Source organism: Polypterus senegalus, chromosome 1, assembly GCF_016835505.1.
Source record: "Polypterus senegalus isolate Bchr_013 chromosome 1, ASM1683550v1, whole genome shotgun sequence".
Classification (NCBI taxonomy): Eukaryota; Metazoa; Chordata; class Cladistia; order Polypteriformes; family Polypteridae; genus Polypterus; species Polypterus senegalus.
In genome coordinates this window covers 52,618,397-52,690,485 of record NC_053154.1, presented here as the reverse complement: position 1 = coordinate 52,690,485, position 72,089 = coordinate 52,618,397, and the positions used below count along the sequence as shown (strand labels likewise).

At 37.0% G+C, this 72,089-nt stretch overlaps 1 long non-coding RNA gene across 1 annotated transcript; it reads left to right on the top strand.

Moving 5' to 3' along the window:
* Positions 1-12,731: 12,731 nt before the first annotated feature.
* Positions 12,732-17,109, top strand: LOC120517865. The gene is made up of 3 exons (XR_005631126.1): positions 12,732-12,782; positions 16,793-16,945; positions 17,043-17,109. It is a non-coding gene; the product is annotated as an uncharacterized LOC120517865 (long non-coding RNA).
* Positions 17,110-72,089: the final 54,980 nt, after the last annotated feature.

Below are 72,089 nucleotides of genomic sequence, written 5' to 3'. Positions count from 1 at the left end.
TTTTGTATGAAAACATAAAAACTTGGATCCATCTTGCCTTGTATCAACAGTTTAGGTTGGTGGTGCTGATGGTATAATGGTGTTGGGGATATTTTCTTGGCACACTTTGGGCTGTTAGTACCACAGCCTGCTTGAGTATTGTTGCTGACCATGTCCATCCCTTTATGACTGCAGTGTACGCATCTTCTGATGGCTACTTCCAGAAGGATAACATGCCATGTCACAAAACCTCAAATCATCTCAAACTGGTTTTTGAACATGACAATGAGTTCCCTGTAATCAAATGGCCTGCACAGTCACCAGATTCCAATACAATTGAACACCTTTGTGATGTGGTGGACAGGACATTCGCATCATGGTTGTGTAGCCGACAAATCTGCAGCAACTGCTTGATTCTATCATGTCAATATAGATAAAAATCCCAGAGGAATGTTTCCAGCACCTTGAATCTGTGCCATAAGGAATTATGGCAGTTCTTAAGGCCAAAGGGGATCCAAACTAGCACTAACAAGGTGTACCAAATAATAATGGCCAGTGAGTGTATATTACTTTTAAGTGTTTTTCTTGGTTACTGTTTTCTGAAGTTAATGCCATAGTGCTCACTCCAAGCATATTAGAATGTCTGGCAGCTTTGCTTCAGCTTTATTCAACAGTGTTATGATTTGCTTAGATTGCAAAACTATAAAGGGACATCATCCCAAAACTTGGCTTCAAGGCGTCAGTGAAGACTAGCAATAAAGTAAGCCATACCCCAAATGCAGGGTCTACCAGGCCAATAAAGAGGTCAAAGCTTTCATAATATTTAATAGGAAAGGGGAAATGTGTAAAACCCCTGGCCCACATTAACAGTGGGGCAACACATTACAGATTATCTGATGTTATCGGAAGCACATTGATCTACTCATATATCAGCTATAAGAGGCACACAGGATATCAAGCACAGTTTCATTCTGTGGTTTATAGATTTGATAGCTGAGATACCTAATGTTTACAAATGAGAAAATGGAAAAAGTAATTACAAATTATATATTACCAAACTTAATTATTCATAATGGTGTTGCATTTACTGCATAATAGTATGCAAAAAAAATGTCTTTCTATACAAAATTATTGGTCTATCCTTCTGGTACAAAGAATCCATCCAGCCTGCAGTTAGCCTCACCGGGTGTGGCTTGGGATGATGACAGAAACAAAGCAGAACATGCATAAAAAAAAGTTTAAATACAATGAATAAGAATAGAACACAGAATTCTGGTTGAAACATAAGCGTGCAAAACATGACACCATCATCACAGCCTATGAAGCACTGTTTGCCTGTTCACAGATTACACTGTAGTGTTTCGTGTCAGTTGCTTTGATCCCAAGTGACCCCAAAGCCAGAAGTTTTATGTCAAAAGCTATGCTTATATTGACGGGACTTAAACCGAACTTAAGTATCTGTGTGCCAGATTTCAAGTCTGTTATACAAAGCTGTGCATAAATAATAAACAGGTAGAGTTTGTGGTTTATAGATCTAGAGATGAGTGTCAGTTCTGCAGACTCTGTAATCAAAGTAATTGATATCCATATTAGTACTCATAATTACAACAAGAAATACCAATAATACAGTGGTAATGTACATGCAACAATAATTATCAACAGAACATGTTATGTGGCAGATAGCTGAAGGATGTCTAGCTCTAAGGAAGAGGTACTAATTTGTATATACACCTTTTGAGTGCAAAAAATTTCAGTTTGTCATCCCAGTGACAGTTATATGAAATATTAAAAGAATCGTAAGTTTATCATATATTATAGAAGACACTACAAGAAAATTAAAAGAACAGAAGAAGCTAATATTATATGAATTTTGGGCAGACTCCTGTGACACTGTGTTAGGATATAGCGGGTTGGATAATGGATGGATGGATGGGGCAAACTGCAAGTCAAAATTAAATTTCCAAAAATGTTAAAACTATTCATTCCACCCTTTCATGAAACAGGTGACTGTTTTTTAATGATGATAACTCTTGAGAGAACAATTACCATTTTTAAACCCTTACTATAGTACCCTTGAGTATATGTGGTGTTAGGAGGATGTGAGATGATTTATATGTACTGCTTCCTTCCAACACCGCCAGGTTGCACCTTAGACTGTCCAGGAGCTCAGTGATGCCCTGGTCCAGATCTAGGAGGAGATCCCCAGGACACCATTTGTCGTCTCATTAGGAGCATGCCCTGATGTTGTCAGGCATGCATACAAGCACGTGGGGGCCATACAAACTACAGAGTACGATTTGGAATTGCTGCAATGAAATTTCGGCAAAATGGACTAGCCTGCTGCATCATTTTTCCACTTTGATTTTTGGGGTGTCTTTGAATTCAGCCCTCTGTAGGTTGCTAAATTTCATTTCCATTAAACAATGTGGCATCCTTTCGCTCCTAACACATTATCCAGTCCATATCAGTAACTTGAATGCCTGTTAAAGCCCATTAAAACATTCCTTGTCTGATTTTGGGCTCTGCGGGAAATAAATTGTTGCTGTTGTTTTTATGTTATGGCTGATTTTCCTAGGACTAGCCAATTACTTTACTCTCTCTGTTGTTTCTCTATATCTTTGTTGTGTGGATGTCTAAGTGTTACAATAGTTATTGTTACAGAGTTATAAATATAGTCAATCACTTATTAAGAATCATAAAAGAACGAAGTATAGTAAAAACATTTAATTAATTCATATTTTTTATTCAAGTTTATTTTATGCAGTCTTTAATTATATTTGTATTCTGAAACAATCATATTATATTATTACAAGGAATTAAGTCAAAATGTCAAGAGTACCTCTTGCTCACTTTATTTTGATAAATTCAGATAAAGAATAATCAAGTATTCCTAAAACATACTGTACTTTCCCAACAATACAAATAATGCTTTGTGTTTAAAAGTCTAGGAGAAATTCACACTCTTCTTGATATATCCCTCTAGACTGTGACCATTGTGACACGGCCCTTGAGGCTGCAAAGCCTGCAAGCTCTCTTTGACACCCAGTGACAGGCAGTTACCCTGTCACACATCCTAACAAATGCTTATTTTTACCTGAGATTATATGGCGTTAATGGATAGCAACATTATTTGTTCCTTAGGCTGGGAAAAAAATATTACCCTTGTCACAGGAAGTTTAGAACTAAAAAGAGATCATTGCCCTATAAGCTTTAAGTCCACCTGTTATGCCACAAATGCAGGCAAAGATTTTCCAGCAGTGTCCACAGGCAAGAGGTGCTGAAAACTGTTATTTTGAAAAATCTGACAAAGAGGCTGAGAGGGGAGATAAGTGTAATTGGCTGAACTATCCATCACTGTTCCAGTGCTTCGTTACCAACAGCTGCTCCCCCTCCAGAAAGGAGTTGGCAGACAGATGTGACAAGTGTCTGCCTTCAGGAAAACTATTAAAAAGATTGATCAATACCTACTTAATTACTAGATAACCTCATTGATTTATATAGGTAAGTGATTCTTCTACATGGAGAACATGTTTTTTAAAAGTAAATCATGCACTGTGGATCATAAGTTAAAATAACATTGAATGGCTTGCTTCATAAAATATTACTGGAAAAATGTTCCAGACAGGACAAGAAGTTCATTTTATATTGTAAGGGTGAAACACCTTCACCAGGAAAGCACCATAAATACCGTATCTAAAACCTTGTTAAAAGTAATTACATTTCTTAACTAATTATCTCATAATTCTGACCTATGGTTCTAGGGACTTGGTTTTCATTTCCAGGTGGGAACTTTGCAGACTGACCCTATATTTGCATGGGTTTTTAACAGGAATCCTGTCTTTCACTCTTGTTGCATGTTGGGATAACTGGTGACTTTCAATTAGCCTGTTTGCTAACTTGTGTGTGTTGGAGTTGACTTTCTCATTTAGGGTTGCCTCCTGCCTTGTGCCCAGAGCAGCCAGAGCGTGCTGCCTCCTTTTTTCCTGTGATGGAAAACATGGTTCTGGAAACTATATTATCAGTTTTATATTCTCTGAAATTTGTAGATGTTTATAAGGCAAGGGAGGCTGAAAGTTTCCAGCTTCATACCTGAGAAGGAGAATGATAAAATGGTCTCTAAACGTAGGTGGAATCTGTAATAATCGTTAATTAATAAGGTCTACAGTATTAATGAACACATACAATATATTTAGTAATGTTTGTGTGGTGTGCAGACACTGATGTAGAAGAGATCTGTGGTGTTTGACTAAAAAAGCTTGTATAAAAGGTAATGTCTCCTAGCACTCTTATTAAAAAAGTTATAATCTTTTTCAATCCTGTGTAATAATTAAATTACAAACCTAATAACCTAACCTAATAATACCACAGAGTTATGTGCTCATACTTATTAGTTCTAACTGTGATCATAAGTAAAGTATCTATCTATCTATCTATCTATCTATCTATCTATCTATCTATCTATCTATCTATCTATAAGCTCTTCATAACACTTTCCCTAGGAATATAGCAAGAGAAAAACCTTACTCAGAAAGTCATTCTAAGGTCCATTTGAGTTTGGCAGAATGTAAGGGAGCAAGAGGGCAAAGTTTTTAGGAGAAGATGCACGAAATTGTTTGTTGTTGGTTACTGGCTGTTGAAGTTGATTACAGCTTATGTAGAAAGATGAGGAATGTGTTAAGTACTAGCTATCCTATTTGTTTGTTCTAATAATCTCTTGTAATAAAGTGCTATGTTTCTGTGTGTGGGTGTGTGTCAGGCCAAGCCTTGCATACCTCAGGTAGTGAAATGTTCGGCAGCCTCCTTGGAGTAGATGAAACAGTGATGCTTGTGGAAAGAGTAATTGTGTCCCAAAAATGCAGATGTTGATGCAATGAATGAGGATGTCCTAGCTAAGATTCGAAGCATTTATTCGCTTGATGATGGCATGAACGTTGTTTTATCTTGGTAGAGTAATATATATTGCTCTACTGTCCCCTATTGTATTATTAATATGCAGCCTTAGAATACCTAATCTCACAGACTTACCACTGTATATAACTTATCCCCACCTTCCCTTCTATATCTATAACCTCAGGCAATTAGATGTAGTAAAAAGACAAGCAGGAGTTAAGTTACACATAAAATAATGTATTACTGATAATATTCATAAATAATAACAAAATGCAAAGTACATTTGAATATTGGCAACCATACAACCTGATAAAATGGTGATGTGTAATTCAGGTGGCACACAGACTTGCAGTTACTTAAAATGTCTCTAGTTAAGGCATCGTTGGTGCTCAGCTTTCAGCCACATGTCTGTTCAATATGGCTGCTGAGCTGTGCTCTTCAATGTGTTGTCTTCATCATCACAGGTTAGCAAGAGAGATGCTTCTTCCATCATATGTCAGTCAGAGAGAGAGAATGTGGTTGAGAAAGTACATTTATAGATGTTCTCTCCAATTCCTAGAACCAATAGGACATCATGGTACTTGAAGGCCTCTGAGACAAGCCAATTCCAAACAGCCATACCTCAGACCAATGGGAGAAATAGTACATTTAACACCTCAACCCCCAAGACCATATGTTAAGCTAACCTGGCTTTGTGTGGGAGATCAAACTGGTTTTAGACACATCCCCCCAAATCCTGTCATAAAATTACAAAGAGACAGTCATAAAAAGGGGGATGGGGGAAGGCAAACATGAATACCTCTCACCACTTGGTTTGCCTAAATTATAAATAAAGACATACAAAACATTTATCAAGTTATATGCAAAATCCTACATCACAACAAACGTTTACCCAGGGTGGCACAGTGGTAGTGCTGCTGCCTTACATTAAGTAGACCAGGGTTTGCTTTCCAGGTCCTCCTTGTGTGGAGTTCCCTCCAGGTTCTCCAGCTTGCACCCACATTCAAGAGACATGTAGATTTGGTGGATTGGCGATTCTAAATTGGCCCCAGTGTACGGTTAGGGTGTGTGTGCATTCGCAGTGTGATGGATTGACACCCTGTCCAGGACTTGTTCCTACCTTCCGCCTTATGCTAGCTGGGATAGGCTCCAACACCCCCCCTTCAAGACTAAGCGGGTTAGAACCTGACTGACTGACTATTATCCTATTGAGTTTCTGAATTTGCTCAATCCATTATCCTTGCTTTCTCATTAGCTGCACCTCAAATTAAGTTGTGTGGTAATGTTGAGAAATCACAAAATGAAGTGAGGGCTATGTAATTGCCTGTTACGCACCAAGGTAATTACAGGATTCCAAATAATTAAAGGCAGATTTGACCCATGTGAATGCAGAAATGGCGTTGGCATTTTTTGTGTCGATAAATTAGTCTCAGGGACAGGCGCTGGATAAGGTTAGGGTGTTTCTGCCTGAAACAGGGTGTTCACATGGGAAATTATATTTGGTACTCTCAAGGCTAAACATGAAGGTAGTTATAGGTGGTAGTAAAACAAATGAGGGTTAAAGGTCAATGAGAAATAGAATATACAAGGACATGTTAAAAGTGTAGTGGCAAGCAGTTTGGAATTAGTGTATTGTTATAGCAGTAAAAGAGACTAAAAAAAATGGAACAACAGATGGAAATAACTTTTTTTATTTTAAGCACTTTATTTTTATAAAACTTTTAATTTTAGCACAACTAAAGTTTCTTTTTAAATCCTTTCATAGTTATATTTACAAAATGATCTACCACAATCTACACAATATTGTATTATATTTCACAGCAACAATATACTTTTAGTAAGGATTTTTTTTTTGTATTTACATACTATTTTTTTCTTTTAAATGTCTGTTTGTTTCTTCAGAACCAGTCTGTGATGTGTTCTATAATAAATTAAGAGAAAAAAAGAAAATGTGTTGTAAACTTTTCTGGAAATTCTCGTATATTTAAAACAAGTTTTAGCATGTAGTACATTGTATTATACATTTTTAAGGAGCTGGAGAACTACTAAGGTTGGATCTTTCAGCATCAAATTAAATAGCTAATAATGCTAAGACTCACATTACCAGTTTACCTCTATCCATTTTAACACATTTACTAAGGTGTTTTCATGTCATTACCCTCCTTGGACAAGGTTTCTTGCAACAACAATGAAATTGCTCAGATTGATTAAAACGGATTAATATTCTGAAGTAAAGTTAACATTTAACCATAAATAAACATTTTGTAAATGATGAAGTAAAGTCTCCACAAGCAATAGATTGTGGTCTTTGAGCTATTGGGAGTGTGACGGTGCAAGTCAGCTCCACAGCCTTACTTTTGTTTTGGGAGCCTCTTGAACCCGACACCATCAGTAACTAACTGGACAAGCCAGGCAGATAATGAAACACACACACAACACATTTCAAGGGGTAGGTGCAAAAGTACTCAGTGCTTTTATGTAAAACAAATCAAAAACAAAGTGCAGTGCAAATCTTCCATAATAACAAAATAATCCAATAAAACAAAGTGTTTATAGTGGAGGTTACACCAATAAATAGAAGATCCTCTGGTGCCCCTGTATAACTGACGTCTCCTCGACTTGCTCCCTTTGAACCTTAGTGTCTGAGAAGAAGTTCACCAGCAGGTGCAGACAAACTTTTTGTCCTGGCCACCGCCAATCCCACAGTGTTGCACAGGGAGCCACCAAGCCCTGCTACACTCCGCGCCCACCACTGCCGAATGGCTCCACCAACACACTGTCCTCCCACTGCTGCCAACTCAGTGGCTCTTCCCGGCACACTCCTGCGATCGATGGTTACTCCTGGTATCTGATCACTCAACAGGAGTGACCCCTCAGCCCCTTTCTGATCACTGGCCACGCATGCTCCTCTCTGGGGCTCCATTCCTGTCCACCTGCTTCCTTTCAACATGCATTGGCTTGCTTGCCTCCATCCCTTTAACTTCTGTTTCTCCCTTTATTTTTCTTTCTTTTCTTCCTCCCTCTCTGTGTCTTCTCTCTCTCCTTTTAAGCCATAGGTTTGATTGCATGATTGCTGCCCCAGGTTGATAACGAGACAATCAGACAGCTTGCAGTTGCTGGGAAGGCAGCGTACAGTCAGCTGACCGCCTTTCACTGTCTTCTCAGTCAATCACTCTCACCTGCTTCTCTCCCCAACATGAATGCATCCATTAGTTATTCATTTAAAATATGTTGGCGAGCAGCAGACCACAGTGAGGTCCACCATCTTGCCATTGGAACAGTGTTCATGCAAAGGAATTGATAATATGGAAAAGCAGACTCCTCTATTAGTCAACTGTAAATATTTTGCCTGTTTTATCTATCTTGCAAATAGAATAACGGTTTGGTGAATCTGCATATGAAGGAAATAAACTAAGATTTGTTTGAAAGCATTACCTTCAGACCATGGTATTTTATTTGCTAACAGGAAATACAACCTGTGACTAGCTTTTAACAAACAAATCAGCCTTCCAAGCATTCTTAATAACATATCAGTCTTTGTTTAGAAAGTATTTTGCGGATAAATACTGTACATCAAAACCTCACACATGTTCATCATATTCCTTCAAGGTGCTTATCATAATTGACCAAAAAACATTTCTATGGTTTTTAACTTGACTAATTCATTTAAGACGCAACTTAAAAAAATATTAAATTAAGATTTGCACATATTATATTGTATATCTATAAAGTGCACGCAACATTTGTGACTTTTTGACTCTCACAATAATAAGCACCACAAAACACAGCTGGGTATTCTCCATTGAGCTGAAAAAAATATGCAGAACTTTCAGCCAAGCACAGCAAGAAATTTAAATTTGATTTTATTTTGGTTTTGTGTTATTTATACAGTGAAATGCCTACTGTTGACCTACTGAGAAAAATACCCATACCTTCATACATTAGCAGCTGGACTGAGCGTATGGAAGCATTAAATGTTCAGATGGAAAACTGTTTTTTTTTTCTTAGCCAAGCTTTTACAATATGACATTTTCTTTTGGAAGCAAATCATAGATTATTCTGAACCAGTTGCTTAACCTTAGAAACTGCTGTTTATATTTTCACAAGAGATTTGGTTAATAGTGTAAGAATCGTTTTTTACCTCAGATCATCTTACAAAGCACTCTTTTAAAAGACAAATTCACAGCATGTAAATAGATTTTTATATCTAATACTTTAACAGGAAAATACAAAAAAAAAACACAACATAAACACATATAATCACTTAAAATATTTTACATGAAGAAAAACAGCAAGAAAAACCTTGTATTTTACACTGACTATTTGAATTAGTAAATAGAAGAAAAAATGAATAATACAAAAAAAATGAAACAGAGCATAAATATATTTGGCAGTAGAGTAGTGCAGTGTTTCCCAACCTGTTGGCCATAGGTGGCATTGTAGGTTGGCGGCAGCTAACCCTGGCATCCCTCACCACTCAATTCACAGCACCAACAGGTGGATCACACCTGATCCTGGACGACCTCCCTAACCCCTCCTCTTATGATCATGCTAGATTCATCTAGAAGGAAAAGCATTCATGATCACGTTTGATTTATATAACGCTCTGACGATTGTGTGGGGCCTCCCCACCATACTTTGATGACCACGCTAAATCCACAAACCCTACTCCCTCCCCACAGCTCGTGGACACACATACATGTCAAAAACTGTGCCATGACACCACAAAGCTTGGGAAACACTGGAGTACAAGAAACCAAATGGGAGCCTTTCCAGAAATAATAAATGTGATCTAGCTTAGTCTAATGTAATACCAAATGATCTTTGATAGCAAAAATTCACAATCACATTAACATTTTATTTTTTGTCCAGAAGTAACCCAATCAAATTTGATGTGGCACCAGGTGTCCAGATAAAAAAAGAAAATTGTTAATGCGTAAGAGACAGTCAGATGGACTGCCACTATTTTAGGGCATAAAACTAGCAAAATTTGATAGGTAATGACAGTGCGGGTCCGGCACCATCAATAATCATAAACGGGATGAGCTATACAAATGAGGACACCACATGAAGCAAGGGGAAGGTGCAAAATTGTTCATTGCTTTTATTAAAAACAATCCAGAACAAGTGTTCAAAAGTGCAGTGCATAAAAATATTCAGTAAATTGCATGTTCTCCCCGTGTCTGCGTGGGTTTCCTCTGGGTACTCCGGTTTCCTCCCACAGTCCAAAGACATGCCGTTTAGGTGCACTAGTGATTCTAAATTGTCCCTAGTGTGTGCTTGGTGTGTGGGTGTGTGTGTGCCCTGCGGTGGGTTGGCACCCTACCCGGGGTTTGTTACCTGCCTTGCACCCTGTGTTGGCTGGGATTGGCTCCAGCAGACCCCCGTGACCCTGTAGTTAGGATATAGTGGGTTGGATAATGGATGGATGGATGGATGAATAATTCAATAAAATCAGGTGGCTTGTTCTTTTAACACTGGCAGCTACTCTGCTTATCCTGTACAGGCCTTGTAGCAGAGAACTCACCTTACTGACAGGTGCAGCTGAACTTCCACAGGAAGTTTTGCCTGCCATCCCATGGCTATGGTCAGGCTCTCTGCCCAGAACACTGAAAAAAAGGAAAAATATAGGTTGTTACATTTACAAACATGCATTTAGTTTATGTTACCTGTATTGTTTATGTTCCACTTTTGAATGTAACTCGATCATGTTTTATTTATTTAATTTTGTGGAATGCACAATATACTAATGTCAATCATTTAGAAAGAAATCAAAATAGTTATGTTTAGTCCTCACTGGAAATTAATACGCACCAAACGGAATCATCATCAGCGGAACTTGGATAACTTGGCAGATTTTCAAAGAAGCAACCTGTTGTGGGTTTGAGTTATTGTCGCCGGTTAAAAGCAAAAGGTTAGTGAAATAAAAGGAAGGAAAAACAAAAAAAAACTAAACAATCTTCATTTAAAAGACGTAATCAGATAGACTAACGTTACTTCATTTTTGTTTCTTCATTGTATTCGCGTTTAATGTTTTATCACACTATGTTCACTAACTACCGTCACAGGTCAGTAAATATACTATTATGTTGTGTAGTTTTACTCTCTTAGTACAGGTATGTTTACGTACTGACTTTTGTTAGGCATCAGCTACTTTCAGTGTTGCTGTTGCTCAGCCAGATAAATACTATTAATACAGACAAATAAATAATACACACAAATTCAATACAATGCAGTTGCTGAATTTCCTTGTTTGGAAAAAAAATCTTAAGATTGAAAGTTATTCTGACTTTTACTAGGTTGTAGTCCAAATCTGTGTTCTAAACAGCATGCTATGATATCAAAACAACACGCCTATCTTTATTTTTAACTCGCTATCTAATGCGGTACTATGCAGTTCCTATGCAAATCAATTTTAGTTTAAATGGTAAAGCTGGATGCCTATGTTAAGAGTTTATCTGTATCTCCTGCTGGTGGTTTTAGTGGGATGATTTTACTGATAAAGTTTCAGCTGTAGCTAATGTATTTCATTCATTGTACGTCTTTCTATTACATTGAAATTTGATCATCCTTCATCCAAAGACGCTTTTTAAATATTTGTCTTGCCAACAGTGGTGCTGTAAAACTTCTGTTCTGTAGTGGTGAGTAATCTTGCTGTTCAATGTAATTGAATTGATTTATAAATTCTTTCACCTGCGGTGAGTTGGCACCGTGCCCAGGATTGGTTCCTGCCTTGTGCCCTGTGTTGGCTGGGATTGGCTCCAGTAGACCCCCCGTGACCCTGGGATTGGATTCAGCGGGTTAGAAGATGGATGGATGGATGGATTCTTTCACTGTGTGTTTAAAGCAATTTTAAGATCAATTTAATGTAATTAATTTACAGAATTCCTTTAAAGGGTGCAGATATCACCCAGATTTTTAAGAAGTTGACAGGGTTTTTGAAATATTTTTAAAAATCTCAGCATGGTACTTTTTCCCTTAGATCAGGGGTCCTCAATCACGGTCCTGGAGAGCTGCAGTGGCTGCAGGTTTTTGCTCCAACCCAGTTGATTAATAAAAAGCACTTATTGCTAAAGTAACACTTGCTTCACTTTAGTGATTTTGAGCCCTTATTGCTTAATTTTGTCTTAAACAGCTATTTTAATTGCTCCTTATTATCAATAACATGCAAATGACAAGAGAGAGCAGCATTTCTCTATTTAGCTTATTTACATTTACACCTGGGTGTATTTATCTGCACTATTGGGTTTAATTAAATACTTGGAAGAAAAATGAAGAGAAAAAAGTGAAGGACTGAGAATTACTCGTCCATTTTAGCCTTCAAATCATTTGCATGATAGAAAGGGAAAGAAAATCTAGGATATGAGAATGACCTGACATAGCAGAGTTAATTTAATTTCATAGCTTGTTAGTGCTTTATTGGCAAGAATTGCTTTCTAATTAAGCAACCAGGTCAGAACAAAAACTTGCAGCCACTGCGGCTCTCCAGGACTGGGATTGAGGACCCCTGCCTTAAATCATTGTTTATCTGATCAAATTTTTGGATCTCCAATATCACTTTCTTATATGCCATGGTGTTGAGAGGCTCTTGTGTTGGTGAGTAATATTTTATGAAGTTTATTAACATTTTTATTGTGAACAGTGGTATGGTTTTCCTGTCACTTACAATAGTTTGTAAACTAAATAAGGCTTTGTGTATTGTATGGAAAATGCAAAAATAGGTGTTATGTAAACATTATTCTTTAAGGAACATTTTATAGTTGAGGTATATAATAAAATAGATTATACCTAAAATGTATAGGGCCTACTGACATCACTCACTAAATGTATGTTTTTTTTCTTTTGTTCTGCAGTGAATGTAGCAGCATTTATGTGCATGTGGAGGTGTAAAGAGTGTTCACTGGCCGCTTCAAGTACGTCTGAACTACTTGCTCATTACAAATTGAAACATACATATTTTGGTTGTATTGCTCGCTATCCATGTACATACATATTTAAAATGTCCATGTACATTAAGACTTGGAATGCTTTAAGTGTACATCATAGTAGAGTCCATTCCACGCAGGTCTGTCAGACGCAAACAGAATTGTATATATTTAGCTGTCATTTGTGTTAATGCAATGATTTAGCTAGTGAAAGGGATTTCTTTGTTACATTAACTCTCATCTTAAAAGGAATGAGAATGTTCCATGCATGTTTACAGGCTATAGATTTCAAACCAATATTTATGGCACCTTTAAATCCCATAAACATAACATGGGAAACATACACCTCACAGCAAAGCTAATTTCAGACCAGGCATAGTGAGTACAACTAGACATGTAACTGCATTCCTTGATGATTCTTATGCTGATAGTCAGGTTGAGGATTGTTGGGAAGAGGAAGCCTCCAGTGTCTTGAGACGGAATGATCAGGTCCATGTACTAGGCACAGCAATAGATGAGTTTTTAGAAGAGCTCCACCACATAAGTTCTGCATCTATCCCAATTTCTAGGAGTGCAGTTAGTAGTGTCTTTGAGCATCACAACCTCCATGTCGATGACTCGGTAATTACAGAAATTGCCACTGCAATTCAGTCATTTAAACCTATTTCAAAAGCAATTGAAAAAGGTGGCCAGCTGAGCACTTTGTATCAACGTAAAAGATACTACAAGAAAAATTTTAATGTTGTTGAGCCTGTTTCTTATGTACTAGATGTTAAAAAGAAACACAGTATGTCCCACTTTTGAAGTTGTTGCAGCAGGTTTTAAGTAGTAATGCAAATCTCAGTAAGATTATTGAAAATCATAGAGGACAACAATTTATTACAATTGACCCATTTCATGAATTTAGGTCCCCAGATAGTGGTTTGCATTTTAAGGAAAACAGCTTCCTGAATGCTGAAGAGATAAGAGTATCACTCTGTTTTTATGTGGATGATTTTGAAACTTGTAATCCTCTAGGCACCTCCAGGAAGAAACACAAGCTTTGTGCTGTTTATTGGATACTTGGAAACCTTCCACCAGGCTCACACTCATCTTTGTCATCCATTTATCTTGCTGTCATTTGTAAAAGTGATCACCTAGACATATGGTTATGATAAATGCCTCAAGCATCTACTTCAAGATCTTAAGTCTCTAGAGGACCATGGTGTTTATGTTCCTTTATTAGGTAAATCTTTTCACCGTACAGTTCAAAGTGTAGTGGCTGATAACCTGGGAGCTCACAGTATTGCTGGGTTCATTGAAAGTTTCTCAGGAGATTACAGCTGTTCCCTGCTGTCAGACTTTTACCCAAGCATCATTATTTGGAACATTACCCTCAAATGATGAGATGTTTTGGTCCTCTAGTGACTGTCTGGACCATGCCTTTTGAGGCCAAACATAGTTTTCTTTAAGCAGATTGTTAAACACACTAGTTGCTTTAAGAACATATCTCTGACCTTGGCTTCAAAACATCAAGTGATGATAGCTTTCCACCTCAGTTCACCATCATATAATAAATCTGACCTGGTTGTATGTGACATTTCTACTGTCTCAGTTGATATTTTGAAAGAGAAAATTGCTCAAGCTATTTGGATTAAATTCCCTAAGATATCTGAAGTCCAGCTTGCAAAAAATGCATCAAGTAATGGCAAAGCCTATAGCAGGGGTATGATAGTTGCACATGGAAAGTGGGTTACCAGAGTTTGCTGAAATTGTTCAGATATGTGTTATTAGTGAAAGGTTATTTCTTGTTGTGAAATTGCTGTGTGGGTGGTACAGTCATCACTACAGAGCCATTGAATTAGGCCCATCACCGTCGAGAGAAGCGAAACTCTTGACAGTCTGTGAATTAAATGACACTTACCCACTAGTCGATTACTTTGTTGGTTCAAGATGCATGGTGGTATTAAAAAGACATATCAACATAAAAGGTGACTCGCTGATAATTGTTTAGTTTTGCATGTACATCCCATGAGTTAATTGTCAAAGGCTTACACTACTTTGTATAGTACAATTTAAAAAATATTGCTGTCTGTTGCTATGTCTAGCAGTCAATCAGCATGCCTGCTTTCTGTTTTCCTTGTCATGTTGCATATGGAAGAGTCTTTTTGTCTATGTGCTTTTGATACCTGCATTTTTCTAAAGTCGGCAATTATGTATGTTCAAATCAACAATACTAACTTTTTTAATTAAATCCCTTTGTCACTTAACAGACTAAAAACCTTGAAAGTTGCCTGGCCCAGCTATATTAAAGGTAGTCCTTGGTGAAAACAAAACAAACAAAATGGATCTATTAATGAACTTGCCAATGAGGTACAACGACAGTGTGGCCTTACTTCTACCTTCAGACTTCAGTTTATGGATGCACTTTTTGGTAATGACTTCATGAACCTCATTTCGATGAATGCAGTGCAGGATTGAGGAACAATCAAAGTAATTACTGAGACCGAGTGCTCAGCTTCTCAGTGTGCTGCTGTGCCTTCCACCACAGCTACTGCTTTTAGACACACTATTGATTCTTCATCTGTGTCTAGTGGGAGTGCTGACATGGGCATACTTTCCTCACCAGACTCTGACTCAAACGGCTCCAGGTCACTTTGGCCAAGTGTCTTTTGTGTTCCTCAATTCAGCTATGATGCAGAGTTGAAACTTCAGCAGAGCAATGCAGCTTAAAGAGAGACTGGTAAATTGCTTATTCCAGACCCACAACTTAAGCCCAACATTCTTGAAGGTTTGATCCAAGAAATTGTCAAATGCAAAGTGTATGTCAGTGATAAAGAGTTCAACACAGTTGGAGAAGCACTCATCTCAAAGCATCCTTGTCTCACTGAAAAGGGTTCGATCACTGGATATGCTGGATGCAAAGCAAGTTTGAAGAATAAGTTTGCCATATACCGCACTCACCCAAGAAAATTGGGTTGCCCTGAAGTGATGGAAATTCTATAAAACACAAGACAGAGGGAAAAGCAAGTGCTGCTTTTGGGATTAAGAAACCTAAACGCTCAGAAATGAATTTTTGCCCGCCATATTCTAGTGGAGAAAATGAAGAGAGCCTTGAGAATGTGCGAATAGCTCTTCTTTCAGATGTTAAAAAGAACAACAGGGAGGTAATGAGGATGAAAATGGAACAGACATTTGCATACAGGATATATGAAGTGGTTCACAAAACATCTATGGTAAAACAGTTCAAAGCAACATGGGCAGCACTATTTGAAATAAGTCATGTATGTGTGCTTTGAGAATGGTTTCTGACCTCAGTCTGTTCAGACAGAATGTTGCACAGTTATTTTGATCTGTTCACTGTAAACCTGGTTTTCATAACCATATGAGACATGTCTTAGCTCACTCAAGCCATTCAATTTATCTAGTTTCACTAACCCTAACATTGGTATTCTTTTCAAATTAATGTCAGGGTTGTGTTATACTGGACATATTAACAAGTGCAAGAGTTAAAATGCAGGCGGCACAGTGGTGCAGTGGGTAGCGCTTCTGCCTTGCAGTTAGGAGACCCAAGATCCCTTCCCGGGTCCTCCCTGTGAGTCTGCATGTTCTCCCTGTGTCTGCGTGGGTTTCCTCTGGACACTCTGGTTTCCTCCCACAGTCCAAAGACATGCAGGTTAGGTTCATTGGCGATTCTAAATTGTCCCTAGTGTGTGCTTGGGTTTTTTTCCTGCCTTGCACCGTGTGTTGGCTTGGATTGTCTCTAGCAGACCCCCGTGACCCTGTAGTTAGGATATAGCGGGTTGGATAATGGATGGATGGAAGAGTTAAAATGCCGACTCCCTTGGACAAATTTGGATGATGCAGCACCAAAACAAACATAACTGTTTGACCGATCAGCAATGCGCAGTGTTCATTCTAAAGAAATTCCAGTTCACTATCTTTGCTGTTTTTTAATTGTATTCCTTACTGACTTAATGGTAAAAAAATAATAATAATAGGTCTGCATGTTTTTTCAGATAAATGCAGAATTTAAGTGCATCACAGTCCACCTGCAGTCCAGGTTTCTCTCACAGCTCGACATTCATGCTGCCAGACTTTTAAAACTGTTCAAGAAGAGAGGAGGGCAGTTGGGCAAAAAGTTGCAAAGCATTGTAGAACCAACAAAAGAGGTAGGAATGCAATTTAGGAAAATGGTGCATCTGAAAGTTTTTATAATGTGAAAAGCGTATATATACAGTATATGTGCCTGTTTTGTTCTTTAAACAGGGTGATGTTGATTTGGTAAGAGAGTGCATAATCAAGGGGCTTTGTGTGTACCTCAATGAGGACCCAGAAAATCTGGAGAAAGAGCATGTGGTAAGTAAGACCTGTGTTCAGATTTTACATTTGTTTCTAATTTTTTTTGCCTCAAATCAAGCAAGCAGGAAAGTTTATGAGATATAACAGCATTTTTGTAGAGTTTACACTTTTTCCATTAGCTATGGTATTCCCTGATACTTTTTTCACACCTACGACCAATTTAAAATTTTATGATTATTTGTTTGTTTTATTTATTTTTTTTTTTACGCTTTTGATTTCTCCTCTGATTGTTTAACCACTTTGTGTGTGAAATGAAACACCTGCACTGTTCGGGTACACAGGTCAGTCTGTAAAATCTGAACTAGGGTCTGATTCTGAAATGAGTTTTACAACAGAGATTACAGCAAGCTGTTTCAAAACACTAAACCCCCCCCACAACTTGTCTTATTTTTGCAGCTCAGTTTTTGTGTTTGAGGATTATAGAGGTTGGGTGGGATTTGAAACAACACTTTATGTGGACATACTAGCACAAAATGTCTTATTTTAAAAGATCACCAAAATATGTTTTCATAATAGGTACCTTTTAAGGTATTTCAGCGTTGAATCAAATTCCAAAGCAGAGACCCAACATGTACCCCATTATACTGTAAATACAGTGAACAACCCTGTATATTTTTTAAATCTAATTGGGGATTGTTCTTGAGGGCCATGTAGTGTTATAGGATTTGGATAATATTGCATTTGCGACTGCCATGTTGTTTGGATTAATATATGCTTTAAATCTCAGGTATCCTCTTGAACTTAAATATACATTTGAAGTACTCCAGAAGATTGTCATGGAGCTGGAAGGTACCACACTATCTAAAAAAGCCCTTTATTTTTTTATTTTTTTTTTGCTGGGACCTGTGTAATTATGTGGGTCAGTGTTCACGCAAATAAAAAAAAGAATAATTAGATTGCTCAAGGTTTTTTACCTTGTCATATCAGTTTTGATATGATGTAATTATGGGAGGCTGTTGTGGAATGTTTTGAAAATAGAAAAAAAATTATTTTGTGAAAGAAGGTGCTAAGCAGCAATTTTTACACTTTGGTTTACTAATATTTAACATTTATTTTATAATATATGTAGTTTAATGTAACACTCTATTCAAAGTGCATTTTGTATTCATTTGTATTTATATTTGTTCATATTTAATTATATAAAGTTATATGCTATATTTAATTATAAATTGGTCATGGCATTCTGGCACAGCCAAAGAAGCAGTGTTCTTGTACAACTTTTGAGCATTTGGGCTTTTGAATATTAATCTTTTGTATTTTTCTTTATTTGTATTGTTTTAACTAAATAAAACTAGTTTTTGTATAAGCAAACCTGTTTATTTCTTATTGATCACTTTGAACCTGAACTATAAAATGACACTAAAACAAGTATAATTGGCAACTTAAATAGGTTATAACTAAGTAAGTCAGTGAGGTGCATTTTTTTTAAATGTTTATAAACCAATTGTTAAAATATTATGCTTTATTGACATAAGTCATGTTCATTTAACATAATTGAATTATTTTAACATAGGATTAAAAAGTTTCATTCATTTTATATAAAAATATTATGTTCTTTCAGCATAGATTAATTAAGTGCATTAAGCATAATTAAATTATTTTTTATAAAAACAATTTTATTATGTGCAACCGATGTACATTTTTTTTTTTAATCTAACATGCCATTTTTTTCAGTGAGCGAGACTTAGGTCGCCAACAGCCATGGCGCTTATACTATGGCTCTCCTCTCAAGCCTCCTTGACCCCCGGTGCCTTCCTGGTCTTCTGCGGTGGGCTGCACAAACTCTAGGTCACTCCTGCTCCTTGTAACAGCTTAGCTGGAGCGACCACTTCTAACTAACCCCCTGAGTATGGGCCACACACTTGTTCCCAGGGGCTCTCCTCTGCCTTCTCATCTGCAAGCCTGCTCTGCCTGCACCGGTTCTTTTTACCTCTTTCTTTCTTCTCTCAGTAACCTCCATTCTGTCTTTTCTTTTCGATCTTTCCCTTCTTTGCATGGGGACGTGGCACAGCTTTGTTGATTAGCAGTTCCTGGCACCAATGGTCGATCCTACACCTGTGCACTTAGTGTAGGGCCATCCGCTCCCACATCACGCCTGGGAACCACTCCGACTACGCTACCACGCCCCCTCCTACCAAGATGTGAGTGTGCCGATTATTTAAAAAGGTGCCAATCAGCGGTGGACCTCACTTTACCACATAGGCATTTTATTCACAAGCTACATGACCCATAACATCATGGTGTTCATGATATAACAGGTGGCAGCTCACATTACACAGCATCCAAACTTTAACTTATTAAAGAAGCAGCCAATGAAAGATGTTTTCTGTAGCAAATAAATAATAATCTAAAGAGCTGTAGTTTCTCTTTTGTTTTATTTTAACTTTAATTTTGGTGCTGCCTTTGAATATATATTACATACTTCCATTAGTGTTTTGTCCACAGTATATGCTTTTCACAGTTCTTTTAGAAAGATCATACAGAAAACTCTTAATCAATTTCTGCCATTTGTTTAAAAAATAATATTTAGGTAATTGCATTAACTGGTTTCTCATGCTTCCTAAATATCTAAACCCGAGTAGCCACCTAAACCAAATAGCTCCTATTGAGTGCTCAGATTTTATGAGGTCATGTTGAAAACATCCAATAAAAATAAAATGACCACAATACTGTTTTTTTTCTTGTGTACTTGGTGATCTTGTTAATGGATGCTACAGTATGTGTTTTACTATCATGTAATCAACATTGGCATTGCGTGCTTGTATCACTTCACTGTATCTATAAAAGATGATGACGTACACAGTGGTTTGTTTTAATTATTGGTTAAAAAAATCCATAAAACTCTTGGAAAAAAGCTAAACTGCTTTTAACTAAGTTTTTAAAGCCTTCTGAAAGAACATAAATCAATCAATCAACATTTATTTATATAGCACATATTCATACAAAAAAAATGTAGCTCAAAGTGCTTTCCAAAATGAGACAGAGAGATCAATGTGGCTATGATCAAGGTGGAGTATTCTGCAATTGGTTTTGAAAGTTCTTTAATTTTAACAGTGTAAATGTGCTTCCTGAAATGGTTTTCAAACTGTATTGTGCAATATTTATTGTGAATCCTGCGACAGTGAAGCACTAAAAAAACACGCGCACACACACACACACACACAAAAGGCCAAACCTTCCCTGGGGCAGTGGCGTAGCTAGCAGGGGTCAGGGGGGACATCTGTCCCCAGGTGCAGCATCCAGGGGGCACCAAATTGATGCTATGAAATTTTAGAATGAAATGTTTTCCATTCTTAAATGCACTAAAAATTAAATAAAAAAAAACATTTGCATACTCAGGCCATCACTCCATCAGTATTAGGATATCTTTTTCCTATGTTTTTTGGCTCTTTCTGATTTTGAATGTATGTATTAGTTCTGTACACCCAACAGACAATATTTTATCCCCTCCACTACTCTAACATGCTTGACTCCCACCCAGAAACATTTTTGACATTATTAAACAGGTTGCGCGATTGACATGAGGCATTAGTGTATCATTGTCTAAGTTGTTGCAAACGCCATTTCTGTGTGCCAAGTGATTTGTGTTTATGTGTTTGATAGAAAATTGATTGGGCTGTGGTGAAGTATTCTAGTAGATGGCTGCAAAAGTCTAGATGTTTCCTTATCATATTTTCATACAAATAAATTGTAAGCAATGCAGTTTTTATAAATATAATTATTTTGCTTAATAATTTGCTATATACTTTCTTTCTTTTTAAATGCGGAAATAGAATTTTTTCTTACAAAAACTAATGACAGATTTAGATTTTAATGAACACGAGGCGGCGTTATCATTTTTGAGACTTATATGAATTTTTTTTTTTTAAATACTATTATTTTAAATACATGTTTTAAAATGTTCTTTCCCTTCCCCATTGCATTTTGGCAAACAGGAGGAGGCGTAAAATCTTCAGTTGTCCCCGGGCGCTGAAAACCCTAGCTACGCCTCTGCCCTGGGGTTTGGGAATACACCTCAACCCAGAGAGCCTAGCCCCAAAATAAAATGACAGGTTTCCAGTCTTCCCAGGTGCAAAAAAGAGCAAAGGCTTTTAAAGTTAAAAGAATCCAAAAGAGAGAGAGAAAGAGAAAAAAAAAATCTCTCCTTCAAAAAGAGAACAAAAAAGAGTTCCTTATGGTGTAATATTTATTTAAGGATTTAAAACAAGGATTTTCCAATACCAATATCAATAGGCAAAATGGCAAAAACCTAAATTAAATATACCCAGACACGGAGCCTCAGTGCAGTACCTTAAATGAAGAACAGGCCAAAGCCAATTAATCCAAATAACAATGCATTAGAACAAAATGAACAATGTAGATGAGAACAGACCATTCAGCCCAATAAAGCTCAGCAGTTCTATCCACTTAATTCTTCAAAATAGCATCAAGTCTTGTCTAGTCAAAAAAAGAAGCAAGGTAAAAAAACATGAATCAAAAACATGGACGCAATGCTGAAGCTGTTGATCCCCTTTAGCTTTGGCGTAAGTACCGCTGGGGCCTAATTAGGTGGCTGCACCTCCTCAGGCTGCACATACAGGAGGTCAGTCAGATAACAAAAGACAATAAAAGTTTTTTTAAAAGAAAACATAACAATACAATTAAAGGCTAAATTAATAGAAATCATATTAGATAAATAAAACAAAAAGAAAATAAAACCAAAAACAAAATTAATGAATAAGTAAAAAGCAACAACAATAACAAACAAAAAACATCTTTAGGCTAGGGAAAAGACCAGGGCTGAAACATAACATTTCTTATAATTGCTATTTATATTATATATATATATATATATCATTAATTTATTGGAGACAGACTAGTCTTAGCTGCATCTTCACAGTGAGTTGCTAACCATCTTCTGTGAGTATGAAGAAGAGTTCCACTTTCATAAACACATTCTAATTCAATATGTGTCAAGCATAATTCAACTAAAAGTTGTTTATCGATGTAAGAGAATAATTTAGAGGGAACAATAGTTAAGTACTTTTGTTTGCAGTGCACATTGAAATAAATAAACATTTGTTTTAGAAATGTCATAAAGTGACAAATGAAATGGTCAAGTAAACAAGCAGAATGTTCCAGATGGATGGTTCAAGAAACTGGCTGATAGAATGTTCTTTCATGTCCCTAGTAAGACTTTCTACTTGGCATGTATACAGCTCTCATAACTGAATAAGAGCTGAATTCAAGCGATATTGAAGAACAAGGATATAATGTAGAAAGACTTTTATTTTTAGATTGGTTATGCTCTATGCTAAAGCACCTCATGTCTCTTAACCAATCAGAGTATGATATGTAAGCATTCATTTAGCACTGTTATTCAAAAAGTTTCAAGAACTCACATGTTCATGTAATGCTAAAATAATCATGCCTGGTCTATGCTTAACTCTCTTACTAACTTGTCATTTAATCCTATATAAAGAACTGTTTCAGGAGGAGCTCTGTATTCATATTGCTCTCTTATTTATTTTTGAGTTAGGGCAAAATGCTGAGCTGGATTCATATTTAAGCATATTTGCTTGTTAATCTAATTTATATGATTGAGTTTGTTCTGTTGTAAAATGTTGTTCTTAAGTAAATGGGATAAAGAAGAAAAGTTTTTCTTTTAAAAAGTGTACCCACTCATCAGAACATCTCATTTTATCAAATTAATTCTAACTAAACATACTGATTTTAACAATATGATTACATTGATTAATAATGGTTATGTTTAAATAAAAATAAGAAATTTGTTATTTTACTCCTAATACGTATGCTTTACAAAATATATGATAACCATTTAAAAAAGAAAACAAAGCAAAATCCCACATAGCTCACAGGAGATACAGCATATCTGACTGTAGATTCTACTGCATACATGATGAGGCATTATGAAGTTATTTCTTCTGCAGCATTTAGATTCTTTTTTAGGTGCATCTGCATATAATGCACAAAGCACCTATTGTGATAACCATGTCTGTCTGTCTGTCCACCTTAAACAACTTGGCCCCCTGTGAACCAAGTTTCTTTAAATTTGGCACTCTTACTCTTCCAAGAAATTTTTTGAGGTCAAACAGATTGTGCTGTACAAAGTTTTGAAATTTCACAATCTGTCTTTGAAAAGCATTGACAAATCTGTCAAGTTATCTGTCATAAAACAGAGAAACAGTTTGTGTGACTTAAACTATCAGTTACTTTAGTGTTTCAATTTTACCTTACCTTTACACCAACTAGTATATTTTGTATATTTTCTTCTTTTTCAACTCATACTTCAACAGATCCCCAGTATTAATTTAATAGAACACCAGCAGACTGCGTGTGCAGAATAATTGGTTGCTGTCACAGGCTGTTTCCACAGATATTGGCAATCCTGCATCTCAAGTGCAGCTGGGCATGTGCAGAAACCTCTGAACCGGTAAATAATTTCTGGTTTATGAAGTCTTCTTAGCTACTTGAGCGCAAATGGAAGTGAACCAGTGCATTACCATCTCAATCCTCCAATAGTTTAAGTCATAGGAGGTAAGTGAAATCATCTTTCTAACCTTAAAAGTATAAAAGGAAAGAAAACAAAAGGATATCTAGAAGTGAATGAAATACCCTGTGGCATGTAAGCTATTGTGGACAAAGTAAATCACTAATTACTCAGTATTAACAACCCCACAGCTGTATTACTAGAAGATTGTAATGATACTCTAGATTGATAGACAGAACTTTATTTGTCCCCAGGGGGAAATTTGGCTTTTTACAGAAGCTCTTTAAATAAATAAATACATAAATAAATAGATAAGTAAGTACATAAATAGATATACACTGTCACAAAAACAACCATAAAACGCTGAGAAGGTTTGGGGCAGCCACCTGTATAATTGTTCCCGGCTGCAAAAGTAATTCAAAAGAGCAGACATGTTCATACAACAGAATCCAAAACAGAACTGCCTCTCTAGACACAAGATGGCAGCTTTAAAGGCCAGTGGAGGAAGTGACGTCATTGGCTGCCCCAGAGCCGGGAGGGATTTCCCTAGAATGGTCTGAAAAAGATCAAGAGGGAAAATTAGTGCACCCTGGTTCGGCGTGGAATGACATGTATTCAAGCCCTTTAGTTGTCTCCTAAACACACGTGTATGACAACACACGTTTTGGTCTGAATACACACTGGAATGGCTATAATGCATGAAAAATCACAAGAATGAAAAGTTCTGACTTGGATGTCATAGTCACAGTGAGGTTTTATGCAGCAGGTATATTACCATTGGTATACAGGAGCCCAGGTAGCGTTTCATGACACACTTCTGCTGAATAATTTGTTGGCTGAAAGTTCTCAGTTGTAGTGTGCCAGAGAAAGGATGTGCAGCATTCTGCATAATGACAGTCAGTTTTGTTATAATTCTCTCATTTGCCACTTCCTATAGGGGGTCCAGAGTCCATCCTGTAACTGAGTTTGCCCTTTTGATTAGCTTCTTGATTTAGTGGGACACTCTTGAGGTGAATTTACCAGCCCAGAACGACATAGCATTGAAAATCACACTGGCCATCACAGAGTTATAGAAGATGTGAAGGATGCCACTTTCCACATTAAAGGAACAGAATCTGTCTCTTAAAGAAAAAGAGCCAGCTCTGCCCTTTCTTATATAGTTCTTCTGTGTTCTGGGATCAGTAAGCCTATAATTATGCTGACCCCCAAGCAGTACTTGTAGGAGTGGACCACGTCTACATCCACTCCTAGAATAGTGACCGGACATAGAAGCTCTTTGGTGCGGTGAAAGTCAATAACAATTCTGATATTAAGATATAAACAATTCCCATTGTACCAAGAAACAAACCTTTCCACCAGACTGATATACTCCCCTTTAGCAATACACCCATAAGTGCAGAACCATCTGAGAATCTCTCAGTGACCTGTCACTTTATAGTCTGGGGTGTATAAAGGAAAGAGAAAAGGAGAGAGGTCTGTTCTTTGTGGTGCTCTGATGTTGCTCAAGTCCTTATCAGAAACACAGTTTTTCAGTCACACAACCTGCGGTCTGCCTGACAGGTAGTCCATTATCCAGGACACCATAGGATCATATACATGCATATCTCTGAGTTTACTCCTTAACATGAATAGCTGAATGGTACTGAAGGTATTGGAGAAACCAAAAAACATAATCCTCACAGTGCTGCCAGGTTTGTCCTGGTGGGAATTAGCCTTGTGGAGCAGACAAATAATTCTTTATGTTTGTGTGAAATTTACCTTTAACAAGTTTCCAACTGTGACTCCATGATTAACTCATTTTAGAATAACAGTCTCGATCCACTGTACTAATTCCACTCATAATTTTAAAAACTTCAGTCATGTCTCCTCTTAATCTTCTTTTGCTTAAACTTAAAAGGCTCGGCTCTTTTAATCTTTCCTCATAATTTATCATCCCCTGTAACCCTGGAATTAGCCTAGTCCCTCTTCTCAGGACATTTTTCAGTGCTGCTATGTCCTTTTCGTAGTCTGGAGGCCAAAACTGCACACAGTATTCCAGATGAGGCCTCACCAGTGTGTTACAAAGCTTGAGCATAACCTCCTTGGACTTGTACTCTACACATTGTGTTATATATATATAACCTAACATTCAGTTAGTCTTCTTAATGGCTTCTTAACATTGTTTGGCAGTAGATTTTGCTTGAGTCCATCTTCGATTTTCATACTTCCCACTGTGTTTTCAAATTCAAAATTCTTAATTGCTAAGTGTCGTACTTTATGTTTACTTACTATTTCATCTCTCACGAATCTGACCAAGTCTGTATGCTGCCCAAGTCCTTTGATTCCAGATTATGTGCTAATCCACCAGGTGTGGTATCATCTGCGAACTTAACCAGTGTGATACATGGCCGGCCAGTCATCCCAGCCAATACCTCAGGCAGCCAGGTGGAGCCCTCCCTACAGAATGGAGGTGCCCCGAATGCCAGCAGGGAATTATGGACAATGGAGTTTCCACGGGGGCCGCCAGAAGGCGCTGCAGGGAGGAACAACAATTGTTTTCCCTATAACCCGGAAGTGCATCCTAGTCACCTGGACAGAGGAAATGATGTACTTCTGGGTTGAAGAAGAGGAGTTTTTTATCTGATCCGGAAGTGTTACCAGTTACATGGACAAAGAGAGAAACTCTTCCGGGTCAAGGACTATAGAAAGGATTGTGGAAGATCCCAGACGGACGAGCTGAGTCGGGAGGAAGGGTGACAACGCGTCTGGGAGAGGAGGATTGTTTATTGATTATTGTATTGTGTAGGTTTATGAGTATAGTGGAGTGGAGGGTGCTTTGTGCACTTTATTGTCTTAATAAATCAAAGTATTAGACATTTATCTGGTGTCTGGCGTCTGATCTGAGGGTTCAAGGGGACGACAGTGCCCCCATCTGTCACAATGGCGTAGTCAGAAGGATACTCTGGCCGTTGATTTGGCAGAGGACCTGATAATAAATTCTGTGGACAGTGAACCCCAGGAAGGCAGCGTCAAGGCACGCAGGAAAAATCGGCAGAACCCACAAGTTACCAAGTCTGTCATGGGGAAGAAGAAAGCAAAGCAGAGTGGCAGAGTTAGCTGTGGAGCCCCACTCATCATGGCCGACACTCGGGATGAGTTACAGAGCGGCTACACAGACCGGGAGTGGCCTCCGGAGGAGGATAAGCACAACGAGGTATGTGCCGGAGATCTAATCGATCATATATTTAAAAAATCTCCTTTTGTCCCGTGCACATACCTCGGAGAAGATCAAGACGGTGGTGCGCTCTTGGTTAAGCCGATGAGAAAAACAGAGGACTTCCGCATGTTGGGTGCCGTTGAAGAACATGTAACCAGCCACGGGGAACTCTGGGAAGAAGAGGGTCACTGTACTGCTGCTGATGACGTCGCCTACAAGAAAACGGACTTGGTCTTTCCAAATTGGAAGGGGGAGGCGAGCGAAGCACCATTCACCCCAAAAAAAGGTAAAGAGGGCCGGGAAATGACTGATCGATCTGCCGACAAATTAATAAAGGCGGGTCGCAGTCCGCCAAAGATGGCAACCCAGTCCTCTGAGGAAAACAACTGCAGCATGGAGGTGGCCCGAATGCCAGCAGGGAATTATGGACAATGGAGTTTTTATCCACAGCCCTGCTGGATACCATGGGGGCCACTAAGAAGGCAGTGCAGGGATGAACAACAATTGTTTTCCCTACAACCTGGAAGTGCATCCTGGTCACATGGACAGAGGAAATAACGTGCTTCCAGGTTGAAGAAAAAGAGTTTTTTATCTTACCCGGAAATGTTACCAGTCACATGAACAAAGAGAGAAATACTTCCGGGTCAAGGACTATAAAAAGGACTGTGGGAGATCCCAGTGAGCTGAGTCAGGAGGAAGGGTGGCAACGTGTCTGGGAGAGGAGGATTGTTTATTGATTATTGTATTGTGTAGGTTTATGAGTATAGTGGAGTGAAGGGTGCTTTGTGCACTTTATTGTCCTAATAAATCAAAATATTGGACTTTTATCTGGTGTCTGGCGTCTGATCTGAGGGTTCAAGGGGACGACAGCGCCACCTATCTGTCACACCAGCTTGTTACTTATTTTCCTATCCTAGTCATTTTTATATATTAAAAACAGCAGTAACCCTTGCACTGTTCAGGACTCTTTTCAGCCTTTTGACAAATCTTAGCTAGATATTCCTTGGCCCTGTAACTGTAGAACTCTATTACCTGGCTACTGAACACAGCCTACCAAAGACCACAGTGCCTTCACAGCCCTCAAATGCACCTGAATGTTACACTATACAGTAATCCCTCCTCGATCGCGGGGGTTGCGTTCCAGAACTCCCCGCGATAGACGAAAATCCGCGAAGTAGAACCCATATGTTTGTGTTGTTATTTTTATATATTTTAAGCCCTTATAAACTCTCCCACACTGTTAACATTATTAGAGCCCTCTAGACATGAAATAACACCCTTTAGTCAAAAGTTTAAACTGTAATCACTGTAATATAACAGCATAATCATAAACTCATTCATTACAAATGTATAACGTTGTACATGCCTACATGAAAAAGAAAACTGCAGTAAAGACTGATGTGCCAATATATGTGTGCTAATTATGCTATACTGTGATCTTAACTGTGAAATACATGTGTATTATACATTTACCTGGTAATAATTAATGGTTATTACTGTTATAATTATTCTTCTATTATATACTGCCTTTGCCAGACACAGGAATCTCTATATTATAAGCATACAGTTTAGCTTAGACTTTGCAAAAATGAATCTATTTCTCATTTACTCTATGTAACAAGACCTTAATATATACTTCTTTGGGTCTACATAACACTTACAAAACATCAGTGAGGTGTTTATTCATCTCTGCAATGTGACCTGCTGAGGAAACTTCACTCTGGAGTGGCCTATTGTGGCTTAACTGAGACATATTTCTCCTGATATTAGACCTGTGAATCCTTCATATTAACAAGTAATTTTAGGATCATGTCAATATGCCACACTGCACAAAGATGAGTGACCGATCTACTGATGTTTGATAAGTATCCCAAAGAGCAAAAGATGCCTTTATTGAGGTCTTGTTACATAAGAGTAAATGAGTAATTGATGCCTTTTTACAGATATGGGAAAGGAAAACCTTTCAAATAACAGAGTCAGCCTTTCCCAACAAAAATCAGAAGAGCTGCTAATCTTAGTGTGTTTCTAAGCCCAAAGGCAATCCCAATTTCTTGGAAACCACTGCAAATCATCTCAATAAAAATACATCAAACATAAAAAAGCTAAAAACTGTAGGAAATATACACTCAATCAATTGTCATGCATGATCATTTAAACATGATACATGCTAATTTATTTTCTCTCTGAATTTATAGTCAATAATACTGTACATTGCAGCTGAAATGAGCTTTGCTATGCTGCAGTGGATGACGAAAGAAGCCCTGTAAGCTCTCCAGCTACAGATGCATTAATGAAAGAAATGATATTGAGGGTGTTAATGAATATTCAAGTGGACTAAATAAGTACTAAGAAGAAGGAAACACATAGGAAATGTTCATTTTATATCAGTACATTTTTTTACATGCACATCATTTTCCAAATATTTATCTTAACTGCAGTCCTAAATTTATGCTGTTCTAGATGCTCTGTGAAGCATATAAACAGTTTTTATTTCTGTAGCTGGCTATTACGGTGACTTTAACATTTGCAGATTACAGCATGTCAATTCATTATTATTTTGAAACTTGGTGTATTTAACTGGTGACCCATTCAGGGTTGGATTCAGTTCCAGCCAGTGCCGCCAAGCGAAGTACCAGCTCCTTAAGAGCCAGGACTGGATCTGTCGGTTTTAAAATACAGGAATGGTTGGAAGAAAGTGAAAGAGAATTTAAAATCGGTCTGTGGGTTTTATTTCTTTACTATTATAAAACAGTGTAGAATTTCTCTAAACTATTTTCCAATAATTTCTGTATAGCAGCAGCAGATAATATACCACTTACAGTATTCTGAAACCATATTGAGGCAACTGCTGGTTATGGATGTCTCAATATATCGATATAAACTGGAATGAAACTGTGTGAATTGAGCGTCATTCAGCAAATATGGCTAGATAAAATAAAGGACAGTGAAGCAGTCTGACCCAACGGAATGGACACCTATAGCCTGTTTTATGGGAGTTGACATCATGTTAAGTAGCTGTACTGATGATTGCTTGGTAACAAACTAGTCTGGTAACAATAGGACTATGCTGCATAATTAAATAAATGTATCTTAGCAGACACAAGCAAATAATGAGTATATTAATCGAAGTGTTCAGTTTCTTCAGTGGAAATGGTTTCCTTTTGTTTTCTTCTTTTTTCATCTGATGAGTATGTAAAATCAGGTTTGCTAATAATAACGTTTAAAACAACATTCAGAATTTTCTTTATTTCATGTTACGTAATATTAATATTGCAAGTGAAATTTACAAAATTACAGAACATTATCACTTGCTCTTGTATTCTAGCTAATTCTTTTCAGAACAAGTCTTTCAGCTTTATTTTTAGAAAAGATATTTCATACAAATGTTTCAGCACTGCCTTCCATATTTCTCCACTGCATGTAGTCACAATGATAGACAGGCTGCAAAGTTAAGTCCTCAAGGACCCTGCAGCTTCATTTAATATAACTGGACACACAGTTTCATCCATGCATATGCTCATTTTGATTGGATTGGGTCCCTCGCTAATAAAAACTTAAATGTTTTGTATGACATATTCCTGGGGCTATGAAATACTGTAGTAAATGTTTAGGTTGCTTAGCAACATCTGAACTACAAGGTTAGGAAGGAAATGTAACAGAATACAAAGCAAGGGGGAAAAATTGCAAGAAGCAACCTAAGGTGCAACCCATCCATTCTTAATCATGTTTAATAATGTGGCTGGGTGCAGGAATGACAGGTCATGCCAAAGTAGTAGTTGGAATGCCAACCAGGTCATCCTGTTTAATTAACTGAATTGTCCAACAAAAAGAATACCTCTTGGCATTTTGCTTCTTGCCCTTTGGTTCAATGCAAAACAAAATAAATTTGGCTCTAGCCACAGATTTTAAGGTCTATCAGACAAAAGCTCTGTCCGGCAGTTCACTCTTGTCCGGGCAGCTGAGTTTCTTATATCTGATGAACCAGAAGGTGGGGGTTAAGTGCCTTCACTGGGCGGTTTCTTGGTGCTGCTGGAAAAGACGGAGAAGAGAATGTAAGGGATAGCGCCCCCTCTCGTCCCTGCGGGTTATTATATACCATGATCGAGTCCATGAGAAGATCCTTCAATGTGCATGTGTGACTGTGTCTGGAGATATGGAGTAAGAGCACATCTGTACGACATTAAACACAAGGAAGCAACCAAAACTGGACAGGACATATATCCACTGAAGAACCGGCTTATGCACACACTTACACTTACTCACACCACACCTGGGTCTGACTGTCGCACTAATACTGGGAAACATGCAGACTCCATACAGAGTGTTCTCCACATGGAATGTGATCCCACTGCCTTAGAAGTGTAAATATATATATACAGTGTTAATTTCGGAAAATACATTCTGAATTTGTTGCACCCAGCCTTAATTTCCTTTGAACTTCCAACCTCAGAAAGGCCTGGCTCTAGGTTCTTAACTGTTTATTAGTCAACTAAACCACAACAGTCCACACTAACACTCAACACTGTCAAATGAATCTTTCTTTTTCTGCCAGTACCTCAATTAGTAGAAGCATTGCAAGCAGAATGCAACTTTTCTGTATTAAAATAAAATCTCACTCCTTTTTTCCCCCCTGCAAATACATTGAATACACCATCCCCTTCTCATTTACTGGTTACCTTAAATAATATTTAAATGACAGAAACAAATCTCCATTAGGTATAGTTTTAATGAATACATCAAAGATTATATACAGTATATATAAGGCAGTAGAAAATGACCAAAAAACAAATATAACTGTGGGTCATCTACATTTTTTATAAGCATGATACAATATAATACAATTTATTTTTGTATAGCCCAAACTCACACAAGGAGCGCCACAATGGGCTTTAACAGGTCGTGCCTGTTAACTGCCCCCCAGCCTTAACTCTCTAAGAAGACAAGAAAAAAACTGGAAGAAATCTCGAGAAAGGCAATTTGAAGAGAGACCCCCTTCCAGGTAGTTTGGGCATGCAGTGGGTGTCAAGAAAAAGGAGTAAATACAATACAATATACAGAACAGAACACCAGTAATCATCAATACAATAGTGAAATAGAAATATTACAAGTACAGAGCAGAATTCAACAGTACATGATATCACATAATAGGATTCCGATTTGTTCAGAGTCCTGGGGCCTCATTCATAACGCCATGCGTAGAATTCGCATTATAACATGACGTAAGCACAAAAGCCGAAATGTGTTTACACACAGAAAAATCTAGATGCAGAAATCTGTGCGTACTCCAACTTCCATGTTCTTCCACTACATAAATCCTGGTCAGAGTGAAAAGTAACGCTCGTGCATGCACCTTCTGTCCTGCCTCAACTCCTCCCAGAATTACACTTCTATGAATATGCAAATCAATATAAATAGCCCTTAAGCTCAGCCTTCTGTGAAAAGACAATGGGAAAAGCACGGGGAAAGTATAAGAATTTCAACGAATACCAAGTGGAGGCAAGGAAAAACTATTTGTTGGTTTTAACAGTGGTATAATCAACATAAGGAAGTTGATCGAGTGACAGAGAAACTCGAAAGCTCAAGTCCACCAAATACCCGAAATTTAAAAGAAGTTGTCACATATCTAAGTTGCAGTGAAAAGGCAAGTCATACCCAACGTCTGAGTGTCGTATAAAAAGCTTATTAGGGTACAGAGAAAAAAAATAGGCACACTGTGGGGAAAAAAGCAGGAAATTACAACTTTAATCGTGCTTCTTAGACCGGCTTTCTCTTCCTCCGACAGGACACAGAATCCATTACATTCGTGATATTATAGCTGTCTGAATAATTAAAATACTGAGATGTATAAGTGATATCTTTTTCATGATGATAGGAATGAAAGCATGTTATTAAACATGTGAACATGGTGGCGGTACTGTATCTTTCAAACGTACTAACCCCCAATTCCTGTCCTTACTTTTCTTTCTCCAGATAACCAATCGCCACACAATCAGCTCTGTAATAGACGTTAAGCCATCTGTAAGCTTACAACGACGATTCTTCAAAACTTATAAGGAACATTGAAATATCTTCGTAGTACGTGTTTAATTATTCTGTCCATCTATCCTTCCAGCATACAGCAATCAATCAGGATCAATCTGTGAACTAGCTAGCGCTGCGGCACTATTTAAATGAAGTTAGTTTTATCTGTATAATATAATCAACATAATTTGCTGCATTTCATCTTAAAAATGACAACATCATTATATTTAAATAAGTGCTTTATAAAGTGGCGCAGGTTGTGCAATATTATAACTGAAGTGCTAGTTTACAGTGAGATAATTGTACTTATAAGTACAAATAGTTCTATAAGGAGCACTTGATGGACTGATTGTGTTTAAAGTTCTTGGGATGAAACTATTTCTGAACCGCGAGGTCCATACAGAAAAGACTCTGAAGCGTTTTGCCGTGGCTTGATGCTGTATCCCAATAATTCTCTTTCCGATCAGCTGCTGCTGTGATTCACCACTCGCATACAGTGATATAAATACTCCGAATGGTGCAGTGAGAGTAATATGGGAAAAGATGATCCGCTGTGGCAACCCCTAACGGGAGCAGCTGAAAGCAGAAAAAGGTGCAGTGAGAGTAACAACGCTAAAGCAGTTATGGTATTTGGAATACTATGGCTATTCCCTGGACCATTATATTGTTACTGGATAATTACAATCAAATGCATTACACTAATAAACAATATGCAGTTAGTTTCAGTGTATTTATAAAGCCGCGTCAGGAATGTGCATCTAAGAAAGAAAGGGTAACCACACAGGAACAGTAGCACTGCTTTGACACTGGGTGCCGCCAGTCTGCAAAACCAAAGGAGAACTTGCGTATGACAGGGTATGAGGTACCGTGGAAATGTGCGTAGCTTTACGCCAAGTTTAGGTTTTATACATTGCGATTTGAACGTGGAAACATTCTTACGCAACATTTCTGTGTGTACGCACCATTTATACATGAGGCCCCTGGAAACTTCAGCCATCAAGTTGCCTCCCACTCTGATGAAAGGACCCCCTCTACCTGACGATTCCTGCAATCCTCCATCAGAGATAACTTTTCCTTAGGCAGGCAAAACAACTTGGCAGTAGGGCCATGTCATCAAGTGCCACATTTGCCACATGACAGGTAGACTTATAAAATATGTTGTTTAATTCTCCAGTAGTCCCTAAAACTGGGGAAAAAAGAATAAAGTGAAGTCCCACTGAACACCTTAGAATAGCTTTCTTCAGTCGCCAGATCCTACATTACTTAGCTACCTCCTACTGACCGTATAAATATACCATAGTGTAGCAGTAGTAGTAGTATTGTCAAGTGTAGAAAATAAAGCTGAAAGTGCTCATAACATGCAAAAGTAATGTGCAAAATATACAAAATAAAATACTAGAGAAATGCCAGAAAACATCTAAATGACCATGCTAGTCTCTTTAATGGGTACTAGAAATGGAGATAACATTATGGTGTCTTCATGTCTGCTTTATCTAAATTTGGTGAGGCAAACTTAAATTAATTTTTTACAGGTTATACACAGTGTTAAAACTAATTTTCTTCTTAACAACTCTAAGCAAGCTTTTAAAATATCATTTGATTTGTGTTCAACCCGATCACTAACACAAAAAAAATATTAAAAGTTGCAATCTACTTCTTTGCAATTCAGAATTTAAGCCAATAATTCTGTTACAGACTCATGGAGATCCAGAACCCATTCTGACAGATTCATAAATGCAATCTGCCACTTGTTCATCGATTCAGAAGTTTTATGAATTCATTTTGTTGCCATCCCATAGAGTGGCAGAACTTATATTGATTAAAAGACTTAAAAAAATATGTTCTACTGGGCATTCGTCCTTCCGTCCATCCATATGTCCATTTTGTAAATCATTTCATGAAAAATGTAGTTCTAAATCAGCAAAAGATAAAAAATAAGCATAAAACTAACTGAAATAACAAGAGTGTATGTAAGTAAGCAAAACATTCAAGAAATCGAATAACACACACTTATACGGTATACAGTTTATTGTGTAATATGAATAAAACTAGCATTTATAATGGAGGAATAGTCAGTCAGTCAGTCATTCTCCAACCCGCTATAGCCTAACCCAGGGTCACGGGGGTCTGCTGGAGCCAATCCCAGCCATCACAGGGTGCAAGGCAGGAACAAATCCTGGGCAGGGCCCACACAAACCAAGCACACACTAGGGACAATTTAGGATCGCCAATAAAACTAACCTGTACATCTTTGGACTGTGGGAGGAAACCCACGCAGACACGAGGAAAACATGCAAACTCCATGCAGGGAGGACCCGGGAAGCGAAACCAGGTGTCCTTACTGCGAGGCAACAGCACTTCCACTGCTCCATCGTGCCACCCTAATGAAGGAATATTTCAAACAAAATGAATTAAATCAGTAAATAAAAATACTGTGAAATGTATAAATTGAAGATTATTAGTAGCCTGCATCTGAAGTGCCTGTTGTATGTGGCATCTGATGGCCAAAGGTTTAGGTCCAGTATACTGATGACTCACTATTTAAAACACACAACACTCACTAGAGCCCGTCCCCTCAGCTTTAAAAAGTTAAAGTGACTGTTCTAAATTCAAGACATATTTTATGTTGTGTTTGGAGGAATATTACAGACAAAATAAATAAATGCACAAATAAATAAAAGTATCGTGACAACAAAAAAAATTCCGTGAACAATTTATTCATTTATGCTGACATTTCATGCTTTGTGTTTATTTATCATCATATTTCACAGTACTTTTATTTATTTGTGAATTTGTTGATTTAATTTTGTCTGAAATATTTTTACATAATTTGTATGAAGACATAGTACTAGGGTATTGTACCGTGTTAGCCATTATGAATGTAGAGAAAACAAAATGACACCTTTTATTGGCTAACTAAAAAGATTACAATATGCAAGTTTTTGAGGCAAAAAAAAGCTTGCATATTGTAATCTTTTTAGTTAGCCAATAAAAGGTGTCATTTTGCTTGGCTTTTCTCTTTGAAGACATAGAAATACTGATATTTATTCATATTTAAATAACAAAACAGACAATCAAAAAGGAAAAGAAAAACAGCAAAGTAAGAAATAAGCTACAGCAACTCCTGTGTTTTTGTTTGTTTGTTTGTTGTTGTTGTTTTCTACTGTTTTGTACAGTTTCTGACTCTTGGTATACTTTTTCTTCCATGGATGTAAGAATCTGTCAGGAAGGATTAGTGTACACCTGCATCCAACAACACCTGATGTACCTGCCCTTAGTGTGCCACAGTCGGATCTAAACGCCCACTTTTCAATAAGAGGAGAAGGTGCAGACCTCACCTGCCTTTTGTCATCATGAATAATGTAAGATCACTGGTGAATAAAATGAATGAACTCTCAGTGCCGACAAGGAGCCACAGGGAATACAAATTACTTTATGGAGACCTGGCCGAAAGCTGAAAATTCAAAATCTGCACTTGAGCCGGACAGATTTAAAATAGTGTGGGCGGATAGAAGTGCAAAAGAATTAAGAAGAAGGAAAGTGGACTTGCGTTGTAGTGAAAATAAAGTGGTGTATCACAGAACGCATTATAATTAAAATGCCAGTTTGAACCCAAATATAGAGCTGCTTGAGGTGGGATTGCAACCTTAATAACTTTCAAGGGAGTTGTCACACTACATCATGATGGTTGTTATGGCTTCCCACTGGCAGATTAGGCAATCACAACAGACACAGTGTAGTCTGCATTCAGCAAACTTACCACAGATCACCTCAGCATTTTCATGGAAGTTATTGGGGACTTTGTAAGTCACATTGGATGAAAGCATTTGCTAAGCAAATGAATTAAATAAATAATCATATGTCACTCTCTTCCACTTTCACCAGTTTTTATCAGTTTGTGGACTGCACAACAAGTGATAATTGAACCCTGGACTTGCTATATGCCAGTGTTAAAGAGGGATATTACTCTTTTGCTTTACCGTCTCTGGGCAGACTAGTTCAAGTCATACCAACATACAAACCCATTGTTCAACAGCTGCCAGTCATTGGGTGGAAATAACAACAAAAATAAAATAAAAAAAACAGCCTGGTAAAGTTGCAGTGGTTTGTGGTCCTCTTCTGCACAGAACTGAGTCTGTTGTCCAGGGTCAATGTACACCAAAGCAGCAAAGGGTGCACATCATTCAATTAGCCGTAATAAATCACATATTTTTCTACTTTTTATACAATTTTTAAACAGCAGTTTGACACTATTTCCTCTAGTCATATTTTGGTTAAGTGATAAAATGTTTGCCCAGCAAAGAGTAAAAGGTCAATACTACACAAATCAGGGCATTATTTTATACTTAAAAACTAAAAATTTATTTTTTTAATCAGCTGTTGCTCTTGCTGTTGAAGGTGCTATTTAAGATGACCACAATATGCTTTATAAAGCTTTGAGATTTACAATGCAACACAACTCGGGAGCTTTTGAGACATATTCTTCCATTTTCTAATCTACTATTCCAATTCATGAATGTAGGGAGTGAAAGTCTTTACTGTTGGCTCTGTATGTAAGACAGGAACACCAGTTCATCACAAGGCACAAACACTCATACAAGCATAATATGCACATAATCTGTCTGACACACTTGCATTGTGGACTTTCAGCCAACAAATTATTTAGCAGAAGTGTGTCAAAAAACTTTAATAAGGCTCATTTAAAGCATCGGCAATATGTCTTTATAATATCTCAGTATGACTGTGTCTGCTCTTTTTCTCTTAAACTAAGTCAGATGTTTTCTTTCTTCTTATTTTTCTTTCTTTCTAGTCAGCTTGGTTTGTATTGTTTGCATTGTTATAATAATATTTATTTACTGAGCTTCTGTAAAAAGCCCTATTTCCTACGGGAGCAAATAAAGTTCTATCTATTGTGACAGATGGGTTGCACTGTCGTCCCCTTGAACCCTCAGACTGGATGCCAGACACCAGGTAAAAGTTTAATAATTGAATTTATTTAGACTACACAGTGCACAAAGCACCCTCCTCTCCACAATACTCATATAATAACAATTCGCTGAGTGGTTGAGTGTGGCACTAAGGTGAATCCACAGTGATTAAGTCACCTATCCTTTAGTCAGGGCAAACCTAGAGATAAAAGGCATGGGTTTTAAGTTACAATTGGGTGTAGTCAAAACCATGCCATACACCTAGTACTTCTAGGGTTGGACATGACTGGGATCAGAGATCTATTACAGGGTACTCTGCAGGCATCAGAGCTCTAATACAGCTGTTTTCAAGGCTTGGGATTCTTAGAGAGATGTAAACAGATCAGGGATCTAATTTAACTGGGATCAGGGGGCTATGGACTCCCTATTACCCACAGACAGATGATCTTGTTGAATGGTGCAACACCACACCAAAACAAATGCTGTTGAGGTTCGTTTATAAGGCCAGGTCAGATTGGGACCAATGGATTCCATATTTGCTGTTGCTGACCAGGAGTTTCTAGAAGCATCCACCAGATTCTCCCTATTTCAGCTGCTGTGTGGTCACCATGTTTGAGAGCCACTATGCATCCTAAAAGAAGCACTAGAAGGAAACAAAGACCAAACTGAGTTGCAGAATGTGCTAATATTTGCTTTAAAGTTACCTGTCTATTCAGAACACACATGCCAAACAGAAAGTATGATATGAAAAAGCTGCCAGAGATCGAAACCGTGCAGTTGGATAAAAGGTATTGTTCACATGAACTAAGGAAACTGGGGCAGATGATTTAGGAAGAAGCTCTGTGGGTGTAGCCATCACAGCATAAGATTTTGCTTCTGTTCACTACACACATTTTAATGGGTTGTTGCCAGACATGTATTCTCGATTGAAAATAATGCCTGGCCCCATGAGACTAGTGGCTCTGTGTCTTACATCTCTCCTGCTGGTCCTGTTCGGTACAAACTACAAGAACATCCAGTGTGTAATTTGGTGCCCACATTCCCATTGCACAGGTTGTCACAGGAAAATTAATCAAAAGTATAACTGCAAAATGCATGCCAAATATTGGGGTATTAGGGGTCATTCAGCATAGGCTTAATTGAGAGAGATCATGTTTCACAGCTACGCTAGAATGTTATGGGGAAGCGATAAGGTTCCAAACAAGAGTGTGTAGATGCGTGCAAAATTGGCTTAGATACTGTGAGCAGAGAATTAAGTTGTAGGGTAATTTTTATAAATTGGGTGATGCCAAAGGCCAGGACCTGAAGGTGCAGTGCTCTTTTACTTTACTTAGTGATCTAGTTAATAATATAATAAGAAAGATGGTTATATTTGCAAATAACAATAAACTGGAAGAATTGTGGATACATTAGACTCAGCAAAATCATCGCAGAAAAACCCAAACAGAATTCAGAACTTTTTTTTCACAAACAAAATTTTAAAGTGTTAGATTTTACTACCCAATGGGCGGTGTGAAACCCTGAAAGATACTTTTCCTATTTGTTTACCTTCTTTACATTTTAAATTTTGTAAAAGGTCCTTAATTTTTCCATTTATTTATACCCTTGTTCCCATTTCCCATATTAGATTTACTTTAGTGATTTAAGAGAAAAAAAACACACTCAGTTTGTTATGAAGTAATGTTTTTGCAGGTGTACCACAGGGGATTCATCCATGAAAACTTAAAGAAGAAGAGGTGGCTTACATTTGCTGAAAAGAACCCTTGAGGACTACAGAGCGTATGTAACATCTTTTCAACACACAGCTGCTAAGTTTAGAATCACTAGCTATTAATGTTTTATTATTAAATTATTTAACAATTATTAATATATACAGATGTTCAAATGTTGAATTATTTACTATCCATTAGGTACGAAAAAGCAAAAGCTACCATGACATGATGAGTGATTTGCTGCACATATGAACAAATGAACAGAAAACCTTTAGGGATCCACTGCAGTCAGGCATTAGCTGTCATAAAAATTGTGCTATGGAAAAACAACTTTGTGAACATAAATATTATTTCTTTGCAAGAAACTTGAAAGAGAAAAACGTGAGCCTGATGTACTTAGATACACAGGAACGTGAATGTGGCTACACATATTGGTAAGTGTCACAATGAAACATCAACCTCCTCTACACACTCCACTTAGCTGCTGGTGTCTTTATTTAAGCCACTTCTGTAGAAAAAGTCATCAAGATAGTTTATTGTATTTTTTGAAATAAAGGTAAACTGTTTTTTTTAAATCCGGCATATTCTAAGATTTGCTAGCTTTAAGCCCAGAATATTTCATCACTTTTTTCATTTACAGGAGGTAATGCACTTTTTAGTGTTTACTCTCCAATTTAATTGCTGGAGTGTGCATAAACTTATTGGGATTTCCTCCAGTTAATTTTCTGTTCTTCCATTAATGTGGCTTACTTTTACCTTGTGCTAGCAAAACCATATTAAAAAGGTGAAAAGGCCATTTTAAATTACTGAACAACCAATTAATGGCTGAAATGTGATTCCATAAGCTATCAAAAATCACCCTGACACAAGCTCCATTTTTCTGCTTACCTTTCTAAACTGCTGGTGTCTTTTATATGACACTGTTCTTCAAGGAATCTGGTTGCCTCCTAAAGTCTAAAAAGGGTTTATTATTTCACTTATTGTATGTGCTCTTTTCTTCCTTTGCCTGAGCCTGTCCCAGCAATCATGAAGCACAAGGCAGGAACAAATGAATAATCTGAACAGGACACCAATCCATCACAAGATGAACACACAAAAACACACTTGGGCCACTTAGTAACACAAATTTATCTAAATTGCATGCCTTTGGACTGTTTAAGGAAATCAAAGCATCCGGAGGACACTCATGCATGGAGTTTCTGGGATACAAACCTCTGTCATTTTATTAAGAGGCAGGAGATTTACCACTGTTCCACCATGCTATCCCATGAAAGTTTTTAAAAATGTAAAACAATGAAATAAACATCAAAATATACTGTATATATATATAACTAGCAAAATACCCGCGCTTCGCAGCGGAGAAGTAGTGTGTTAAAGAAGCAATGAAAAGAAAAGGAAATATTTTGAAAATAACGTAACCTGATTGTCAATGTAATTGTTTTGTCACTGTTGTGAGTGATGAGTGTTGCTGTCATATATATATATATATATATATATATATTTACACACACACACATAAACATATATATATACATATCTATACATATACACATATATATACACACACACATATATACATACATATATATCTACATATATACACATACATATACATACAGACATACATACATACACACAAATACATATATATATATACATACACACACACATATATAAACATATATATACATATACATACATATCTACATATATACACACACAGCTATTTCGTATCAGTGCAATACGCTGCTTGTTAAAACGGATAACTCCCGCTCTTACGTGCAAGTCTGCGTCGATATTATGAACTATCGTATTTGTTCAAGTTCTATTTAAATTTTAAATAGAAGGAATTTTTATTTAGTCGACAGAAATATCTTTGGTAGGAATGGTAAAAACAGACAGGAATATTATTCGTGAATAAATCAACTCAAACCTTAAACAACTTATAATATTTTGCTCTCCATAAAAATATATCCTGTCTAAATTATACAAGTTAGAAATAAAGTAACCGTTAAAAGAAAAACATTCAAATTTCTTTACTCTTATGTAATTTTATATAAAAAATAAACTTGGCCACAAGTTTGTTTCTGTTTGGTGTGAGGTTCTGTGTTGTGGAGATTCTCAGGATGGATTGCAGGTGCTCATCAGTGAGGCGACTCCTGTGTGCTGTTTTGTTAGTTTTTATCACTGAGAAGAGCTTCTCACACAGATATGTGCTACCAAACATGCACAAGGTACGAGCCGCATGTAGACGGACTTTTTTTGTTCTTCAAAGTCACCAAAGCGCCATGCAAACTCAGCGCGCTCAGTTTATCAGCAAAGTGCGTATTTGGGAACACCGTAGTGACGACTTGGTTTAACATTACTTGGCAACAGGGAAAGTGGGGCAAATTGCACTGGTGCATTTGTGTCTCCCATAAAAGCAGCTTCACTTGAAATCACTTTGTGATTGTGCACGGGTAAAAACGTCCGCTGAAGTGTCAGATTCTTATTTAATTCTTCTGCTTTCTGTATCTTCTGCATTGCATTCAGGTTACCCTGATGTTTTGTCTCATAGTGCCGTCTTAGATTAAATTCTGTAATTACAGCCACATTAGCTCCACAAATGAGACACACGGGTTCAGTAAACATATACTCAGCCTCCCATCGGTTTTTAAAGGCTCTATTTTCAGAATCAACTTTTCTCTTCAGCATCGTGTGAGCTAGCTTCACAATAACTTGCAGCATCATAAGCTAGACTTGATTAACGTGGTAAGTGTTCGGCAAGGCAGCTGAAGCGCTGCATTATGGGATCTGTAGTTTATTGTGTTACCAGCGCTTCATATACCGGGCCATTAATAACAATAATAAAGTATATAAAATGATCTCGCGGGCGGATGTGGCCTCGCGCCCTTGAGTTTGACACATATGGACTAAATAGAACTTGAAAAGATATATTTTTTAAATGTGATCGCGCAATTCAGATAGAGTTGGCACTACAGCCTGCATGCCTCAATAAGTCATTCTCCCCTCGCTCTTACTTTTTTACCGTTCATCTAATGAATACACTGAGTATGGCTTTACCAAAACAATCATTGATGGCGGATAAAGTATCCATTATTTGAGTATGTAGATCGGGATATATTATATACATATATATATACCCGCGTATCATAGCGAGAAGTAGTGTGTTAAAAAGCTAGAAAAGAAAAGGGAACATTTTAAAAATAACGTAACATGACTGTCAATATACAGTATTTGTTTTGTGAGTGTTACTGAGTGTTGCTGTCATCAAGGATTTGATTATCATTATTTCTTTCAATCAGGTTCGTATTTGTAGGATGTGTTGTGTTCAATCGTTTGTCAATCGTTGTAAAGATGACAGGTTTCATTCATCGATTTGTTTCTTACTGCATCAATAAACAGCTCGTCTTCTTCTTTATCTGAGACCCGACACACTGCATGCACGGGTTTTTTACACTGTCTTCCTTTAGCGGGACATTGACTTTTTCCACCGTGTGCTTTGTTTCCGCAGTAGCTGGATTTATGAATATGCTTGTATGTATCAGGCGCTTCATATTTTTGCTGCCTTTTCAATTGTGTAATTCGGTTTTGTTCAGCGCTCTTTGGAACTGTTGCTTTTATCTGTGCACTGCGTCAGTTCCGTGAGCGCTCGGTGTACATGCATCGAAGGTTCCCAGCTGTGCTGGTGCCATCTCGTGCTATGTCCATGGCTGTATTTAATGTTACCTTAGTCCTGGCACTTAAAACTTTCTCTCGCAGTTTCGCTGAGTTTGTACCAAACACCACCCTGACCATCTCATCTTCCTCTCCATAAACACAGTCCTTCACCCGTGAATATTTAGTGGGAGTTTGCTATTGGATTGCCGCTGACGGACGGCCTTATATGGGCAGGCACTAATTACAAGCCAGCGCAGCCTGTCTATGAACTTAATTTAAAGTGTAGGTTTACATCGTGCTTTGTTTCCGAAGTAGCAGAACTCATGAATATGGTTGTATATGTCACTCGCTCGCTTCTTATTGTCTCGCTGCCTTCTCAATTATATAATGCATGTTTTCTTCAGCGCTTTTTGGAGGTCTTCCTGGTTTTCTATGTACTGCGTGATTACGTGGGAGGCGTGATGATGTCACGAAACTCCGCCCCCGCGGCGTTCAAGCTCATCTCCATTACAGTAAATGGAGAAAAACAGCTTCCAGTTATGACCATTACGCGTAGAATTTCGAAATGAAACCTGCCCAACTTTTGTAAGGAAGCTGTTAGGAATGAACCTGCCAAATTTCAGCCTTCCACCCACACGGGAAGTTGGAGAATTAGTGATGAGTGAGTGAGTGAGTGAGTGAGTGAGTGAGTGAGTGAGTGAGGGCTTTGCCTTTTATTAGTATAGATTGCCAGGGTACCTGTTGAAGACAAGTATATAAAATAATTTTAAAATATTTGCTTTCTCTTGTCTTCACTTGTGTCTGAAGATCTCTTTGCCAGCACTGTCTTTCTCAGGCACGTTCCTGTAATACCTGCTTCTCAGACTCTGTCATTATGTTCAAGGTGCATTTCTCACCTTCTGTCCTGTATTATACTTCTTGTCTTTGAAAGTGACGCTCAGTGTGCGCCCTAAACCTTTACACCTTCTCCTGTGTCTAACACATGGGGCCTCATGTATAAGCGGTGTGTACGCACAAAAATGTTGCATGCGCCCTTTTCCGCGCTCACTTCGAGATGTATAAAAACTAAACTTGACGTAAAGCCACGCACACGTCAGCACAACACATTGCACATATACATTTTCTGCTCGGTTTTGCAAACTGGTGCTACTGTTCTTGTGTGGTTTCCCTTTATTTTTTAGATTCACATCCCTGATGCGTCTTTATCAAATACACTGAAATTAACTGCATAACGTTTACAAATTTAAGGCATCTGATTATAATCAACCTGTAACGTAATGGCAAAACTATTCCAAATACCATAGCTGCTTCAGCATTGTTACTATCAGTGCACCACTCAGAATATTTTAACCAATTGTATCTGAGTGTGGAATCACAGCTGCACATGAGCTGATTGGAAAGCTCTATGGTAGGCTGTGTTGAGAGCACAAAGGATTATCAGGATACAGCATCTAGCCCTGGAAAATATTTATAACACACGCTGCCTCAGCCATGCGCACAGTCTACTTGAACTTTTCCCAATTGGCAAACACTTCAGATCCTTTCCTGCACGAACTTCGAGATTCAGAAACGGTTTCATCCCAAGAGCTATAAATGCGCTCAATCAGTCCATCAAGTGCTTCTGGTAGAACTCTTTGTACTTATAAGTACAATTACCTCACTGTAAACTTGCACTACAGTTGTGATATTAAACAACCTCAGCCACTTCATGAACCATTTGGACTATCTGCACTATATGTACATGTATATTGTACTTATGCTTTCATATTGTATATTTTTCATTGCTTTTTATTAAATTATTATTATTGTTTTATTGTTTTAGAGGAAAACCGGTTTATGGAGGATTTGTATATTGAATGGAATTGTAACATACAATAACAATAAAGGAATTCAATTCAATAGAAGAGAGCGCATATTTACGGATGATGATGACTGGCTTCTAAGTCGATTTAGACTTCCAAGAGCTATCTTCTTGGAGCTCTTGATATCATTTTTAAGATGAAATGCATTAAAGTGTGTGTATTACATTATACAGATACATTTTTAACTTAATTTAAATAATGTATACCGTTAATAATTAAACGTGTGGGTATGGTGGCATAGCGGTAGCGATAAGATGGCATCCCATCCAAGGATTGTTCCTATTTTGCTGGGACTAGATGGATAGATGGATGCAATAATTAAACATGTACTACAAAGATATTTCAGTGTTCCTTAAAAGTTTTATATAGTCTGTGTTCTAAGCCTACAGATGGCTTGATGTTTATTAAAGAGCTTATTGGTTACGTGCACCGATTGGTTACGTGGAGAAACAAAAAGGAAGGACAAGAATTGGGGGTTAGTACGTTTGAAAGAGACAGTACTGCTGCATTAAATTATTTCAAGGGTTGCGTACGTCCCAGCATGCATCTTGCCTGAGGCAGGAACAATCTCTGGACGGGGTGTCAGCTCATCGCTACCACTGCGCCACCGTGTTCCCAAGTTTAATACATGTTTTAAGTCATTTCATAATGAAAAGGATATCAAGGATACATTTTAGTATTTAAATTATTTAGAGAACTGTAATATCATGAATGTAATGTATACCTTTCCTTCTACACCAGATTCATAGGTAGCTGTTATCCCATCAAATGTCATTACTTGAAAAGTCTTAAACAAAAAATAAATGGTCAATAGAAGAAAAAGGTTAAAAAGGGATAAACAGTACAGTATTCAATAAATAGGCTAGGATCAGGGTAACAGACCAGCTAAGTAAGGCCAGAAGACCAACCATGACTGAAGTCAAATTAAGCTTGCAAAACGTTTTTCCACTAACATGTTTTGACTCACTCTGTCAACGTGAACATGTCTGTTTTCTGTAGTTTTTGGGTTCCCACTTCTTTACTCACAATTTGCAATTTGCTGAATTTGGAGATAATTGTTCATGTAACAACACTTCTACATTTAAATGTAATTGGATCCCACAAAAATAAACATTAAAAAAAGAAAAATACATCCCCTACATTACTAATCCACACTGTATCTAATTATAATGGCATTTTTTCATCATTACTAATGTTATAATAATACATAGGTTTATGTTGCTTCTGTCATAATGTATCTTTATATTACGTTAGTATCTAGTATTACAGTATGGCCATTAAACTTTTTTTCTATGTACAGAAGAATAATCTGTATGTCACTGGGATTAGCTCCACAGTAAATTAACTTTTTCTGGATAATGTTCCACAGCACAAGTTGAATGTCTTGTTCTTTTGCTACTTGCTGAATTTTGTGGAAAACTCTGAGGTGCATTTTATTTGTTAACCCTACTGACTCTGCGATGCTTCTGTTATAAACCAGATGGCTTCTTTCATGATGTAAGCAGCTAGAGGCCCTGTTTTGTTCCAATGCGTAGGAAAGTAAACACCTGGTTTGTGGCATGCTGTTCTTGTCTTATTGTGTGTAACCAGAAAATTGTATTTGCTTGAAATGAAATGAGCCATACAGTTCTAATCCAGTTTTAATCTATTCCTCTCAGCAGTTTAGGACATTGCAGCTGTGCTGTTAGTTTCCTTTTGGGACAGCTCACATACTAGAGAACCTGAACTTAGAGCATGGCAAATTAAAACGAATGCTTCAAAAAAGAAATAATTAATGAAAAAACAGAGTTCCTTGTTTTCTTTATTAATTTCAGAGTCTCTATTTGTTGTGTTTTTATTTTCAGTTTTTTTCACAGATTTCAAGTTAGAAGTGGCACTTTTCCTCAACAAGCTCTGTTGCCACCTCACATGTCTACTACCCAAAATGTCCTGTTTGGAGAGGTCTTGATGCTTCTCCTGGTGCTTATGTGGGTTTACACTGGGCACATGGGCATGCTCTCAGGTTGGTTGGAGATTGTAAACTGGCTGCATGAACAGGTGGTAAAGGAAAGTTACTTTTCCTATGCCCACTATTGTTTTACTTATAGTGCCAACTGGAGTTTATGAGCCCTTTTCTCTTTTGAGAACACAATACATTCACATTCAACAAGCTTAAAGCAACTGAGTTTCTAATTCTATGTTTGTTAGCCTTTTATACTCACAGTAGTGAGATAAATTCATAGATATTGCAGGTTTTATTCAGCATATTTAATTTTAATAAAACTATTAAACAGATTTTAAATACAAGCCTTCACAATGAACCCATTGTGATATATTTCTTTTTTTAGTATTTTGTTTTTGATTTTATTAAAAAAAATAACTCAAGTTTAACAAAAAAAGGTTTGAAACAAATCAATCCCCACCCCAGAGAAAGAGAGCTAGGCCAGCAGAGTAAAACTTAAAGTTAGTAACAATAAATAGATAAATTAATAAAGATAAATGGAGTAAAAGAGGGGAGAGAAGCTGCTTCCTCAATTTAAAGGCTTATTCTAAAATTTTAGAATAAATGTTATTGTTATTGATTAGATCCTGCCAGGTTTTGAAAACGTTTTGTGCAGATCCTCTAAGTGCAAATTAGTTTTTTACCAGTTTCAAATAGTATATAACATCAGCTACACACTGACTTAAAAGAGGAGAGTTAGGATTCTTCCAGTTGAGCAAGATAAGTCTGCGTGCCGATAGTGAAGTAAAGGCAATTAAAGTTTGTGTGTCCTTCTCTACTTTAAGCCATCTGGGAGCACACCAAACATAACTATTACTGGATTAAGAGGGATTGTGACACCAAGGCTGTCTGAAAGGCATTTAAAGATTTTGATCCAGAATGATGTTAATTTGGTGCAGGCCCAAAACATGTCACCCAATGAGGCTGGAACTTGATTGCAGCGTTCACAGGTTGGAGCTTGCCCTGGAAACAATTTGGACAATTTTAAATGAGAGAGATGTGCTTGATATATAATTTTGAGTCAAATAATTCAATATATTTAGTCATCTCCCTGGACAGTTGAGTCTTTGAAATATCATAAAACTTGGAGAAGGCTTACATCTATAAAATATTTATGCTTTTTCTTGAAGAACGATCATTCGACCCTCAGGTTCTGACCTTTGCTTGTTAATCTGTTTTACACTCATCTCCTGGTCCACATACAATGCTTGTGATAGCAAACATGGCAATTAATTTATAGTAAGGTATAGCAAATGCGGAAGTGAATTTTTTATTTTTTTTAATTTTATTGAATTTATTAAAATCAAATAACATTCCATACACATAACTCAAGTTTTACAAAAAGAACAAAAAAAAAGGTTTGAAACAAATCATTTGTTTCAGTAGTGAATTTTTTAGCAAGGGACAAGGGGATGAAATTTAGTCAAAAACAAGCCGAGGATTCATAACCAGGAAGTCAATAAATCTTAAAAAATCCTAATCAGAAATCAAGAATATTGATAATCATAAGTTTAAAAAACAACAAGAAAAGAGTGAAATAGAGTTTGGACAAATCCACAATTTCGTGCATAGTAATGACACAAAAACAAATGGTGCCACAGGAGAATGCATTTAATTTGTAATATTGTTAAAAGAAACTCAAACAAAAAACAAAAGTTGATGAATAACTTATCAGAATGCTTTCTGTTCGAAGTTCAAGGAAAACCCAAGTAGAAATATAATAAACCAGCCGATCATAGCATCTTCTTTACTGCCTGCCATCTCCAGGCAGAACATTGTCCGATCTTTGCTGCCAGCGCACTGACCCACTCAAACTGTCTGTCTGCACAATCAGAGGCCTGTTGAGACTGCCACACAAAAAATATTCTTGAATATTCTATTCTGATTTTTTTTTTGCTTGTTGTGGGTCTCATCCATGGGTTTTGTTTTTATGCTTTTCTGTGTACTTTTTTATATTCTTTTATTTACATTTACTTTGTTTAGGTTAACTTCTGTTAACTGTTTTAATTAGTCTTTTTCAAGTTTAGTTAATTTGAGGCATGCCTCATAATTAAATACTTACCCCTAGAGAGTTGATGCCCCTCGGGTGCAGCAATGAACCTTGGCCAGAGTACATGAGGGCTACTTAAATCCCATGTGGCCTCTTCTTCAATGTGTACTGCTTGCACAATGTGGAATAGGAAAATGGCTCAGAGAAGTCAAAGTTCATGCAGTAACCCAAAGGACAAAAATTACATAACAAAGCTCTTGAGATGTGCAGTCCTAGTCAAAAAACAGAGCAGTATAGGTACACATTACCAGTGACAAGAAATGCGAGTCACAAAAAAATGTTGTGACCAGTAAATTCAAAACTAACATTATGAATTGACGCAAAGGTTTTTGTTTTTCTTTCATGAATCCAGTCTTGGGCAATTGATGTATGTGGCATTGGCTTTTAAAAAGTCATACTAGTGACATTGTAACCCAAGACCTCTGGGAACTTCATTCCTACAGAGGGGCGTCTTGCCCTAGCAACTAGTCTCCAAATTGGTGATGTCCATAAGGAAAAATAAGATTCTGTCCCAGGACAATGCAAGTCTTTTTTAACAATGTTAAAAACAGAAGAAAGCTAAAAATGATATAACTACTAGATTCCTTTACATCTGAAATCCTGAAAACCATACTCGGGTACAAGGAGCATTTCCATATAGTTTTCTTTTTGGTCTCTTTTTTTTATTCTTTTTGTTTAGCTGTCTTTTGACATTTAAACATTGGCTTCCTGGGTTTTTGAATTTTGTTTTTATGGATTAGGTTTTTGAATTTTATCATTATAATAACTAGGACATTTATGTCAGTTTTATTGAATTTAAATTCCATCTTTAAAGTTTGAATTTTAAAATTCTGAATCCATGTATTTTTTTAAATAATAAATTACCTGTAATTGTTAAAAGGAACAATTTTGATTAATGATTTTGAGTAAAAATCAAAAGAAAACTGACCTGAACTGTGAAATTTCTATTTTCTTCTAGATGCACTGACATAGTGCTTGACCTCTTGGTTTAGACAGTATTACATTTCTAGATTCTGAATTCTCATGGCTAAAATGAATGGCTTCTTGAAGATACACAGTGAATGAGTCGTGCTTTTTTGGCCAAGATTTTGCCTACTGATAAACCTCTGATGCACTAAAGTAACATCAGTGACTCAGTAGACATAAAGATTTTTTTTATTCACCCAAGTGGATTGTGACAGCATGATTGATACTCAATATCTTACACACCTAGCCTTGCACAAAGTAATATAAGATGCCTCTGACCAGGTAATGCAGAGGTTCACAGTCAGAGTCATTTGTAACACTTACAACAACGCAGAGCCTGAACAATTCAATAGCTACTCACCATAAAGAATGCCAGTAGTTGTCTTCCAGTAAACAGTGCATATGATAAGAATATCACCCTTGTGTTTTGGACAATAATCCAGCATAGACTAAAACATTGTATTTGCTCTGTGAAAACTGTTTTTAACTGTTGAAACTGTTAAAAAAAGGTGCAGTTTGAGAAGATTTTCAGTGTCATCAAAAAGGAAGTGCAAAGCCCATCAAGAGTATTTCCAATTCAACTACATTTCAATGAACAAGTGTCTATTTTTCAGATTGCAAATGTTTTTGAATACAAGTATGTAGCCCTGACTCATTGAACTGATCAGTTGTGTAGTTTTTCAGTTTAGATGTGTTTCTCTATCATTATCCAAACATCATTGTCATGACTGGCAAGAATATTTCACTGTTTGATTAGAGCATCCTCCAGCACTTGGGCCTTCTTTCTTTTTTTTTGATAGTTGTTTTTGTTAAATTATTTTTCCTTTCTTTTCTAGAAGATTGTGCCTCAGCAGGCAGGACCACCAACCATTGTTAATTACTCAGGTACTGTGTATTGATAACTACAGGAGTCACATAAGGCTCTATAAACAAGTTTTGGTATTTCACTAAAGTAGTCAATGGACAAAATCTCTCACTGCAGTAGATGTCCTCTAATGTTGGTGTTGCATTCTATTCTATTGGTTTTTGACTGACTCTTATAACAAAAAAATCATTTATGGTACAGGTTTTTATTTATTTATTTATTACTATTTTTATTTTATTGTATTGATTTTACTGACATCACACAACATTCCATACAAACAAATCAATTTTTACAAAAATAAGATTGAAAACAAATCAACTCCCACCCTGAGAAAGAGAGCTAAGCCAGCAGAGTAAAACTTAAAGCTAGTAAAAATAAGTAAATAGATGAATTAATAAGTGAATAAAGATAAATAGAGAAAAAAGAAAAGTGGAGAGAATCTGCTTCCTCAGTGCTTTAAAAACTTATTCTAAAATGTTATTGATTAGATCCTGCCAAGTTTTGAAAAAGTTCTGCACAGAGTTTCCAAGTACGAATTAGATTTTTTCCAGTTTCAAATAGTATATAACATCAGTTATTCACTGACTTTCCAATTGAGCAAGAATCCTAACCTAAGTTTATGTGCCAATAGTGAAGTAAAGGCAATTACAGTTTGTTTGTCCTTCTCCACTTTAAGCCATCTGGGAGTACACCAAACACAGCTGTTAATGGGTTAGGAGGGATTGAGACACCAAAGCTGTCTGATAGGCATTTAAAGATTTTGGTCCAGAATGATGTTAATTTGGTGCAGGTCCAGAACATGTGGCCTAGTGAGGCTGGAACTTGATTGCAACGTTCGCAGGTTGGATCTTGCCCTGGAAACATTTTGAACAATTTTAAGAGAGACAGATGTGATAATACAGGTTTTTTGAAAAAAAATAGACTTTAATTTACTTTGTTCCAAATGTTCTTGTCCACACCTTATTGTATTAAGTATAACTTACAGTTTTGCATAGATACTGAAAATGAAACCCAAACACAGTTGTACCTGCAGCCATTTGTGCTCAACCACACTTCTAGTCGCTGCAGTTTGTAGCTGTACATTAGTTAACACTCCACCTGTAAAACAGATTTCTGTTTTCTGATGTTCTACAATCATTAGTTTTTACTTAACAATGAACAAAATAACAATCCTCGATAAACTATCGATGGCTGTGTTAAAATGTATTATACTTACAACTCCTCTAGAGTAAAGTGTTCCAATTCCAGCCCAGACATTTTTTGTGCGGATTTAGCAATACAAGTTCTCTTGGGTTCATATGGGTTTCCTCCCACATTCTAAAGAAACACATGTTAGGGTTGATTAGTGGCATTAAAAACAATCCAAAATTATAAAATAAAAACAGAACATTATTTACACAATCCTGACAGCCACACACTTTCAGAGGACTCCCATCTCAAAGTCAGTATGGTACTAATTTTTTGGTCCTTCTCCCAACAGCTGGACAGACTCACTTTGATTGGTTTTGGGGGAGCAACAGTTTAAGGAAGACCAATTTCAGTTTAACTTTCTAGTTAGTTATTGTTTAGTATTCTTTCTTTAAGTGTCTTCATTTTCTGAAATATACCTGTATGCATGACTTTTGTGCTTTGTTTAAGAGCTGCAGTACTGTGGGAAGTGTAAAGATGGTCCCTTCATGGTGAGTGATAGTGGACAGGAGAAGGAGAAAGGGCTTTCGTTTTATAAAGGTGGGGATTGGTGGAGAATGGTAGATGGGCCAAAATTACCCAGTGTGAAAACATCATTTGTATTCTTGTGAATATGTCACATCTTTGAAGGTGACGCAGGTTGTGCCTCATTAGTATTTAGAGACCCAATGTTGCACATTCAATTATTTGCTTTGTTATTGTCAAAATGCTCCATTTTCTTTTAATAAAAACAAAAAGATCACAATCAGGAATTGAACTTCTTACCCCAAAGTATCACATCATCTCAAGACTAGAACGTCACTGTGCACTGGGGAGATTCCACAGGACTGGAAAATTGCAAATATTATCCCAGTATATAAAAAAGGTGACAGGGCAAATCCAAGCAACTATAGGCCAGTAAGCTTAACATGCATCACAAGAAAATTAATGGAAGGAATTATTAAGGATAAAACTGAGCAGCATATGGTAAGTACAGGAGTTTTTCTGAGCAGACAGCATGGATTTAGAAGGAGGTTGTGTTTTACAAAGTACTAACATGCTGGAATTCTATGAGGAAGCAACAAAAGGATATGATCAAAGTGGAGCAAATGATATTATTTATCCGGACTTTCAGAAAGCATTTGATAAGGTGCCACATGAGAGGTTGGGCATTGAGCTAAAAGAAGTTGGATTTCAGGGTGATATTTGTAGATGGGTACATAATTGGCTCAGACACATGAAGCAGAGAGTGATGTTGTGAGGAACCTCATCAGAATTGGCTGATGTCAAGAGTGGTGTTCCACAGGGGTCAGTGCTAGGTCTGCTGCTATTTTTAATATATATAAATGATGTACTATAGATAGGAATATAAGTAACAAGCATGTTAAGTATGCAGATGATACCAAGATAGGTGGATTGGCAGATAATTTGGAATCTATTAAATCATTACAGAAGGACTTGGACAGCATACAGGTTTGGGCTGATTTGTGGCAGTTGAAATTTGTCAGTAAATGTAAAGTATTACACAGAGGAAGTAAAAATGTTAAGTTTGAATACACAATGGGAGGTCTGAAAATCAAGAGTACACCTTATGAGAAGGATTTAGAAGTCATAGTGGATTCTATGCTATCAGAAGCCATGTAGAAGGCAAACAATGTTATATAATGTGTAGATTACAAGTCCAAGGAGGTTATGCTCAAGCTTTATAATGTACTGGTGAGGCCTCATCTGGAGTACTGTGTGCATGGTTGGTCTCCAGGCTACAAAATGAACACAGCAGTGCTAGAAAAGGTCCAGAGAAGAGCGACTAAGCTGATTCCAGGGCTAAAGGGGATGCATTATGAAGAAAGATTTAAAGAGCTCAGCCTTTTCAGTTTAAGCAAAAGAAGATTAAGAGGTGACATGATTGAAGTGTTTAAAAGTTTGAAGGGAATTAGTACAGTGGATCAAGACTTTTTTTTTTAATGTGCTCATCAAAAACATTGTGACACAGTTGGAAACTTGTTAAGGGTAACGTTCGCACAAAGATTAGAAAGTTTTTCTTTACAGAGAGAACCATAGACACTTGGAATATGCTACTAGGTAGACAGTAGGACTTTCAAAACTAGGCTTGATGTTTTTTAGAAGAATTAAGTGGATAGGACTGGAGAGCATTGTTGGGCTAATGGTCTGTTCTTGTCTAGATTAGTTCTAATGTTGTACTATTCCAATGTTCTAACTAAGCAACCGAAGTCAAACAAACCAATCAGACTAAAGCCAAACTAACCTATCAAACTGCTCTGAGGAAGTAACCAAATCCAAACTGACCAGATTTTTTGGAGGAAGCAGACATACAGTATATATATAGTGTATATAAACACACACACACTCACACACGGACAGTGGGATTTTTTACATAGTAGATTGTATTTTATCATTACTTTACCTGTATCATTTTTCATATCTTGATATATTTTCTGTTCAAATGTACCTTCATTCCATATTTTTATGGGTGGAACCCCAGGAGGTAGGGCCACCTTGACCTCACTGCTGCTGGGTCCTCCCTCTGCTTTTATCTGGAGGACAGAGCAAGATATTCAGCCAGTGGTTCACTGCAATTGTTAGGATTTTTCTTGTTGGATTTACTGGTCTTTTGATCTGTTACTGCTTCTGTTTTTACTTTACTGTTACAGGATCAGATATTGGGACTTGTTTGCTGTAGATTGTCATTTTAGGAAAATCCTTTTGCCTTTTTACTCTGTTAAGCATTTCTGCTTTACTTTCTGTTTTTGTTAATACATCTTTATTTTTAAAGATTCTTTGCTTACATTTTTGTGTAGAATCCAGGAATCCAGTCATTTATGGTCACCCAACTCTTGTGGGGCTTTTGGTATATTTAGAACTGTTATGTTTTGGCTTAGTAAATTTGAGAGTGTTCTTCTAACTGAAGCGTCACCAGATGGATACTCATTCCTTAACAAATGTAGAGATTCTGTTCGAGGAGGTCTTGGAATAATTCATTGAGACAAAATGCAAATCACTTCTAAAAATGTAGGCGACTTCAAATCCTTTGAGGCATTCATTTTAATATTAAAGCAGATTCCAACACAATTGTAGTGCTAGTCAACAGACCACCAGGGCCATATTCATTGTTCATGACTGTATTTGGGAACCTTTTATCTGATTTGGCTATAAATTATGATCAAATACTATTGATGGGGGATTTTAATGTAAACACTGAAACTTTTAGCAAATATTTTTGTTAAATTCATTAGGATTTTGGCAGATTGTTGAAGGTCCAAATGATAATCATAACCACAAATTACATTCAATTATAACTTACAAAGTTGAAATTCAAAATGTGAACATTATTTCTGATCACTATTTAATTACGTTTGATTTGGTTCTGCTCTTACCAATACACTCACAGATTAAAACAAAGACCGTGCAACATCTAGACTGTAATTCTGTTTCAAAATGTATACAGTCAACCCTCGTTTATCGCGGTTAATCCGTTCCAGACTCTGCCGTGATAAATGAATTTCCACGAAGTAGCATTCTTTATTTATAAATTTAATATTTTCGCAGTTAGAGCATAGAAAACCTGTTTACGACCTTCTAAATACAGTAATCCCTCCTCGATCGCGGGGGTTGCGTTCCAGATCCCGCGATAGGTGAAAATCCACGAAGTAGAAACCATATGTTTGTATGGTTATTTTTATATTTTAAGCCCTTATAAACTCTCCCACACTGTTAACATTATTAGAGCCCTCTAGACATGAAATAACACCCTTTAGTCAAAAGTTTAAACTGTGCTTCATTACAAGACAGAGATGGCAGTTCTTTTTTAAAATCAGGCAATCAGCCTCAGTCTGGTTTCTGTACTGGTCATAGTACAGAAATGACACTAACACATATTGTAAACAACATTTTGTTATCCTCTGATGAAGGAAATCTACTGTAATTACGTTGTTAGACTTAAGTGCAGCATTTGACACCATTGAACATTCTATTTTATTTTATATAGTACAGATTAGTAAGGAATTGCAGAACGCAGAGGAAAATCATAATTCAGTGCCTATATAGACTAATAGAGATACAACTAAAATGTAGCCATGAAAAACCCATTTTAAAATAATCTGTTTTTAAAATTGTTCTACACTATTAGTGAATTTGTATTGGTAAAACATTCCACATATTATGTGCATAACAGCAAAGGGCCACCTCACCACTTCTTTTCAGGTGGGCTCTTGGAATTATAAGCAGACCTTCATTTTAAGATCTGAGGTTATGACTTGGAGTGTAAGGAGACAGACATTTCAAAATTTAAGACGGGGTGAGATTATTTAAGGCTTAATAATAATAATAATAATAATACTTTGCATTTATATAGCACTTTTCTCACTACTCAAAGCGCTCAGCAATTGCAGGTTAAGGGCCCAACAGAGCAGTGTCCCTTTTGGAATTTACGGGATTCAAACCAGCAACCTTCTGATTATCAGTGCAGACCCCTAGCCTCAGAGCCACCACTCCGCCTTTGTAAACCATTAGTAATATTTTAAAATCAATTCTAAATGACAGGGTAAATAATGTAACAACTCTAAAATTGGTGAAAAGTGCTCAGATTTTCTTTTTCTGGCTGCTGCATTCTGCACTAACTGTAACCAACTGTCTTTCTTAGGTAATCCTGTAAGGATTGTATCACAGTAATCTAGTGGACTAAAACCAAATCGAGATCTATTAGCTGTTTTCTTAAAGTGAAAAAATGCAGTCCTAGTGATCTGATTTAATATGTGATTAAAAATTAAGGTTAGAGTCAATAATTACCCCTAAATTCTTTATCTCCAACTTGACTTTTAAGCTTAAGGGATCAAGTTTATTTCTAATACCCCCACTATATTAATATTTGCCAATAACTAAGATTTCTGTGTTCTCTTTTTTTGTTTGAGAAAGTTACTCCTCATCCATTTTGGAAAGTAAGACACAGGATCAGAGAGCCAAGAGTGTCCGAGTCATCAGGCGCTACTGACGAAAACATAAATGAATAACTGCAGGCAGTTTTCTAGGGCTATTCTCTTCTGTCCAGGCCAGTTAATGTCCCTGCTTGTATATGACAATTTTCTCCATGTTTCTGACATCATTTTGAATGATACAACATTTTGAATATGTCATTAGAAAAGGCTATAATCCCTATCTGCTTTAAGATTTACCACCATTGCGCCAATGCGAGAGAACTCTACAATCATGTGCCTGAACGATTACTGGCCTGTGGGACTCAACCCATGTGAAATGCTTCCTTCAAAGGATGACATTAGCACCAACCAAACCATGGCCTACATGTAAATTACATCCAGCAACATAGACACACTGGAGACATATCAGTTTGACTTGCTATGCAAAGATATCAATAGAGGACACAGTTTTCACAGCTATCCTTAATAAAACAACCCTTACATGAAAAGAAATTTAATTGACTTTAGCCCAGCATTTAGTGCCATCATCATTCTGGAAGTAATAGCAAAAAGGTCACACCTCTTAGAGTGAACACAACACAGTGTAATTCAGACCCAGTACTTTCTGAGTGGAAGACCTCAGACTGCCGAGTTTCAAAATTGACCATCTAACAGTCTTCACAGCTTCAGTGATGAAATGTTTTTCTGAACCTCTGGGTGGTCACTGTGTGTGGAATTTGTAGTTTTGTGTCTTTGACATTGGTACATCATTATATTGCTATTATCCTCAAGGACTTTTAGAGTATTTAGAGACTATATACTAAAAATTTTACTTCACTTATTGATTACATTTTATCATCGTTCCTTTTTGTTTTAATGTGGGGTGCTACCATTTTGTGGCTTTGACATATTGTTTAGATCTACCATAGTCATCGCCAGCCCTGCCACTCACATCATGTGACATGTGATGTCTGTCTATGAAGCATGGTAGTGAGCTGATTTTCATTGGATAAAATAAAACTCATTTCATTGGGACGAGTTTTATTTTTTGGTTATCCTTTGAATGATCACCTGGTCCAACTTGCAACTGCCTTTTTTAGGACAAAACTGTCTTTTTGTTTCTTTCTGGAGAGCAAATTTCCCCCCAGAAGCCTGTACTAAGATTGTGCAAACAAATATATAAGGGAAGACCCAAAAACTCCCAGAATTGGTAATTAAGGCTGTGCACTTGAATGTTTAAGGGAGGACACAGGGTTTTTTTCACCAAAAACAATGAGGATGCTGCTTTGCACCGTCATGTCCAGATCCCGCTCTCTATGACTTCTGTGTTTCCAAAATTTTAAATTGAGATTAAAGGGAAGATGTGCTACAGTGGAAGAAATCCTGGAATAAACACAGGGGGCTGTAGACATGGTGGGATTAGATGATTAAAGGAAATGTTTCCAGGAATGGAAGAAGTGCTGGGAGACATGTAATCCATTTCAAGAAGAGTATGTTGAAGGTGACTAAATGCAAATTGCTGTAAGCTTTATAATAAAGTTTTTTTTTTTAACAATTTAGAGAATTTTGGGTCCCCCTTGGGAAGTACTCTGTATTGGTCTAATCTGTCAAAAACAATTGATAGAAATAATTACAAATCATATAAAAAAAGCAATAAAAAACAACAGTAACAGCAGCACCAACAGTTGTATTCTATGCTAATATAAGACATTTTCCTTGATTTAAACACTGAAAGCAATGAGTTTTTTTTTTGTTTTTTTTTAATATTAGTAGACAGACCATTCCAGACTCTACATCCTGTACTAGTTTATTTATCTTTGAAAAGGAGGCCTGCTTCTTTAGGTAAAATGATCTGTATATTGTATTAAATAAAATGGAGTTATGTATTTTAATACATTCTTGTTTTTCATGTTGCCAGAAAGTGGTGAATTTCATGTTGGACAGACTTGAAAGTAAGAATTTCATATAAATTGTATAATTCATTAAATAAAGTGTTTTCCCGATTCGTTAAGTAATTTTAATGAGCATACTTCATACACCTTAGGAGCAGTGAGCTGATTGAAATATCAAAGCAGAAAACTTGTGTATTGGTATAAAAGTTTTGTTATTTTCAACATAAATTGATATTCAGTAGCTGATATTTATACTTTTTAAAGGTCAATCAGTTATCCAAATTCGTCACATTTGCAGCAGCTTTAGTGAAGCATGGGATTTATACATTTTCCTAGTTCTACATGTTCTTGCTCATTGAACTATGAGCATGGCTATACTTAAGCATTACAACAAAGTGCTGTTCCACCCAGGGCTAGTTTCTACCTTATGCTTACTGCTTTTGTCTGTAGAAAATGCTCAGCCGGGCTGCGTGTACTCATCTGAATCAAGTATTTTTCCCCGCAGGCATGTCTGTCCTCCACACAAAATGGAGCATCACTGCTGCTTAATGTTGCTCAGCTCTACCATAACCTGCAGTTCTGGGATAAAAAACATAAAAGTTATTGGATACTGAGGGTCAGAATGTCTGTGCAGTGATGTGTTAAAGCACAACCCCATCTGTTGTCCGCATGTTGAAGGGAGCCTGGATTCACAGAGGCACCTGGAACTTGTTTGTCAGGAGATGTGTAAATAATCCAATCAAAGGGTAACAACACATCAGCATCTACAAAACCTCCACACGACATTAAAGAATGCTTGCCAAGCCTTTACTTTTAGCTAGAATAATTACCACAATGCTTAACTACTTAAATCATTCACAGGTTGAGCTTTACCTCCAGAGAGACAGTGATGATGCAACCATCTGCTTTGCATATTAAGCATTTTTAAATGTACCAAAGCTCCTTAATCTAGCTTTTTTTTCTACTTACATGCACTTTAGTAAACTTTTCTATGATAATAATTTATCAATATAAGAATGTGTAAAATTACAAAACAGTGACTTTTATTCCTATTTATGAAAAACAAAAAGAACCTGTTATGGTTAGTGCAGTTTTCATGTATGTGCTCAGCAAATAGCCAGATGCTGTTTGAAGAAAACACTCTCATAACACTTGCACCTGCATCAAAAAGCTGAATTAATCTTTATCTGTTATGCTTCCAGTCTTTATTGTTTGCTTTTTATCTCTTGGGTTCTACTTTCTCATTTTCTGTATCCAGCTGTGGGCTTCTCTCACTGTTGATTCTTTAGTCACATAATAATGCCACACGCTTTCATGTAGTGCATGCTTCTCTTTCTCATTTCTCTTTCCATCGTTAGTTTCAGGCATCTTGAGTTACCAGATGGTTTTAAAATTCTTGCACCAATTTAAGCTTTAATCTTACTAAAGATAATCCTCCCCTAGCAAACACATGTAAGCTGTTAAAGACTATATCACTTCTATTTGATATCTTTCCTTTTACTCTATTCGCTAGTGAGATTTTTGGCAACATCTACCTACTCACATTAAAATACCATGACTACATAATACTATGCTATTTCTAACTCTAATAAACTGCCCGTGTCTATTTTGAAGATAATTTTAATTTCTTATGTACTTTCACACAATCCCTGAAACAAACACGCCAGAACATATTGTAAACACTCAAAGGAAGTAGTTACCTTTTGTTATGGGGCTGTACAAACTATACGCTAGCTATTATATACCAAACTGCATGAAAACCTATCATTCTACTTTGCAGCATAGGAATAATGATGTGGAACAGAATGAAAAGTTCTATAGGAATTAACATGTGAATCATAGGGTGTATGAGAACATGAGGGCAACCATTGAGACAGATATTACTGAGGCTAAAAGCCAGTTAGAGATGAATATGGCAGATAAGGGGAAAGACAACCCTAAGTGATTCTCTTATTATTTTAGTAGTAAAAGAACAGTCAAGTAGGAAGTGAAGTGCATTAGGAACAGTAAAGGAGAATTAAAAAATACACACTGTGAAATAGTAGATGCTTTAAATTTGTGTTTTTCTGAGGTTTTCGTGTAAGGAAGTGGATAACCTACCAGTGGTAAAAGGGACTAGTAAAGAGACACTGAGTGATTTGGAACCATATAAGAAAGGGAAGATCAGGATCTTTTTTCTTAGGAGACTGGGTTTCTTTAACGTGACAAGTGACATCCTTTATATCTTCCATAACTCTGTGATGTCCAGTGCGATTTTCTATGCTGTGGTGTGCTGGGCTGGTAACATCACTTCAAGAGAGGCCACTTGAATCAACAGGTTGATTACAAAGGCAAGCTCAGTTATAAGACACACTCCAGACCCCTTCAAGGTCATACCAAAGGACAGAATTAAAACAAAACTGAATATCATTATGAACAATGCTGCATATCCTGACTCTGACACACCAACACTGAGGATTTTCAGCCAATGAATTATTCAGAAGTATGTCAGGAAACACTACTGGAGCTCCTTTATCCCAATAGCAATACATCTGCATAATGCCTCACTGTGACTGAGACTGCCAAGTCAGAGCTTTTATTTCTTTAGAATTTTCCTGTTTTATAGTAAGTCTGGTGGGTGTTCAGACAAAAGTAAATGTGAATTTGTATTTACTTATTTATCTATCTATTTATGCATTTATTTATTTAAAGAGCTTCTGTAAAAAGCCAAATTTCTCCCCATCTATCTATCTATCTATTAAATAGGATTAAATAAAAAAATCACCAGAACCAGCTAATATTTCTCAAGAAGGTTAGCAAGTACGTATATATAAACCCTTGACACACATTTTTAGAAAGTTACTGTGCATTAGGAAAAATTCTGAAGCACTGGAAAATGGCAAATATGTTTAACTGACAATATTTAAATTATTCAAAGAGCTGTAATATATAAAATATAATGGATTCTGTGTCCTGGAAGAGAAATCTAGTTTAAGAAGCACGTAGTGATTCACATACATAAAGCACATAGAAGAACATATACAAAACAAAGCATTTAACGTGCTACTTTAGTTACGATGGTATTTGAGAAACTAGTAAATTAAATGATTTTAAGATGAAGTTTATGATGTTCTACTTTAATAACAAAATAAACTACGTGATTAAAGTGGGGATTTCGAGATTAAAGTTGACATTTTGAGCTTTTTTGCCACTATGTGTCTATTTTTTGTCTTTTCTCTGTACCCTAATAAGCTTCCATATGACTCTCAGATGGTGGGCTACAACCTTTTCATAACGACTTTGATATCTGACAACTTGTTTTTTATTTCGGGCACTGTGCGGCTTTGTGAACTTGAACTTTCAAGTTTGTCTGACACTGTATGTCACTCGATAAACTTCCTTTGGTTGTTTATACCACTGTTTAAACCAACAAATAGTACGTTTTTCTTTGCCTCCACTTGGTATTCGCTGAACTTCATCTATTTTCCCCCGTGCTTTTGCCATTTTCTTTTCACAGAACGCTGAGCTTAAGGGCTATTTATATTGATTTGCATATTCAAAGAGGAGTAATTGGGGAGTGGTAAGCAGGCCTGTGCACATGCGTTACTTTTCACGCTGACCGGGATTTATGTAGCGGAAGAACGTGGAAGTTGGCGTATGCTTAGATTTATACATCTGGATTTTTTGTGCGTACGCACATTTCCGCTTTTGTCCATACACCATGTTTTAGTGTGAATTCTACGCACAGCATTATGCATGAGGCCCCTGGAGTATTGTGTACAGTTTTGGTCTCCAGGCTACAAAAAGGATATAGCAGCGCTAGGAAAAGTCCAGAGGAGAGTGACTAGGCTCATTCCAGTTCTAAAGAGGATGAATTATTAGGAAAGATTAAAAGAGCTGAGCCTTTTTAGTTTAAGCATAAGAAAATTAAATTAAGAGGTGACATGACTGAAGTGTTTAAAATTATGAAGGAAATTAGTACCGTGGATTGAGACTTATTTTAAAATGAGTTCAGCAAGAACACTGGACAGAGATTGAAACTTGCTAAGGGTAAATTTTGAATAAACATTAAGATGTTTTACTTTACACAGAGAACCATAGACACTTGAAAAAAGCTACCAAGTAGTGTGGTTGACAGTAGAATTTTAGGGACCTGCAAAAATTGACATGATACAATTCTGGAAGAATTAAGTGAATAGAACTGGTGAGTTTTGTTAGGCAGAATGGCCTGTCCTTACCTAGATTGTTCTAATGCCCACAAGAATCATTTATTTAAAGTTATATTTTGTGAAGAGGATTTGTGCTTTAAATTCTGGATTAGTTACATAGAGAATATTTTTTTTCTGGATCATCCCATGTCCAAGTTTTCCATGACTGCAGCTGATGGCTGCATTTGCATTAAAAGAATAAAATAAAATGTAGGTAAATTGTTGCATAAGGTGCCGCAGTGGTTATAGTCACATATACTGTAAGCAAAGCAATGTAATTGACTGGCTTACCATCTGTGTTTGGCAGCTGCCTTGCATTCAATGATAATACAAATTCATAAAGTGGATGGACATACTGTATATCTAGCTCAGGCGTGTGAAACTCAGTTTTATTGAGAGCCAAAAGTTACACTTCACACACCTGATGTAGGCCAGAACATATCAACAAACAACTCCAGCCACATTTTCTTTACAAACAAGACCCACAGGTGTCTGTGCTCATCACAATTATATATTCTGCCTCACATCTCTCTTGAAACTGTCTTCTCTCTTTATCAACATTTTCTGTCACTGCAGCAGGTTAGTAAAGATATACCAGCAGCCACAACACCAAAATCAGCATTGAGGAAAAAATTCCATCAGCATAAAAAATCAAGTGACAGTGGCGGTCCCAACACACACGAGAATTTGTAGCTAAAGCAAAGTACATCTGTTCACATCTGCATTAGTGTGTGTCACGATCAGACTACATTAAAAAAAATGGGTGTAAACGCCCTGCTGATGTAGCACACAGCTGACATTCATATTAGGTCAGAAAATTATTGCAACTATATCTAACACAAGTGAAAATACAAACATGTTTTCCATCCATATACAACAATCAAGTTAGTGGAAAAGATAAAACAATAGTGTTGAATGATGGCAGTTGGGTGGCCAGCCCTGATAACTGTGCAGCTTTAAAAAGTGGCAGCAGTGGCATATGTGAAATCAATCTACCATCTCATTCATGAGATTTCCCCATCTTTAGCGTGTTTCTAAAATATTACCATTATTTATAGCAGTGTGGCAGGTCTCCTTCTTTTCAATTTTACTTGTTAGGTCAGTCTTCATTGTAACAACTGGCTAGTAGCTGCGGCGATGCACTATGCTGTGCAGATGAAGATGATCAGACAGTGGAGAGACATGTTAATGCCAGGTGTAAATGATATACAGATCCAGTCTATTTATGAAACACACATTGAAAGATGTCTTTGAGAAAACACATGGTCATTGCAGGTCATATGTAGTGTAACATGTTTTAAATTTTGATGGTTGCTTTAAAAAAGTCCAAGGGCCGGGTCCAAGACATGGGCCTTAAGTTTGACACCCTTGATCTGGCTTGCATTTTGTATGGCAACAGAACTATCAAAGGAATGGCATTAAATTATTTTTTTTTTCATAAGATACAGTATGCCTTAATTGAACCAGATGTCACTGATCATGTGTTGCACTATTTGCTAAGTAATCCGTAAAGGTATTTCTAAGGTTTATAAGGAATACATTTTAGTAGTTTCCATCATGTGTTAGATTAGAAAGGATTATTTTTACTACATATTTTTTAAAATTGCCTTTTGGCAACACTTACAATATTAGTCTGAAGACATTTTCATTTATCTGTTCTCACTACGTTCAATAAACATAACTGCAAACTGAGTTCATTATTTCCAAAATAATACAAATGTATCATTTCTAATGAAGCCAGAGACAAATACACAGTTATATTGAGGGTTTAGTCATAGCATTTGCTGATGTAGGGGTGTTTACATGATTGAAATAATTATCCTGACCTTGTTGACTTGAAGATGATGAAAAAAAATTTCATGACAACTGCTATTTATATTTTTACCAACAAATAAATAAATAAATACATACATACACATACATCAGCATGAACTGTGCCTTCTGGCTGTTTGATTAAAATTGCTTACGTGGAAAAATCAATTTTACTTTGTCTTTTGTTGTGAATCTCTGATATATGGCAATACATTCATTATTTTAAAGCCTCCATTGTTTAAAATTTTATTAGCTAAATGTTGAGTAATCGAAAAAATAAACCGGTTATTAGATAAAAATTAAATAAAGCAGAGCCAAAGGCTGAAACAGTAAAACAACAGAAATGAATGCACTTCTGTTAAAAATACCAGCCATAATGAAATTACTTTATTCATGAATTTTAAATACTAAAGGGTATACAAAATATAAAACAGTGAATTCGCATGATGAATAAAAAATAAATGAAACAGAAACACCTGAAGCTTGATATTGTGAGAAAAAGGTGAAGATATTACACATATTTCTGTTTCATATATTTTGTGACTGGGAATACCTTCTGTGCACACTTGCCCAGAATAAATTATCAAAAAGAGAGGTCTTATTACAAATAGGAATGATATATGTCATGAAATCAAAATATCACAATAACCATTTACTGCATGCTGAGCTAATACTCTGGGTATTTAAAAATGACTCCCTGGTGAATCACCTCTGACTACTTTTTATACTTTGACAACTCCCTCTGAGCCAAATATTTCCTTTTTTGACCCTTTTATCCCCAGTACAGGCACCTGGTTACACTGTGTATTTTCATAATTTTTATAAATGATCTATATACTTTTTCCCTTTGTAAATGCGGTCTACTCGGATTTATTAATATTTACAATTAATAATTACTAGCGACTGGGAGCCCGATCAAATCGGGCTACAAATTCAACTTTTGTGGAATCCATACTTACTCTGCAAAGAATTATTTGTTTTGTTAAGTCCTTGAAATGATTTTGTTATCATGGCACTGATTTGTGGTTAAAATAGACCTTTTCGGCCACTGCAAGGCACGGGCTGCTTGATTTCTTTTAACCGTGCTGCATTTACGGCTGCTCGAGCTTCTTCAGTTGCTTGTGTATGGCTGGTGTGATGTCTTACAGCGTTAGTAGCATTCTGTAGCGCATGTTCTTCATCTGTCCTTTGTGTCTGATTTGCACAATTTCTTTCAACGTTAGTAGTATTTGTAGCTGTACGCTGCTCATCCGTTTGTTGTGCTTGTTGTGTACATGTGGTCGCATTAGCAAGTCTACGTTCTGTGTCAGTCATTTGACTTTGTTTCCTACGCATCCTTCCCGCGGCTGCTGCTCTTGTGGCTGTTTGAGGTATTGCTGTGAACACCATACATACGGATAGTATCAAATTATATATAAGGACTAGCAAAATACCCGCGCTTCTCAGCGGCGAAGTACTGCCTTAAAATTTTTATTAAGAAGAAAATTAAACCCTTTTAAACTGAGGGAAAATATAATAATTAATAATTATTTGTTAAGGATTTCTTTGTATACCACATTGTGAGTTCAGCCCTCCAGTTGTAATATAACCAAGCTGTGCGCTGAGCTTACTCTTAAGCATGCAACATACAGTTGGCCATGTGAACAGTATTCCTGTTTCAAATCTCACAGCTTGGATTGCTGCTGTCATAATCGGTTTGAGTTTCATGGTTTGTTTCAATCATGTTAGTATTTGCAGGACTTGTGTTGAAGAGACATTCGGCATGTGGCAGTGAGGCTCTTCAAGAGGCACCTCTTGAACCCTCAGGTACCATTCCAGACAACAGGTAAAAGTCCCAGACTCTTTTATTAATTAACAATAACGTGCACAAAGCACCCTCCACACTACTCATAAATTCAATAATCACAACAATAATATTCTCTCCTCCTCACCCAGACACTTCGCCCCTCTACCTCCCAGCTCAGTACAGTGTCTGGACTGGCCCATAGTCTTTTCATAGCCCCTGACCCGGAGGAGATCCTGCCCAATCAGTCCACAGTTCCTTATTCCTTCCGGGTCAGGGTAAACAGTCCTTTTCTTCAACCTGGGAGCACGTCGTTTCTTCCTGTCACGTGACCGTGACACACTCCCGGGTCATAGGGCACATAAGAGCCCACAAGCCCCACTACAGTGACTCCCTTTGGCCCCCAAGGTATCCAGCAGAGCTGTGTATAAACACTACATAGTCCATGAGGCCCTGCTGGACCTCGGGGCACGATCATGCTGTCGGGAGAGCTCCTCCTGGCGGCCTGGGGGTGAGGACCGGAACACGAAGCCAGCAGTCCTCCACAATTTATACAACCGGTTTCATCGATAACTTCACATCCAGCTTTTGAGAGTTTAAACATTCATAAACATAAAAGTGTCCACTACTGAAATCGTCACCTGTGAATCTAAGATGTTTAAGAGGCATTGGCGGTTGTCGAAAGGTGTAAAATATTTGGCCATTTCGGTACACTTGAAAGCGACAACCGAACAATTCAGCGGCAGCCATCAACTCACATGCAGATGCATAGGTGAAGGGCTTAAGCATTTCACTCTTATAGTGCTCCTGTATAGTATAATTATCTCCAGTACCGTCATCAGTCCACACCTTGAACCTGTCCCAGTCATTCAATACATAAGACACAATGTTCCTCTGGATATCAAGAGTGAGCCTGATATAGCCGTGCAATATGTAACAAAGAGAATGGAAAAGGCAGGTGCCATCTCCGGGCATGGAATCCACTCAGTAAGTGACAGTTCTTTGATCGATGGTGATCACCTCGATAGACATGTTAATGGGGGTACGGTTGGAATGATAAAGGAAATGGGTACCTGAGCAATGTAAAGTAAGTCTAAAATACCTACACAATAACTATAATCGTAATAAATGAACAATAAAACAACGGAGAAGCCGTGGATTAAATAAAAAGGCTGTAGTTATCAGCAGGGAGACGTGAATTCCGTGGTGAAGCACGGAAGGGAATGTAGAGACTGGAGTGACAGACGGCCTTATATAGTCAGGCAGCCAACAACGTGGGAGGTGTTGGGATGGGGGACCGTTGAAAAGTTTAATATGGCGGTCGACAGTGGCATCATACCACCGAAATCAGTACCAAATTTCAGCCTTCTACCTACACGGGAAGTTGGAGAATTAGTGACGTTGGAAAGTTCAATATGGCGGCTGACAGTGGCATCATACCACCGAAATAAGAATGTACATTGGTTTCGGTTAGCGCAGGGAGACCGCCTACCAAATTTCGTGAAGATGGGGCCATGAATAAGAAAGTTCAACATGGCGGACATTGTCGACCGTTATCAACCGTTATGACCGTTACGTGTAGAATTTTGAAATGAAACCTGCTTAACTTTTGTAAGTAAGCTGTAAGGAATGAGCCTGCCAAATTTCAGCCTTCTACCTACACGGGAAGTTGGAGAATTAGTGACGTTTGGAAAATTCAATATGGCGGCCGAAAATGGCATCATACCACCGAAATAAGTACGTAAATCGGTTTTGGTTAGCGCAGGGAAGCCGCCTACCAAATTTCGTGAAGATGGGGTCAGCCTTCTACCTACATGGGAAGTGGGAAAATTAGTGACGTTGGAAAGTTCAATATGGCGCCCGACAGTGGCGTCATACCATCGAAATAAGTAAGTACATGGTTTCGTTAGCGCGGAAGCCGCCTACCAAATTTTGTGAAGATGGGGCCATAAATAAGAAAGTTCAACATGGCGGACGTTGTCGACCGTTATGACCGTTACGTGTAGAATTTCGAAATGAAACCTACTTAACTTTTGTAAGTAAGCTGTAAGGAATAAGCCTGCCAAATTTCAGTCTTCTATCTACACGGGAAGTTGGAGAATTAGTGATGAGTGAGTGAGTGAGTGAGTGAGGGCTTTGCCTTTTATTAATATAGATTACTCTTCTGTACCAACCACTTTTTACAATAATCTAATGTTTTTCTTTTCAATAAATACTGTACATTAACAATATGGGATGGAAACACCTCAAAGATAAAATGCTTATCTGCCTCTTCATGACTTGTATTTGTGAACAAAAATTTAAAAGTATGAAGCTTAAACTCAAAATTAAAATTAAAACAAGAAAAGAAATGGGGGTTTGCACGGTAGTGCAGTGATAGTGCTGTTGCCAGTAAGGAGACACGGGTTCATGTCCCAGGTCTTCCCTATGTGAAGTTTACATGTTTTCCCCATTTCTATGTGGTTTTCCTCTTGGTACTCTTGTTTCTTCCCACAGTCCAGTGACTTTCAGGTTTGGTGGATTGGCAACACTAAATCGACTCCAGTGTGGTTATGGGGTTGACCTGCGATGGACTGGCATCCTGTCCAGGGTTGGTTTCTGCCTAGTACCCTGTGCTACTATGCTAGCTGGGATAGGCTCCAGCATATCCCTGCAACCCTGTTCAGGACAAAACAGTTTAGAAAATGCTGAACCGACTGACAAAAGAGAAACTTATGATATTGTGATATTTTTTCAGTAGCAACAAGCTACTGTTAGGTCAATACTTTGTTAATCAAGAATAGTCATGAGTCACCATTGTAAGTTAATCAACTCACTATGGCTGACTAACTAATATGACAAACCATTAATAAATGGCTTTAAATAAAGTAAGTTCATTTCAATTAATGTTTAAGAAGCATTTAGGTTTACACCAATCACAATAAAAATTAATGGTATATCCTAAAAACACAACTATGCCTTTGAATTATCTAAAAGCCCCAAAATAGTTAGATTATACGTCTTTGGGAAATATCTCATTCACAACATTAGACTACTTACTTGTAATTTATTATCAGAGAACAAAAAAAAAGTTAAAATGTTATTTGCTCTCCTCTTTATATTGATATTTTAGATACAATTGACTCAGGAGGACCTAATTAAGCAGCCAGGCAATTTCAAGAGCTTTACAAATTCGCACACTACCTCACACCCTTACACCACCTAATTAATATATTTATTATGAGCTTATTTATCGCTGACTAGTTTTTACATCAGTTCAGTTTAAATCAATGCTGTTTGTACAACGCTGTTCACGGGGTGTTGACTCTGGTATAATGCAAATAAAAACTTTATAAATTACTAATTACATAATGAGTGCACATAAAGGTACAGATTTGCTTTAATATCCAGGAAAACAAAGTGATTTTGAAAATGTTTAAGAGAAATGAAACCCAACACTATCAGCCCATTAATTACTGGGTGAACTATAACCTGTTCACAAAGGAGGAGAGGAAAATGAAAAGCTGCAGTCAGCAGCATCCCTGGAGAAAATAAACTTTTGGGGGGTCTACAGTCTGTTATAACAGATAAAGATGAAAAATAAAATCAGAAACTACCAGAGTGGAGACCTTCTGCAGCATAATCTGCACCTCACCACCTATGCCCCATCCAGTAACTGATGCCTGCTAGCAAATCTGTAGTAATGAAACAGGAATTATGCATCGGCTTTAATATTCATCTCAATGGTGCTGCAGGCTGGCAGTCCTCAATGATAATGAGCCACTGACAGGCATGAAGCTGTGTTCCAGTGATGTTCTCTATGGTGCTTTGTAGCCCTAAGTGGAACATGTGCCATACCAGGGTGTAATGCAGCCAAAAAGGATGGAGTCCACAGTATACTGATAATGGCTGGAAAGCAAAGACAAAGACAGTGAAGTAGTGCTCCTACTCAACGTAAAGCACCAGATCCGTCTACGAGAAAGCTACAGGCAGCTTTGTTTCTAATTTCACAAGTTTGCAAACAAAAAAGTAGTTTATCCTAAGAAAAAATACAAACTGCTTGGGTTTATCATTTTTTTATTATTAATTTTACCCTTAAATTAAGCAATAGTGTTCATTTCCTTACCACTAACAATAGTTCTTTCTTTTGTCTTTTCATGACAATAGCATGTCATAGCATCACATCACTTCCTGCTCCCTTAAACAAAGCAGCTGAAAGAGCGCAGTGTCTATCTCATCTTGCCAATGACATTACATGCTGACACATTCATGATAAGCATGGTCACATCTCTCATGTCAAAGAAATGTAATAGGCATGTGTTAAAATGATGCCATAGAAACAAAGAAGCAAACAGGAAACAGACAAAAATCAACATGAAAAGTGCTTAAGGGGTATGCAAAATATAATTCTCAAAAACATGTGTAGCAACCCCAAAACTGTATTCTTGATGACAGTTTTGCCAATTGTTCAGGTACTTTTCCTTTCCTATATGAAAAAATATAAAGGAGCAATCCAGTGAACATCAAAAGTTGTGTCACTAGATTTTGACAGATGACGTTAACTTATAAATGAGAAAAAAGCAACAGAGAGCAGGCTTTTGTGCTTAGTCTGTTAAATAATAATATGCTTAAATTCACATCAAAAAATTATAAAGCAGTTATTAAGTTTTTCTTCACAGGATCATCTTCAAACACTCATTACTGAAACTAGATTTCTTACATGTCTTAACAAATGATAAGTAAAAAGGTACTTCAAAATATCACAAAATAAAAATTTAGCTTTTTTAATTTAAAGAACATTCTATTGTCTTCATAGTCTATGCTGGTACAATAACCTTTTAATATAATGAACTGCACTCATAAAAGGAAAAATGGGATAATTTACTCAGATAATCTTATTAAATTTCCAGCTGTAAATCAGTTCATAAAGCAGTTAAATTTCTGGTCTTATATTTTCCAAGGATAAGCTAATTCACAAGCTCATTACTACATATATAAATGAGATATATCTTCATATTTTTTAAAGATATTCTGATATATCAGTACAGCAGTTTGCTAACCAGTTTCATTTGTGCTTTTTGAAATAAAATTATTTTGTTAATTTCTTTATACTGGCAAATTTTCAAATGAGAGAACTGTGGCAAAGTATGACAAATGAATTTCTTACTTTATTAAGAAGGGAGGCAATGAACCAAATGTGCGCAGGAATGAAGCAAATGAATATGCAATTATGATATCTCAAGGCATTCATCAAAATGGACGAAGTGGACTTAACTACTAACTACAAATGTACTGTTACATCTTTTTCATTAAACATCTAATTTGATTGCTACTGAACATTTCAAGATACATAATTTTTAACATTTAAGCTTTTTGACAGAACCAATATGGCAACCAAATGAACTTTATTTACTGTTAATCAAGAGATTACCTGCTTTAAAGAATAGGCTCATGTATGTGATGTGCTATTTT